At 44.1% G+C, this 63,453-nt stretch overlaps 1 protein-coding gene across 1 annotated transcript; it reads left to right on the forward strand.

Moving 5' to 3' along the window:
- Positions 1–12,561: 12,561 nt before the first annotated feature.
- On the forward strand, positions 12,562–47,673 carry LOC310696207 (transient receptor potential cation channel subfamily V member 6-like). The gene is made up of 15 exons (XM_083481428.1): positions 12,562–12,765; positions 26,740–26,837; positions 28,064–28,186; positions 28,849–28,989; positions 29,395–29,493; positions 30,430–30,605; positions 31,321–31,467; positions 36,161–36,373; positions 37,404–37,490; positions 38,304–38,380; positions 39,209–39,374; positions 40,145–40,211; positions 43,974–44,242; positions 45,929–46,035; positions 46,573–47,673. Exons 1-15 carry the CDS (start codon positions 12,617–12,619, stop codon positions 46,835–46,837), a joined length of 2,184 nt encoding a protein of 727 aa, XP_083337554.1. The 5' UTR covers positions 12,562–12,616; the 3' UTR covers positions 46,838–47,673.
- The last annotated feature ends 15,780 nt before the right edge of the window (positions 47,674–63,453 follow it).

Below are 63,453 nucleotides of genomic sequence, written 5' to 3' on the forward strand. Positions count from 1 at the left end.
TAATCTTATTTTTTTAATCATCTTATCAGAGAGAGAAAAATGTAATATTCATATGATCATCTAGCATACAAAATGCTTACTGGATCAATCAACTCCTTCCTGAGATCTTAATAAAAGTTACAAAATAATAAGATGCAGTTTGAGGCTTCCATTACCTGTAAATCACAGGACCTTCACCAACTAAAATAAGATATTTTCCTAAATCACCCATCCGAAAGAGCTGAAGGCATTGTCTTGAAACATACAACAGGGAATACTCCTCAAGATTGGGGGGGGGGGTCAGCCCCATCCCCACATACTTGGGGGGGGGGGGACTGAGCTGCCCAGCTCCATAGAGTTGGTATCTATGGACACTAGCATTTGTCCTTAAGAAACTTGATTCTGGCTGTGATTGTGACTGGGAAGGAAAGGAAGAACGGCACTCCCCTCTGTGTGTGTCTCATTCTGCGGTCCCCATGAAACCTGCTCCTCACTGCATCTTTAGCTTCCTACATAGTCTGGCCCTGTGGTCAGTCAGTCAAAGATTTATTGTTAAGCCAGTTAAATTACGTATTACCCAACGACATCATCATTACAAGTAAATAAAAAGGAAGATTAAGTGAAAAGTACACCTGCAGTCAAAATAAACATGGTTCATATGAACACTCGGCTGATGTTTTCAGTGAAGTGTCCCACTGCAAACCAGTTCAGACCTCATCACCACCTTTGTGAAGTTGAGGTTGTTCTTATTTGCTGTTTTCTCCCATTGCTTTACAATTACAGCAGACCTTATCTGCTGCTTTCTTGTCGCCTATTCAGCCACTTTACAGAGATCCTTTTGGAGCGCTTAAAACAGTCTGCTTAGCTTTCATTGTGATACATAATTTTGATGACCTCCACAATCTTGGCTACTTCACCCATTTGCCAATATTTAAGAAAAAGGTGGGCATTCTTACTAGAGAAGCTTGCCCCCAAGTTGCACCCCTGCCAGCAGGCCAAGATATACAGACTCACCAAGCTGAGTCAAGTTTTTCTCTGCATCAGAGAAGGGATTAGCAAATCTGTCAAATTTGGTTTCTCTCCATTTCCCACCTTTCCAATCTTGAGTTCAGTTCTCCACATTTCAGTCTGAGATTTTATTTGAAATCCTCTTTCCCTTTCAAAAAGTCCAACATATTAAAGTCTAATATAGTGGTTGTTTTGTGCCAAGACTCCATGACCTAGCTGCTCCCTTTGTAATAAAATAACTGGAACAGACAGCAGCATTTAGAGATTTTAGGTTCAAATAGGCCACAACTTTATTGGCTACAGATGTGAGGTTTTGGCATAGGCATTGGTTGAAGCCATTTATTTAATTCCAGCCTGTCTGCTGGGAGTATATCACACCATTGGGGGGGAAGAGGTCCTATGCTTTGCATCAAATAGGGGTGCCCTTCGAGGGGTCCTTGCTGGAGGAGTTCTATGGCCCTAGCCCCTGTCTGGGCAACTCCTCATGGATCACTTCAAAGGGATACCCTTAACCAAGGAAGGACAGGCAGAGGTTACAATCTCCCTTCCAGCTAAGACTAAGGCTTAAAGAGGTAAAGGGACCCCTGACCATTAGGTCCAGTCGTGGCCGACTCTGGGGTTGCGGCGCTCATCTCGCTTTATTGGCTGAGGGAGTACAGCTTCCGGGTCATGTGGCCAGCATGACTAAGCCGCTTCTGGCGAACCAGAGCAGCGCACGGAAACGCTGTACCTTCCTGCCAGAGTGGTACCTATTTATCTACTCGCACTTTGACGTGCTTTCAAACTCAATGCCTAATCCATGGGTAGACAAACTAAGGCCTGGGGGCTGGATCCAGCCCAATCGCCTTCTAAATCCAGCCCGTGGACGGTCCAGGAACAGCATGTTTTTACATGAGTAGAATGTGTCCTTTTATTTTAAATGCATCTCTTGGTTATTTGTGGGGCATAGGAATTCGTTCATTTCCCCCTCCAAAATATAGTCCACCCCCCCACAAGGTGTGATGGACAGTGGACTGGCCTCCTGCTGAAAAAGTTTGCTGAGCCCTGAACCTCACAAAGTTGTGATGATTACTATGAGATAGGCGAAAACCAAGTGGCCGGTGACAATTTGCCAAGTGGAAAAATTCCTGCCCAGCCCAAATATGGCAGCCGATAATGTCTACTGTCAGGTCTACCATGAAAGAAGGAGCAGTGCTGGGCTGGCCTCAGTTTATTCCCCCGGGGGCAGACCAAAGCAATGCTTATTGGCTGGTTGCTATCACCCCCTGGAGAACCCCTGTAGCTGCCATTGGCCTGACCAATTAAGGTAAGTGGACTTAATGTTTTGTACAATATGTACATCTATTAATTCTGCTTTAAGTTTGGTATTGGATGTTGCTATGGTCTCTGGTTCCATCATTACCTCCCTTGCATTTGCAGCTGCAGGCCTGGTGTGCTTGCTGATTCCGTATCACCTGTGCAGCTATTCTAAGGGAAGAGGTTCTCAAGCTGCCCCTTTGGGAGGTGGCTGAGTTTTGACTGCTGGTCAAATGACCCCTGTGCACTCACCTGGTGCTCCAGTTAGATCTCCCAAGGTAACAATTTCTGAAGAGAGGTCAGGTAGCACCACTTGTTGTTTGACATTCCTGGGATCTTGATGCTGTGTGTTTGCTTTGCGATCATCTCTCTTTCTAAAGGCAGTTTTTGCAGGAACTGTCTTGCTAGGTGGAATAGAACTTACACGGTGGGCAGCCGCCTCTGGATTTTGACAACAGCTAAAGTCACAGGTTTCAGGCAACTTGCTTTCGGAATAGTCTTGCCAAGTCTATAGGATTGTTGCGAATTAGGGATGCGGGAGATTTGTCTGGTTTGCATTTGTACTAGCAGCTGAATGCTATAGCCACTCAACCAGCAGACCTTCAGCAGAAGATAACACCCTATAGATCTATATATCTGCTGGGGACTGGCTGGCTGAAGAGGAGTGGTGGGAGGCACCAGCTTGCTCACAGGGCATCGCAAATCATGTAAGGGTATGCTTTTCCTTTTTAATTTTGGGGTTTCTTGTTTATGATGATCAGACCAGACCTTTGGGGGTCGGTTCTCCTTTTTGGATTTTTCCTGGTCCTCTTCTACCATTGGCTTATCACACAGCATCAAAGAGGGGGGGGTCAATGGTACCCTGTTTTCAAAGAATCTTAGTATTGAACCTAATACAGTGGTACCTCGGGTTACAAACACTTTGGTTACAGATTCCACTAACCCAGAAGTAGTACCTCGGGTTAAGAACTTTGCCCCAGGATGAGAACAGAAATCGTGCGGCGGTGGCAGCGGGAGGTCCCATTAGCTAAAGTGGTACCTCAGATTAAGAATGGTTTCAGATTAAGAACGGACCTCCTGAACGAATTAAGTTCTTAACCAGAGGTACCACTGTACTGCATGCAACACTGATGTCCTACAGCAAATGAAACTGATCTGTAGAAAACACAACTTGGAAAAAAGAGACAATGCAGGTATTTTTGTAAACTTAGAAATCTTTAATAAAAATTATTTTTTAAAAATAAAAATCAGCGAGGCTTAATTGTTTCACAACAAACTGTCCTGTTGATCCCAAAAGTATGTAAGTGCTGTTTTGTGCTGGGGCCTCTTTGGGAGAAGTTTAAAAACCGGAATTAAAGACACATTTCAAATTAGATGGTTGAATGCCAGTTACAAACATCTGTAAATACCTTTCTCCAATAGGTTAATCCTGTCACAGACGGTAACAGAAAAATGCTTAATCTCAGAGTTTCCTTCAGTGCATTCCTGGGTGGCGGATATTATTGCATATTAAATTATTTTGACCCTACAGGCTTGAGAACACTTGGTCCTGAACACCAACTGCTTGAAATTCTGGATAGTTAGCATTGCATGATGTGCAGTTACCATCTAAGAGTTTTCCTCCTGCCTCTTTTAATTGATAACTGCTTCCTGCTCCGAATCAAGGCAGCCTGGCATCTCTCTCTTTCACACGCTCCTGAATTCTCTGGTTGCTTCTGAGTAAGTCAAAGGAGATTACTATTTGATTATGACGGTGTCCTTTAATGCCAGGCAAGCACAGAGTGGTTATATCCTTCTACCCAGCAGCTCCCCCCTGCTCCTGGTTTCTGATTGCAGCACTATAAATTCAGGAAACAATACAAAGAGTGCGCTAGAGTCCGTCCCCCCCCCCCCGGATTTCCTGTTGGTTACAACTATGAACCAACAGGCATTCCTTTATGTCTGTGCCACTAGGGATGGCAAATGTGTCGCTTTCAGTTTCTCTCTGTTTCCCAATCTTAATTTATTATTCTTATTATTTATTGAAATTTATATACTGCCCTATACCTGGAGGTCTCAGGACGGTTCAGAGAAAAGATCACAGCATATATAATCAGAATAAAAACAACAACCCAATAGTCACATTTTAAAAGGGTTTGTTGTTGTTGTTTAGTTGTTTAGTCATGTCCAACTCTTCATGACCCCATGGACCAGAGCACGCCAGGCACTCCTGTCTTCCACTGCCTCCCGCAGTTTGGTCAAACTCATGCTGGTTGCTTCGAGAACACTGTCCCACCATCTCGTCCTCTGTCGTCCCCTTCTCCTTGTGCCCTCCATCTTTCCCAACATCAGGGTCTTTTCCAGGGAGTCCTCTCTTCTCATGAGGTGGCCAAAGTATTGGAGCCTCAGCTTCACGATCTGTCCTTCCAGTGAGCACTCAGGGCTGATTTCCTTCAGAATGGATTGGTTGGATCTTCTTGCAGTCCATGGGACTCTCAAGAGTCTCCTCCAGCACCATAATTCAAAAGCATCAATTCTCCGGCGATCAGCCTTCTTTATGGTCCAGCTCTCAGTTCCATACATCACTACTGGGAAAACCATAGCTTTTACTATACAGACCTTTGTTGGCAAGGTCAGCTAATATAGATGTGTGCAATTTTGCCTAGTATGAAAATCATTGCAAATCTATTTTGTCTAATGCAATGCATTACTACAATGCACTTACCGGTACATGCGCATCTTACTATGTGCACCTCTGTACGCTTTACTAGCCAAATTCAGAGAGGTGCAAATGTCAAAAGGATGACTGTGTTATGGTTCATCTCCTTTTCCATCTCCTGGTAGCTGCACTTGTCTACCAAGGTGAGTTTTCTCTACTTACAGATGAGGCCACTGGCAGAGGGGGAATTGTGCCCCAAGATGAGCATCCTATAAAACCCAACCCTACACAGGGCGTTCGAGGGTTTTAAATGGATTTCTCAAACGTGCTCAATTCATTTTTACATTTCAATCTTTATTTTCTTTTTAAATCTTTTCTATACATACCTGTCAGGCTTCAGGGAATCCGACCCCTCCCATGGTGGCAGCCAAGAAGTAGATAAACAAGAAGAATTCTTACCAGTCTTTTATTCAATATTCATAGAGACGTAGAAATGCCGTCCCTCTTAGATAATGGTGTTGCTCAGAGTAAATTCCCACCCCCTTTGTCTCTTCTACATCATCCCTGCATTGGCTGATCTGTGCTTCCTTTTTTTAAAAAAAAATTATTCAAAATTAAAACAAGACATATTATCCAAAAACATATCATCACCATCACTATGGTGACTCTCATTTTAAATGCCCCTACTATATGTAGGCTATAGAAGCTGTGATATATTGCTAGGAGCAATGTTCTTAACTTTCAACAACAACAAAATTAATAATAATAATAATAATAATAATAATAATAATACATATTGCTCCCTCACTTGCCACATAAAAGTATTTGGGCTCATGATCACATCTTTGTGAACATAAGTGTGCACAGAACAATTATTTAAACAATTTAACATGTACATATGGACTCTTCTTAAGGGCAGGTGGAAGTTAACTCCTTCTGCAAGAACTTGTAGCTGAGCCAGTGTCCTTTTAGTTCAGCCACAAGAAAAGAGATTTATACAGTATGTTTACTGTGTAATATTACTGTAATAAAACAAACAAAAATCCCTGGACATTTTGCCAATTTTTAAAAATCTGCCTGGACGGATATTTTAATTCTGAAAAAGAGGATGTGTCCAGGGAAAAGAGGACATATGGCAAGCCTAGCTGATTTATGTTTAAGGTGAGCAGCCTTATGCCCAGTCTCTACCACCCCCTCAAGTCTGAAGTGATGCAGTCCACCAGCCTACCATCTTATTCTGTGCAAGGTATAGCTCAGCTGTTACTCATGACACCGGGAGTTATATCCCACATCTGCCAGGAAGCAATTTCCAGTAACTTCTGTTGTGAAGGAACTTCCTGCTGTGATCACACCTCTTTATTATTTATGCTGCAAGTCTTCCTATATCTACCGCACTGAATCCTGTTCACCCAATTATTCCAGGTTGCTCAGTGAGTCAACATACATGCTGTAAACCCACAATGTCCCTGAAAATTTCTTGTGCCAGGCACCTCAGATTCAAAAGGTATCAGTAGAAGGTCTGAGGCACTGCAAAGCCACTGGGTGAGGTGAGTCATCAGTGAACATATGCAGTTTAAGACAGCTTTGCATGTTCAAGAGTCAATACTATCGCGTGAACATCATAGCTGAGCTAAACAGGAACTGAGTCTAAAAGGTAAAGGTAAAGGTACCCCTGACCATTAGGTCCAGTGGCGGACGACTCTGGGGTTGCGCGCTCATCTCGCTCTATAGGCCAAGGGAGCCGGTGTTTGTCCGCAGACAGCTTCCAGGTCATGTGGCCAGCATGACTAAGCCGCTTCTGGTGAACCAGAGCAGCGCACGGAAACGCTGTTTACCTTCCCGCTGGAGTGGTACCTATTTATCTACTTGCACTTTGACGTGCTTTCAAACTGCTAGGTGGGCAAGAGCTGCGACAGAACGGGAGCTCACCCCGTCGCGGGGATTTGAACCACCAACCTTCTGATTGGCAAGCCCTAGGCTCTGTGGTTTAGACCACAGCGCCACTCGCCTCCCTGAGACCAAGTCTGCCACCATCTAATTCTAACTCTCTCCACTACACCAGCAGATGCAAATGTGATGCCCTTGGGATGTTGCTGGGTTACAATTTCCATCAGTCCTAGCAAGCATGGCCAGTGGTCAGGAATGATGGGAGTTGTAGTTCAGCAACCTCTGAATGGTACGACACCGGCTACCTCTGTACTGCACTGTAGTGTATTCCTTTTCATTGCTCTAAATGAAAGGTTGTTTAGGGCTTGTTGTCATGATCTATTAGATTTGCAGGGTATGGTTGTGCTATTTCCTTAGTTGAATTTTCCTTTCTGCATGAACAAGAAGCGTCTTGCGCCACCCTAGATTTAGTATGCCCTAGGTTTGTGCCATAATACATTTAAGTTGCCACAAGACTCTTTTTTGTTTTGGCTGCCCTTCTGGGAACTGTTATTTTCTGTATTTGGACCACTTTCCCCCACACATCCCCTGACACCCAGGGGTGGTGGAGAGGCAAAAGGAGACAGAGGGGAGATATGTTTACTATCAGTTGTCTTAAAATCAACTAGCAGCCAATATACCTTTACTGTCTCATAGTTTCGCTGTTTAAACTACAGGTGTAGCATTTGCACACTAGATACCTTGTGATTGTTCAGGTAAGAGATGTGACAATGCTCCCAGAAGATACAGGGAGCAGCACCTTAATGCTCCTGGAGCCAGAGAGCCCAAGGGGGAGGGTGGGGACTGCGAGATTGCGACATAGGAACTTACCTGCCTTCCTATCTGGCCTTAGGTATTTATACGGCACCTATTACAATGGGTATCTCAAAACCTTATCTAGCTTTGAACCAGTGTTGTCCTCTGGCCCATCTGCAATCAGCTGGAATGAACAAGTGTTATCTCCGAAAAAATGGTGGCAACACCATCCTCTTTTGCCAGCACTTCTGCTTATCCCTGATACCTAGTGTCATACTTAAAGGCATAACCTGCGGAGAGAAAACAAAATCCAACGACAAACCTTCAACCTACAAGCGCTAATAGGAAGCAAAATGAAAAGGTCCAGAACTTAGTGTGTGCCTGTTTGATGTCAATATCTTTCTCCTACGATTCACAGCTCAGTCAACTTCAGTAGAGCATGAGACTTTTAATCTCAGGGCAATGGCTTCAAGCCCCACGTTGGGCAAAACATTTCTGCACTGCAGGGGGTTGGACTAGATGACCCTCGTGGTCCCTTCCAACTCTATGAGTCTATGATTTTACTCTACTGTAACTTGCAGCTATTAGATCTAGTCCTGCCTGTCAAGACAGCAGAGAATAAGATTGTGTCTGCACTAACCCTTTAAAGCACACTCAAAACACAATTCCCCCCTCAAAGAATTATGGACATTGTACAGTGGTACCTCGGGTTACATATGCTTCAGGTTACAGACTCCGCTAACCCAGAAATAGTGCTTCAGGTTAAGAACTTTACTTCAGGATGAGAACAGAAATCGTGCTCCGGCAGCGCAGCGGCAGCAGGAGGCCCCATTAGCTAAAGTGGTGCTTCAGGTTAAGAACAGTTTCAAGTTAAGTACAGACCTCCAGAACGAATTAAGTACTTAACCCAAGGTACCACTGTAGTTTGTTAAGGGTTGCTGGGAATTCTAACTCTGTGAGGGGCAGAGTGCCCAGAATTCTTTGAGGTGGGGGAAATGTACTTTAAAGGCATAGCGTGTATGCAGCTCTCTCTGTCTTTCCCTGCCTCTGTGTGGCAGCCCTTCACCTGTCACCTGCAGCAACCCTTCCGTCAGCTACCTCAGTGGGAGAGATGAGAAGCAAGGCTGCTTCAGTCAACTGAGCCCTAGCAAAAAAAAAAAAAAAAAAAAAAAGGACCTTGGCTACTTCCCTAGGGCTGTTAAGGCAGTCTCCAGCTTCATTAGCCCACTCTTGTCCAGCCCTATCTTACAACAATACAGTGGTACCTCTGGCTGCAAACGGGATCCATTCCGGAGGCCCGTTCGCAACATGAAAAGAGCGCAACCCGCAGCGGCGCACCTGCAGGTTGCGATTCGCCGCTTCTGCACATACGCGTGATGTCATTTTGCGCTTCTGCGCATGCTCGAGCAGCGAAACCTGGAAGTAACCCTTTCCGGTACTTCTGGGTCGCCGTGGGACGTAACCTGAAAGAACGTAACATGAACTAAACGTAACATAAGGTATGAACTCTCAGTAATGCATTACAGCAGAGGTTTTCAACCTTTTTGAGTCCATGGCTCCCTTGACCAATTACACTCTTTCTGCGGCACCCCTGTGGGGCTCAGGAGCCCAGTTATGTTACCCCTTGCTTACAGAGCCAGCAGCCGCTCAACACTTTTCAAACACCCTCCCTCAGCCTCCTATTTTCTCCCCTCTTCTTGTGAGTCCTCTGGGCAGCTGCTGCTGCTGCCCTTGGTCTCCAAGCTGCCCCCCCCCCCGCTGCACCAAAGATAGGTGCCTCCTCACATTGCCCAACAAGGGCCTCGGAAGCACCCCCTAGCCACCCCCAGAGGCACCCTTTGCCTGCGGAGCTTGTAGCCAGGGCTGCTGCAACCAACAGCTGTGCAAGTCTTTGGGAGGCAGAGACAAGAGAGGGCATCAGAGGGGAGGAAAGAGGGACAGAGGCCAGTGTTGCCACAGCACCCTTGACCATTATTCAAGGCACCCCAGGGTGCCACGGCACACTGGTTGAAAACCACTGCATTACGGGATACACAACAGCAAACAAGCAGCCAGTGAGCATCGCCATCTTGATGCAGGTCACAAACAAACAATTCCAGAAGTTGCTTGAAGTTTTGTGCTCTGTGATAGCTCAATCCCTTAGTCTGATGCTGTTTGAAGACAAAATATTCATATTTTAGTAGGGTGAATAGGCTTTGTACTTTTACAATATTGCAGGATGAACCCTTTTAGTCAATATTGTTGTTTTACCTTTTTAATAACTTTTTAAATTTTGTTTTTTAAATGTTATTACAATAGCGAACCTCCCTGGGGTAGGGCAGTATATAAATTCAATAAATAAATAATTTTGAGACATTTTATGTAGTAAGCAATGAATAATTAATAACCACAACAATAATTAATTGTTATTATTAACTCAACTATCAACATAGCTGAAAAGACTTCCAATTTTCCACCTGTTAATTACATAAAAGAAATTATTCTAAACATTCACTCTAGGATTACATACAACTGTTCTACTTTCTGTTAAGAAATACGTTCCCAATCTTCAGAGCCAAATGTCCGAATTACTTTTGATTTCTAGGCAACACTTTCATCCAGAAAACAAAAATAAAGAATATACATATTCTTAGCACACCTTAGAACTACCTTGCTCATTTAAACTTTCTTGCCTTAAACAATTGGAGCAGGCTTATTCCCTTATTCTTGAAGCCAGAAAGTAGCTCACACATCAAATGTAAATTTCTACCAGCAGACAGAGAAATCTCTGCCCGTTATAAATTATAACCATCTCAGAAATAATTAAGAAAAGAGGCTTTTGCAGATCCAATGCCGCTTGTGTGGCTTTGGGGTAAGATGTTGATTCCTCCACTCACAAGTCACTTAACCCTGTCAGGGTTCCCAGAAATTGACTGTTTCTTGGGCTCCCAGTGCAGAAAACAACCTTTTTAAGACCATCAAAGGTCAATCCCCTGTTCGCTCTTTTTTCCAGAGTGAATTTTATAGCCAAGATTTATGTCTGAGTATCATCAATTGCCACATAACTATCTTCATTAGTAGCCTGCTGACAAAATACTTGAATCCACCATGTTCCTCCCCGGAAGGACCTTGCATCAGGATATTTATAAGGTGAAGACACCTTCATTTCAATGGAGCTTATGCTAGTGAAAATCCAAGGGGATTGAGGCTCATGTTAATTAGCAAGGAAGTGGAAAAAGGAACTGTCTGGATTTTCCTTCTCATGGGCAAAAGGTCTTGGCCAGGCCATGTGTGTTAGGTTGTTCACATCACATCTTGAAAAGGCAACTGTCATTTTAAGAGGTGCTTGAATTTCACCAGACCTTCAGACGTGGCTTCCTGTGTCATTGCAAGTGTGCTGGGGAAACCAGCAATTTAACTTCATTTCTATGCAACTCTTGATATCTGTACATGGCAACTCTACTCAGCTACTCTACTCAGGGGCCCTTTATATGTCCAGCTGTCCTTTGACAACAACAAATTGTTGCTGTTTTTGTGTTGAATATATGCTATATGGTAATTTACGGACCTAATAGGTATCTAAAGCCATTTGCACATAACAAAATATGTATTTTATCCAAATAACTGTGGAACTAAAATACAGTTAAGAAGTACTGTATATTAATAGTGAAATAATATAAGGGATATTTTCGGGAGCAGGCTAGCAGGCGGGGCCCATTACTTACACCATAGGAGCCTACACAACACAAAACACTGTTGCTGTATGTAGGTTTAATTTTTTTTATCTTGTATTTTGGAAACGTACATCCAGTTGTTGTTTTTCCTTTTTCCCCTTTTTTATTTTTTCCAATTTTATAACAAACACACACAAAAAATCAAAAAAACAACCAAACAAACATTTATCCTAACTATAATACTTCCATTTTTTAAAACATTGTTAAATGACTTCCTCAAATCCCCCTAGCTGAGTTTCCATATAGTCCATTGCAGCAGTTTTCCAAAACTATTTTCACATAAAATTTACTTAATCAATTTACATCTTTCTTTCTTTTCATTTTAACTTTAACATAGTATTTCACAACATCACATATTTAAATCCTAGGCCTACTCGCAAGTAATTCTATTTATGTTATCTTAACATATTTGGCTATCTGAAGAAGTGTATCTGAAGAAGTGTGCATGCACACGAAAGCTCATACCAAGAACTAACTTAGTTGGTCTTTAAGGTGCTACTGGAAGGAATTTTTTATTTTGATATTTGGCTAAATAATCTTCAAATTTCTTCCAGTCCTCTTGGTGCTCCTCCTCTCTCTGGTCACGGACTCTTCCCGTCAGGTCGGCTAGGTCCCAAAAAACCATCATCTTCAGTTGTTGTTTTTCCTTTAAAATTTATACCTAAATCCAGCACTGGGTGCGTCCCCACCGCCTGCTATTCCAGAGGCATCATTCCTGATGGATGACGGCGCCCTCCACATCTGCCCGGGGGTGCTTGAGGCAGCCCCAAGCCCTTGCAACTGCCCTCAAGACTGGCCGGCCGGCCTTCAACTCCTCGGCCCAGTGCCCGCCCCTTCCCGGCTTCCTCCTCCTCCGCCTGCTATATCTTACCTCGGCCCTCAAGCGGGTTCCCGCCGCCCTTTTCCCGCCCCAAAAGCGCGCAGGTGCTGTCCGGAGCCTCGCCGGGAAACTTGACGCGCGCTGGCTAAAGCCGAGAGAGCGAGGCGAAGGAGAAGCCGGCTCCGGACGCTGCCTCCTCTTCGCCGGCTCGACGCCTCCGAGGTGCTCCCTGAGTGAGGGGAGGGAGTCCTTTCTGTGGAGGTCGAGGGCCTCCCCCAACCCCGCGCGCCCACGGCTCCTTTTTGCCTCAAGAGAGGCGCGCACCGTCGCGGCGCCCGAGGGCAAAGTGAGTGGGCAAAAGAAGGCAAGACTCCCCGGCGCCGGATTCCTCTGAGGCGGCAGCGGCTCGTGCGGCGGCTGCTTGTTTTTTTTATTATTATTTGTGGCGCTGCCAAAGGAGAAGGAAGGAAGGAAGGAGCCATGGGGGTTCCCGTGCCTGGAGAGAACGGCCTCTTGGGCGCTTTCTGGAAGAGGCTGCGGCGCACCTGCAGACCCGGCGGCGGCGGCGGCCCGGGAGGCAGCGGCGGGCGGCGGAGCGCCGACGAGATACACCTGCTGCAACAGAAGAAGTAAGTGAGCGCGGGCGGCGGGCGACCTGCAGTCGATACCCTCGCCTAGCAAGGGAGGGAAGGGGCGGCCAGGGCTGCTGCATCGCCTCGGAAGAAGCGCGAAGGTCGCGGGGAACCCCTTTCCCGGGCGCAGCTAAGTTGGCGCCCTGCAGCTAGAAAGCTAGCGCAGCAGGACATGGGGAGGGCTGCGACATGTTTAAGGCATTCGAGTGGTGTTTGTCAGCTGTACCTCCCTCGGGATTCTGCCGTCGCGTTTTGCTTCGTATATGGAAATAGACTGCACTCCTAAGGGGGCATGTGAATTGTAATCGCATGTTTCTCTTCCTCCCCAAATGCTTTCCTTCCCTTGGTACTTGGGGAGGCTGCATCCCTGGGAGCAAATGGGAGGTGTCTGTCTCCCCCAGTGCAAATCGGTGTGGGGTGTCTGGTCCAGATAGGAACGCAGCAGGTTTAAAACCCATTTCCCCCCATGACAGCGTCCCAGTCTGGATTGCACCTTGCATGTGAATGCCATTGAGACTAGGGTTTGTATCAGTCTGGTTTTGCTCTTTTCCCCTCTTCAGGAAAAAGTGTGTGTGTGTGTTGAAGGAATGTATTTCTAGATACGGATATCCCTCTTGGATAAAGAATTAATGATTAAATGGCAAAAACAAGAAAAGAAGAAAGAGACAATCCCGTTCATTTTAATACCATTTTAAAAAAATTATTTCATAAAATTTATACACCACTTAGAATCACGGAATTGTGGAGTTGGAATGCACCAGGTGGGTCATCTAGCCCAACCCCCTAAAATGCAGGAACCTTTTTGCCCAACGTGGGGTTTGAATTCATGATTAAGAGAGATTAAGATTCTCACGCTCTACTGGCCGAGCTGTTTTGCTAGCTTGGTGGTAAAAAACACACACATCAAAGTAGTTTACAAAAAGAATGAAGCAATAAAATTTGGTAAGACCAGTTAAGAACAACTACTTAAAACATTTTAAAATTAAAACTAAAAACAAAACACATCAACTTTCTAGATATCTGGGTAGGCTGGTCTAAACAGAACTGTTTTTAGCACCCAAAACATTGTGGATACATTCATACTTCATACTAACCATATTAATGTTATCAATTATCAGCACAAAATATAATGATAATGCACATTTCCCAAAGTCTGATAGACTCACAGAATTGTAGAGTTGGAAAGGAACCATGAGGGTCATCCAACAAACGCCTTGCAGTGCAGGAAACTTTTGCCCAACACAGGGCTCAAAACCATGACTCTGAGATTTAGTGTCTCATGTTGTACTGACTGAGCTATCCCATGGGGTAATAAATTGACCTAATTTTTGCCATGTACCATACGTAGTATTTGGATCCACTTAATAAACTTCATTTAATAGAACCTGTTGTATTGCATTGAATACATAGTGTATTGAGTTGGGCAGAGACACATTGTTGGGGGGGGGGATCTGAAGATCCCCGTCCCCTTACAGTCCTCCCTTGTCTGGCCTCAGGAGAAAAGCAGTGCTTCACAGATTATACTGCACAGCATTCCTTAGATGGAAGTCAGCTCACTCATGTACTTGTAACACAATCAGTTCTCACACCAAATATAACTGCCTGAGGGGTTTTGTTTTGTGTGTCTCCTGTGCATTGCCTGAGGTTCTTAATCTCCTGTGAATTGCATTCATTTGCTGGCTGGCACTGGCTTCTGGAAGAGGGTGCATTACTGCGCCGATCATAACAGTTTCTCTTTGAAAACAACAACTTAATGACCTAAGAAAGTTCGCTCTTACAAGAGATCTGGTTGTGCTTGTTACAGAAGAGCTGCCTCCAACTCAAAACACATTTTACTCTCTGGATAACAAGTTATGGGTTGGTGGAAAGGATGCAGCGCTTTCACGTTGCCTCTATGTATGTGTGGAAACTGCATTTTCATGTACTAGCATCAGTATGTGTTTGCGCCTACTTTGGAGGTTTAACTTCTAAAGAGCTGGCAGGAGAGGACAGAAGCATGGCAATTCTTTCAATATAGAGTGATAAAGTTTTGGAAATGCATTCCCTCAAACCACTCCAAAAGCCAAAATAGAGACCAACAATTTACTGGGAACAGCTATCAGTAAATCAGAGAATGTCCTAATCAATAGGGGCAACCAGAACATGTCTATTTTTTTTAAAGAGGGTGAGCGTTTAACAGAACCTGATTCTCTTTCATCTCCCTTCAAATTAGTTATGTCTCATTCATAATTTCTTTACCCAACCAAGGGTGACCCGAGACTGTGTTTGTAACTGAGACAGAATATCCAAATGCAAACCACCTCAATCCAGCAATAGGCACCTGGTCAAAACAGATGTGTGTTGTTCCGAGTAGGTATGCAGTTATTCAAGATGTTTCCTCTCAAGCATCTTCGTTGATCCGTTTGGTACTCATAAACCATTCTGTTTTATCAAAACAGGACCACACATCCTCAAGGTGTCTTGAAAACTTGTTTGTAAAGACGACTTGATTATTAATTCAATAGCTGACCGTCTCATGGTGCTGAAAATTGATTGCCTGAGGTTGCTTTTCGCACCTCCCTAAAAGGTTTTCATCGCCATGTTTCAATAGGCCAAAGAGACATCAGCTTAATAGGGAAGGGTGGGATGCAGATGTTGCTGGTTTTGTTCAGGGCTGTGCAAAAAATGAACTGATGCTTTGCAGTGATGCCAGAGATTTCCTGTAAGAAAATGGTGAACAGCCTTGGCCTTCCTGTGAAAGTGTTTTTGTTTCCAATGCTAAGAGTGCATTTCTTAAGGGCATTTTCAAAGTCAGCCTTGTCATGAGGCAAGCTGAGGTGGCTGTGTCAGGTTTTGAGTGTTATTAAGAGCAGTTGAGTTGGAGATAAATAGGTTTGGCTCATTACAATTATTCTCAGAGAGAATAATTGGGTGCACTCTTCCCACCTTAGATCAAATCTATGCTGCCAGGTGCCATGAGAAAGCGGCAGAGATAGCGCAGGATAGTACGCACCCCGGAAATGATCTCTTCCAGCTTCTGCCTTCTGGAAGAAGGTATAGGGTTATAAAGGCTAGGACTAGCCACCTGAGAAACAGTTTCTACGCAAATGCAATTCTGGTTCTAAACGCAGCATAAGGGGTCTCTATAGTATAGTGTATTTTAAAATGGAGTTTCAGAGTTTTTAGGATTTTTGAATGTTTTATGTAGTTTTGTAGTAATTTTATGTAGTTTTTATGTAGTTTTATGTAGTTTTTTCAATTTCATTGTTCTACATGGGACAATGACAATAAAGATATCTACCTACTTACCTACCTACCTACCTATCTACTAGGCCATTCTCTTGCACAGCCTGTGCTCATTTCCATGAGGCTTGTGCAAGAGAACTAACTGCCCACTGCATTGCACTCTCTTGAGTTACTGAGGGCTCGGAGTGCCATTTTGAGTAAACTCCTCTTTAGGGATAAAAATGGCTTGGTCTGGTCCTGTTCACAAGTGACACTAAAAACACCTTGACGACTTACTTTATGCCTTGATGAGCGAATGTTCTTAATACAAAGATTGCAGCTAAGTTATTTTAGAACCTGAACTTAATGCCCCCCCCCCCATGGCTGCCTATATTGCCTATATTGACTCAAAAGCCAAGAGTGGTATAGCAATGGAGATATTGCAAGAAAGAGAAATGTACTCCTTAGAAATATTACTTCATCTGAATCACTCTAGAGAGAAATCTGAAGACCATTCCCAATCAACATGAGTGCCAGGGGAGGAGAGATGGTTATCAGCATCTTGGGTATCTGTTTCCCCAGATGTGCCTGGAATTGTGTTCTGCCAGAGGCAGGATACAGGACTGAAGTAGTTTGAACCAGCAAGGAGGTTATTGTGTTCTCTGTCTTTCGCGCTTGAGCTGTAGTATTGAAACTTATGGTATAAGTACATACACACTGTCTTTATTTCGGTCCAAAGAACCACAAAAACATTTTCAAAAGCAAAATAAAACAGAAATACAGGGAAAGGATTCCAAGGCAGTCACTATGTTTTATCTAGAGCATGTAGGTTTCTATTTCTTACTACTTTTGAGAGGAACTTAGCCATGGCCAGGGTAGTATAATTTGACATATCTCCAAGGAGGTACTTAAGGTAGAAGGTTCAGATTTTCCAGTTACGTTTACCAATAGGGGTTTAATTAATTGATCCCTGGCTTGTTTGAACTGCTCACAGTGTAGTAGGATATGCTTCATAGAGTCAAGACTCTGAGAGCATAAGCAGAGCCTGTTCTGATAAGGGATACCAGACAGTCTGCTGTTTAGTATTTCTGATGGAAATACATTTAGTCTGGCTTTGGAGAACAATTGGCGGTAGTTAGGTACAGACAGATAAATGAAATACGATGGTAACTGAAAATCATGGCTTTACAGATTCCAGATGCAAATGGTCCACAGGTTACATAAGATCTAGAGTGAATATTGTTGTATGAAATATCCCATAACCTCTTCCTCAGGAATTTGAGGGAAATACTGTAGTCCAGATGATGTAAAAAGGATGGTGAAAGACCAACTGAGGAGGCTTTTTGGGCCATAGTTTTCGACCATGAGCTGATAGACTCCTCATTGGTTAGATGAAAAAGTGATCCCTTCCCCAGGCCAGATACTGAGATCTTTAGCCAGTGTTTCAAGGCAGCCCACCACGCTTTGGGCATTCACCTGTTTCCAACAATAGAATTGAATTAGGGACACAGTTTGGAACCTGAAGTAGGGACCGAAGGAACTTGGCCTGGAATTCATCTAACTTAGGAAACAGACCATTGTACCAGACGTCTGAAGCATAAAGGAGTTGGGAAACAGATTTCGCGTTAAAGACCCTTATGGCTGATGGAACTTAGTGACCACCTTTTGTGAAAAATAAATGGAGTATAGCAAGTTTGCTCATCTCCTTCTGACAGATAGTCTGCCAGTGGCAATTCCAGGACATTGTGTGGTGAAACAAGAGCCCTAGGTACTGGAAGCATTTAGTCAGCTCTAGATTGCGCCCATTTGCAAGGAGAATATCTTTTCTCAAAAATGAAATTTTTTGATTTCTCATAGTTGATGGATAACCCTTGTACGGAACAGTAATCTGAGAACTTCATTTGTTGGTATTTCAAATCAGGTCTGGAACGAGCGAATCCACATATAGCAAAAGAGGGGTCTTTCTGGTACCTCTTTTTGGGAGATGACCATCTGGGTTCATTAGACTTTCCTCTAAATCATTTAGGAAAAGGCTGTGGGTGCCAACATCCTCCCCATGCTATCTCAATACAACCCGAAAGTTGGCCCTTCAACCCACATCTAACCTGCAATTTGCTATCACTGTACAGACCTTTAATAAGGAAGAAGAGTCAACGATGCAACTTATTTTTGCTTACAGGGTGGTGATGCCTATAACATTCTGTACCTCTTCAGTTTTCAGCTTGATTCCAACCATGTCAACTGAGAAGTCTCACTCCATTCAAGGAGACTTATTCCTGATCATTATTTATGGCTGCTGTTTCTATGCACAACCACACTTGGAAGATTTTATGTGTGTTTAGAATCAGGATATACTTGTTTGTAATAGAAGTCTGTGGATGTTTAAAACAGTGTGACATAAGTCTAATACAGTGGTACCTCTGGTTGCGGATGAGATCTGTTCTGGAGCGCCGGTCGGATTCCAAGGTTTTCACAACCGGATGTGCCTGTTCTGCGCATACGTGTGGTGCAGTAGAGAGCTTCTGTGCATGCGCACGGTAAAACCGGGAAAAATACTTCCGGGTTTGCTGTGTGCGTATCCCAAAGGATCCGTAACCAGAGGTGCACGTAAGTAGAGGTAAAGGTAAAGGACCCCTGACAGTTAAGTCCAGTCGCGAACGACTCTGGGGTTGCTGCGCTCATCTCGCTTTACTGGCTGAGGGAGCCAACGTTTGTCCGCAGACAGTTTTCCCGGGTCATGTGGCCAGCATGACTAAGCCACTTCTGGCAAAACCAGAGCAGCGCCCACTGTATAATTAAATGTCAGGATGATAAGTTAGTAGAATGGTCTGTATCCATTATTATTGTATGTGGGGGATACCAATTTTGAATACACCCCTCCCCCCCAAAAAACCCACCTCCCTGCAAACAGCTGTCTAGCAGCAGAGTAAGAGTTTCTAGCCGATATCTTGCCTGTTTGTGCTGGTTTTTTATTTCCAGGAAATTTGAAAAACAGGGGAGGTTTAAAAAAATGTCATTCCTCCACTTGTAGGCTCTAGCGATAAGGTCCATCCTATCACCCCAGAATTCTTTCACCCCATTCTGCTGCATGTGTTGACCAGACTAAAGACATGAAACTCGTAAATTAAATTTATATAGTGTGTGCTGGAATGTGGGTTGCATGGCTAGGAGTTTGGAATAAGCTCCCCAACACAAAGCCAAGAGCAGTCAATTCCATACATGTGGCAATAAAAAAATCATTGCGCTCCTCAAAGTCTTATTCTCAGTTGCCTATCTTGGCAATGCCACGTATTTGCGTTAGTTTACAAGGATCTGGGGTGTGGCCGGTTCTCTTTAGTCTCACCCATATCTATTTTTTTTCCATTTGAAGAGTTTACAAAGCAATTAAAATAAAGATCCCTGTGATTTTTGTAAGCACAAAACCAACTGTTTTATGCTTTGGGGCAGGGTCATCCTGGTGATTTACAAAGGGATAGGGAGAACCTTTCATCTGTAAGCCGATGAATACAGTTTATCTCCCATTGTTAATTAGAAGTGGATAAAAACTGGTGACTGCTCTTGGTAATGCACAGTAGGTGTTTATTTTGTGGTAGCCTTTGTCTGTGAAAGCTGGGGAAGGTAAATTACATTGATCAGTGGACAAGAGCTATGGACTTGAAAATATTGCAATCATGAATTACCTGGTTCACACGTAACACTAGGCCAAACCCCTGCTTAGCATGCAAATGTGTGGGATACCCAGAGAGTAGACCATGGCTGCTTTGTTCCTCCCTGGCGGTCTTGTTGCTATGCTGTGCTAAGCTGTTGTTTGGCTTAGTTTGTCATCCAGACCTGAGCTCATGGCTTAACTCTCTCTTCTAACATAGCAAGCTGTAACCAAGGGTCTGTTCTGTGGTTTGCAACTGATGGCTTGCCTAGGTGAGTGAAACCGCAAGCCTGGGTTCCTGACTCCCATCAGCACCAACCAGTACAGCCAGTGGGAGCTTGGGAATCCCAACAAGTTCTGGAGAGCCACAGGTTCATCAGCTCCTGTTCTAAGTGATCTCCAGGGCCAAGACTGACCTCTTTCACCTTCAGTTTTCAAGATGTATTTATTGTTCCTCCCAGTTACTCCCGTGTGAAAGGCATGTGCCTGGTTCACATGACTTGCGCAAGAGTTCGGACACCACTTTGCAACCATTTTGCTCCGCTCCAAACATTTTCACTGCTATGCTGCTCCCACCTAAAACAAGGTTTGGCTTAATGTGTCCCGTAAACCAATCCACTGAGTCTGGAAGAACAATGCTGGCGAAAGGCAGTTAATTTTAGAATGAGGGAGAAATTAGTCGTATTCTGGCAACCACCATGCCTTTCTCTAGTACAGACTCACAAACAGGCCCAGCTCACCATGTCTGAGAAAATAAAAAGTCAAGCATATATCTGAACCCAGGCTTGTGGTTTATCCCACTCCAGGCAAATGACAAGCTTCAGCCAAGGTTTAATCTAGGCCAGGCATCCGCAACCTGTGGCCCTCCAGATGTTTTGGCCTACAACTCCCATGATCCCTAGCTAACAGGACCAGTGGTTAGGGATGGTGGGAATTGTAATCCAAAACATCTGGAAGGCCAAAGGTTGGGGATGCCTGATCTAGGCTTACCTCTCATGGTTTATCTGGGAGAGACAAACCCCAAGCCCACTGCTTGGATTCCATGGCAGAAGCCCATCTATGGAATGTCATCTTTTAAGGAAGACCCAACGATCGCAGAGTTTCAGCCCACAAATGAATCATCGCTAGTTCTGTGTGTCAAATTATCTTCGGCTCACAGGTTTCCTTATGGGAAAGCAGGCCTTACGGGAGATCTAAACAGCCCAAACTTGCAGTTTAGGGACAACCCTGGTTTCTCAAATGTCCCCAAAGACTGCTTATCCTGCAGGCATTTCAAAAGCACCGTGAAAGTGAATAAATAGGTCAATGATTATTAGCATTGCCATAAAACCTGAAATAAATAAATAAATGCCATTGTATTGATGAGTTACTAATTACAGAAACTGACAAGGGTTCCTGTTTGATGGCCAGCACCTTGCTGACTGGCAAAAATTCCTCTTCTCTTTCCCAGGGACACTCTCCAACCAGAATCACGTTGCTCCCAGTTAGGCTTTTCATTCCAGACTGAAGCAGAAGGTTCTGCTCTGAGGCTTGCCTACTGGTTTACTTGTCCAGAATAAATCTAAACCTGGAACTGTTTCATGTAGCATTTTGCAAATAGATCTAGGAGATAACCTGGTTTCGAACTAGGTGTTATTTGGACAACTACATATCGAGACACAGGGCTGCCGCTGAAGATGGCATCTCCGCCTTGAGTTACCTTCTGAAACGTGTAGTAGCAACACTGTTCTCCTGCTTCCCAACGTGAGCTGCCATTTATAGGGGCACAGAAACACACCGGATGATGTGGGAGGATGCAGATACCCTATTCCTGAACAGAAAGAGATGCTTGAAAACTCTCTTAAAGTAAATAAATGAACAAAGAAACCACAGAGCATCATCAGGCTCTGCCTTCCAAGCCTTGGGAACTTAGACGTTCCTTTTTCTGTACTGGCAAAGTGCAATTTATTTATTTATTTGCTTTCTTGGTGGAGGAAACTGGTGTGGGCTTCATGTTAACAACACATCTGCTACCCCACTGTCAGGTTGTAGGTGCGGCTTAGGGAGCCATAACTGCACTGCTTGCCTATGATGTCAAAAGTTTGTTTTTTGCTTTTCTGATTTGTTTCACTTGGCTTTTGGCATTTGCAGACAAGTGATTTTAATTACTCCAGGAAGAGTGCTACATTGTATAATAAAATCCTGGTTTACAGTTATTTATACGATGGTGCCAAAGAGTTTGTCTGGTCAGGTGCCAGGAAACTCAACAAGGAGCCAGCTGATGCTTTTGAATATGCAGAGCAAGTCTTCCCTCAGTATATGTGGAAACTTTAAGATGGGACATCCCAATAGTTACTGTGTTGGTTCTGTTATGAACTGCAGAGCTTCTAACTCCACTGTTGACTTGGGGTCCTAGTTATTTTAACTTAGACACAACTCCCTCACCGTACCCCCATCAAGTAGTTGCTTAAAAATAAAGTATGATGGCAAAGATATCGGTTATGAACTATGATCCTTCAGGGTTGTGTCTTGTCTACTTTCCACTAATCCAAGTAATCCCTGTGATTTCCCCAAGATTTAAAATAATAATAATGCTTATTATTAGTGATTTACCCCCAAAACAAGGTGTGGCATGACACAAGCTATGATACAAGCCCTGCCCAGTGGGCTATCAGTCTATTTATTCAACAAAGAATGAAATACCTAAATACACAATATTCGAGCTGCAATAGTAAATACTCCTGGAGGTTAGACCAATTATCTGTTTAAATGTTTATACCACCCTCCTAAATTAATAAACCATAAAGTCGGAACAGATTTGCATAGATTTAGAACCAGATCAGAGGTTTTGTTGGTGTGTGGACTTTTATTGCATTGATGGGTAGAAATAACGAACAATGAACAAATGCAGTCCTTTAGACAACGATGATGCAAATATTCTGGACAGATATTCACAGGATAAGGTTATTAACAAATATGAGCAAATTCTCTGTTCTGTGATATGCACACATCTGTTACATTGTCAAAGTGGGGGGCTTCTGGGGTAAAAAAAAAAGACCATTACTCTTGTTTATCTCCAAATGGGGGCAGTGTAGTTGATTCTATCTTTGTTTCATGTAACATAATTTACATGTAAAATATATTTTTGTTGTAAGTACTCTGAGGTATGTATTTTAATACATACTAGGAACATATATTTTCCCTCAAAATAATATTTAAATGCCCCTCCCCTGAATATTTTATTTAAATACATATTTTGCTAAGTTTGAATAACCGTGAATTGTATTGCAACATTCAGTATAACACGAAACTTGGAATTTACCTTTCCTAAAGCCATATAAGGCTGAAGCTGATAAGATTTTCCTAGATTTCTTTTTTACTGTGAATTTCCTGTATCCAAACCCAGTCACTGTCCTTTACAACGCTATTGCTGGAAAGCAAACACTAGTTATGTTGTTTTCTTGGCTTTATTATCTATACTGATGCAGAAACTGTTGTAGCAACGGTTGTAGCATTCTGTTGCAACAAACCCTTCAAAGACTTTTAGGGAAAGTGAAAACGAGGATCACTTACTACTTTCTTTTCTCTCGCTTTGTAAAAGAATTGTACTTTTGTGGCTTTCCTGGCCGCGATTGTTGACTGGAAGAAAAATAGATGGTCATAGAATTGTAGAGCTGGAAGGAACCCTGAGGCTCACCTAGTCTAACCCCTTGCAATGGAGGGATATGCAGGTGTCCCATAAGGGAATTGAACCTGTGACCTTGGCATTATCATCACTATGGTCTAAGCAAGTGAGCTATCCACAAGTACTCATGCATCACCTTCAACAGTCTTTCCCAAACAGTGGTCCACAGACCATCAGTGATCTGAGAGCTTCCGTCAGGTGGTCTTTGGCATGTCTGTAAAAACAAACAAACCCAACAACAATTAAAAATCATTCAGCATCTAGCACGGTACATTTCAATTATTACAACAGGCAGAAAAATCATTCAGTGGCCCACTAAGACCCTTAAGGGACGCGGGTGGCGCTGTGGGTTAAACCACAGAGCCTAGGACTTGCCAATCAGAAGGTCGGCGGTTTGAATCCCCGCAACAGGGTGAGCTCCCGTTGCTCGGTCCCTGCTCCTGCCAACCTAGCACTTCGAAAGCACCCCAAAAAGTGCAAGTAGATAAATAGGTACCGCTCCGGCGGGAAGGTAGATGGCGTTTCCGTGCACTGCTCTGGTTTGCCAGAAGCGGCTTAGTCATGCTGGCCACATGACCCGGAAGCTGTATGCCGGCTCCCTCGGCCAGTAAAGTGAGATGAGCGCCGCAACCCCAGAGTCGGTCACGACTGGACCTAATGGTCAGGGGTCCCTTTGCCTATACCTTTAAGACCCTCAGCAATTTTCTGTGGGGGAAATTTTAGGACTACTTCCTACAACACCAGCTATGTTTATAAGCATTTAGTTGGCTGTCATTTAAACTCACAGAAAGCACTTAATTAACGGTCAAGGCAAATCTAAGGAACAAGAGTTTATTGAAATGGTGTCCATGGCTCAGAATGGCGAGTTATGAAATTCCCGCTAAGTTACAAAAAAAATAGGCTTATTCCCAAGTTGTGTGCATAGGATTGCAAGCAATGACTTGCCCAGTGCTACAAAGGGGTTTCAGCTGCTCTAGTTGCTAAGAGACTGAGCTGAAGTTAGGGCGCTACATCCTCCCCTTGCCATCGTGAGATCATTAAATGGTCTTAGTCAAACCACTCATGTAATATGAGGGTGATAATAATACTGATAATGCCACAGGGTTGCCGTAAAGGTCACTGTGAGATAATGTATGCGAAACACTCCATCTGAAAGTGATGTTTAAGATGATAAATGTTATTACTTGAAAACGGCTTGCGTTTAAAGGGAAGTGCTTTGTTCATCACCATAATACATTTGGGGAAAGGTCTGAGGGAGACGAGACCAGCTCTGTCTAGTCATTAAAAGTAAAGGTAAAGGTAAAGGACCCTTGACAGTTAAGTCCAGTTGTGGATGACTCTGGGGTTGCGGCGCTCATCTCGCTTTACAGACCAAGGGAGCTGGTGTTTGTCCGCAGACAGTTTCAGACAGTTTATCCGGGTCATGTTGCCAGCATGACTAAGCTGCTTCTGGCGAACCAGAGCAGCGCACAAAAACGCTGTTTACCTTCCCGCTGGAGCGGTACCTATTTATCTACTTGCACTTTGACATGCTTTCGAACTGCAAGGTTGGCAGGAGCTGGGACCGAGCAATGGGAATTCACCCCGTCACAGGGATTTGAACCGCCGAATTTCTGATCAGCAAGCCCAAGAGGCTCAGTGGTTTAGACCACAGCGCCATAAGAGGCCATAACGCCCATGATTTTGGTATGTGTATACTTCATTTATTTCTTATCCAGAAAGCAGAATGGCTGTAAACTATTAACTCTCAGGGCTTCTGTAATACATTGGTTCTCAAACTTAATCCGTTCCAGAAGTCTGTTCCAAAACCAAAGCATTCCAAAACCAAGGTGTGCTTTCCCATAGAAAGTAAAGCAAAACGGATTAATCCATTCCAGGCTTTTAAAAACACCCCTAAAACAGCAATTTAACATGAATTTTACTATCTAATGAGACTATTGATCCATAAAATGAAAGCAATAATCAATGTACTGTACTATAAAATAAATAAAACAGCATTGTAGATGATAAAAATTAAAATTATTATTTTTTCTTACCTGCACCGATGATAGTCATTGTTGGGGGGGGGGCTTTTATCGATTTCCGCAGTCACACAATCAATCAGTCAGTAGCTGAACTGGGATCCACACAGTCACAAAACAAATTAACTGAAAAAGCCTCAAAACAAAAAATGCAAAATAAATAGCAAAAACAAAAGCACCAAATATAATCTCCAAATATCACCTTAGAATATTGCAATTGGAAACAGAAGGCTTGAATTACAATGGGGGGACGGACGCAAATTAGCAGTGCAACAGGAAACACAGGGGGGCTCAAAACGGAGCACGTTCGACTTCCGAAAAAAGTTCGAAAACCGGAACACCAACGTCCGGTTTTGCAGCATTCGGGTTCCAAGTTGTTCATGAACCAAGCTGTTCGAAAACCGAGGTACCACTGTATCCTCAGGGTGTTGGAACCCCTAGGAATGAACGCTGATTGTGTTTGCTCATTTCCCCCTGTTGTTTGTGTGTAAACCTTTAACACTGCATAAATAAAAGGTTTGTAGTTCTTGTTACAGGAAGGCGGATCCCTCTCTCTTGTAGTGGGGTAAAGCAGGGGTTTCTTTGGCCTTCCTCCAACTCCCTCCCTAGCCATTCCATGGGTTTAAAGGTCTTGATCTTGTTGACAGTCCTTGACCCTCTTCTGCTGAGATTTTAAAGCCAGTTAGAGCCAGTTGCCTGATATCTGTGCACTTGCTGCTTGTGGAACTGTATGGCATGAGGATGGCTGGCTGGTGGAATTCCTCCCAAGTTGCATAAACTCATGAAGACTTTTGTTCCTTGCATTTGGAATCAAAAAAAGAAAGCCTGGGGAAGCATGTTCAATAGCAGAGTAGTTATAATTCCATCAGGGTAAAGGTCACCCTATTGCTGCTTATATAAAACAGCTACTAAATTGTAATGCATATCACAATGACTGACCCCACAACTGCTGAAAAAAATGCCTCTTGGAGCATAACAACCCCGGTTAGGTGCATTTGAGGTTTTCCTTATTTTGACAAACTAGGCCAATGAAAGCCAACCCCATAATACTTTTACTAGTTTCTAGAGTGCTGAGTTTGTGGCAAAAGACTAATTGCAGCCATAAAACCCTGTTGAATCTGCGTCTTTCTTCTGCCTCTGTACTGCCCCTGTGTGGCCTCAGATAGTTACTGCAGAAGCTGATAAGACTCTTCATTCGCCATATGGATTGTTGTGTTTTCCTCTTCTCCTTTGTTAGATTCTGGATTTCTGCAAACACCACAGGATCATACCTATTATTATTATTATTCCTTCCCATTCACACCCTTTCCTTCCATCCTTGTGAAGAGAGCATATGCTGTCAGCCCCCATAAGGAGTCTTGAACTTCAAGAGCTAATTTCTCACTGGAGCAAAATGTGAACAGTTTTTTTCTTCTTCCTTTCTCTCTCATCTGCAGGATCTGGGAGACTCCACTCCTTCTTGCTGCCAAGGAGAACAATGTCCAGCTCATCAGGAAATTGATCTCGGAAGGTGCCTGTGATGTTTTGCAAAGAGGTACTTATCCTAGGACGCGGGTGGCACTGTGGTGTAAACCACAGAGCCTAGGACTTGCCAATCAGAAGGTTGGTGGTTCGAATCCCTGTGATGGGGTGAGCTCCCGTTGCTCAGTCCCTGCTCCTGCCAACCTAGCAGTTTGAAAGCACGTCAAAGTGCAAGTAGATAAATAGGTACCACTCTGGCGGGAAGGTAAACGGCGTTTCTGTGTGCTGCTCTGGTTCGCCAGAAGTGGCTTAGTCATGCTGGCCACATGACCCAGAAGCTGTACGCCAGCTCCCTTGGCCAATAAAGCGAGATGAGCGCCGCAACCCCAGAGTCGTCCGCGACTGGGCCTAATGGCCAGGGGTCCCTTTACTTATACTTATCCTAGACCCCTACCAATGAGAGGGTCCACTGAAGAGCCACATTAAAATAAATTGCCTTGACCTATCATAAAATCAAATAATTTTAGAGTTGGAAGGGACCATGAGGGTCATCTAGTCCAAGCAGCTGCAATGTTTTAGCTTTGGTTCTGTCCAATTGCATTGGCACTACAGCCTAGTTTGTACTATCTAGGCTGGTGCCCTAAGGTGAAACACTTCTCAAATACCCCGTATCACTTGGGTACATTCTTTAGCTTTAGTTGTAATTACAAGCCAAACTAGAGGGATAGGGGAAACAGCCCCCCCCCTTTTTGGGTCACATGGCCACCATGTTCACAAAGGGGGGAGGGTCAGAGAGTCTAATTTTCACAGCAAAAGGGGGCATATGTGCGGGGGGAACTAAACCATCCCTTGTCCCCTCCCTGTCACAAACGAGACGTAGCCAATGTGGTGCCCTCCAGATGATACTGGATTACAGCTCCAGAAAGCATGGCCAAAGGTCATGGATGATGGAAGTTGTAGTCCAAAAGGGCAAGGATGATGGAAGTTGTAGTCCAACAACATCTTGATGAACACCATATTGACTATCCCTGACTTACAGACACTCTTCTTTCTGCCCACCTCTACCAGAGTTTGAGTTGGGAGAAAAGTGTCTGAAACAATGGAATTTGAGGAGGGGAGCATGTAACTTTGCTCACTCACTCACTCAACATGTCTCCTTTTCACTATAAAAATAGAACTTTTCATCCACCCACGGGCTTAAATGTGAACAAGTCAGGCACCTGGATGCATAGATGTCTAGCTCGGCCCCAAGTGCAGTTCAGTCTTAGGTGACCTTTGTGTTTCTCTCGTCCTGCGCAGGAGCGGTGGGGGAGACAGCCCTGCACATAGCTGCTCTCTACGATAACACGGAAGCTGCAGAGGTGCTCCTGGAGCTGGCTCCAGAACTCATTAATGAAAAGATGACGTCAGAACTCTATGAAGGTAATTGCTGTCAAAATGCAGATTACAATTCGCATAGAAAAAGATGAGCAGTTGTAATATTTGCAAACTCGTATCATAATGCGAAACGGATAACAACAGATAAAATGCATGTATGACAATGAGTGGAAGTTTGTCCTTTTGCTTTTGCAATAGCTGATAAAGGGTAGTGCAGAAGAAGTTCAGCCAGCGGAAATGGTTTTAGAGAGAGATGGAAATCCCAAATACAGGATTCAAAAGATGTGGGTCATTATTTTTCTCATTAAATAAATCCTCTGAAGCATGGGGTGGAATTCAGTGTTGTGCACTTCCAATTGTTCTGTTTGTGAAAGCATTTCAGCTTGCCAGATGGAAGGATCTCCCTCTCTGCTCCACCCCATGTGTTGATCCAAGGGGTTCTCTTAACTCCTCAAGCAAATTTGGGGGATGCAGGAGGAGGAAAGGGGGGAATTGCACAAATGCAATTCCTTTAGTAGCCATCTGTTGATAGGGCTGGTTAGGTGAAACTTACCCATGTTGTTTTTTAATGGCTCCGAAAAACAAAATGTTGCTATCAAGTCTGCTAGCAATTGACAGAGTAACACTCCCACAGGATCGGTGCAGAGAATGTCCTGGTGCGAGTGTTTAACGGAAGGTTTGCTTTGTTTGTTTAATGTGAATTGCAGGACAAACACCTCTCCACATTGCAGCGATCAATCAGAATATAAACCTCGTGAAATGTCTGGTCAAGAAAGGGGCTCACATCTCCACTCCTCGAGCCACGGGACTCTTCTTCAGGCGCAACCCCAAAAGCCTCTTCTACTTTGGTATGATTTGCATAGGCCTCTCCAGAGAACGGGATTGCTTCTGGTAGCTGGTAGAAATGTTGTGCCCCACAAGGTTTAGCAGAGCTTTCCAAATTCCGTGTCTTGACACATTCATGTGTTGCGCGGACACTCCCCACGCTCCTCCCAGGGCCGGAAACCTCTGGTTTGCTAGTAAAACAAGGATGGCCACTGAATCTCTCCTGGAAGAGTGTTCCTGGAAGAGTGTTCCACATTCAGACCACCAGGTTGTCAAACGGAGGCCACCAGGTTGTCAAACGCTGGTTCAACCAATGAGCCAGCCAAATGTTGTAGCCTTAATTACTAAAATTCAGAGAAATATCCCCTCCCCCTCCAAAGGCTTGGGTCTTGTTTTAATCCTGTTTTGTCCCTTGTATTCCTCTTCAGGGGAGCATATTTTATCCTTTGCCGCCTGCACAGGAAATGAGGAAATTGTGAGCCTCTTGGTGGAAAATGGAGCCGATATAAGGGCACAAGATTCTCTAGGTAAGAGACCTGCAGTCAGAAGGAGAATTAATTTCTTCTTTTTAGTAAAATGGGGCAAATATTTTTTTTGGGGGGGGTTGATCATGGTAGAAGCCAATGAGTTAAAATTTGAGGTGGAAGACATCTGCAAACGCACCCGTAAGCCGGACAAATCACACCTGCACCATTCCTTGTCTAAGAAAGAGGGTTGTTATTAGATTAAGACATGCATTGCTATAATGATTGCATGCTTTTAACCAATTCATGGATCAGGCAATTTATATTTACATACCAGCCCCTCAATACTAATTAGCCTTAAGCTGATTAAACAATCTATGACCTTTTAAACTGGGGTGGTATTGTTTTCATTTGTTACTATGTTCTGTATTTTTGTGTTTTAATATTGTAAACCGCCCTGTGAGCTTTGGATGAAGGGCAGAATAGAAATGTAATTAAATAAATAAAATAAAGCAGCATATCACAAAAGTGTTCATATACTGAGGAGGTGGCAATTTTATATGTGTATATTTGCCCGATCAATGAACCAGTTACAAGTGTGCGACAAATGACCAATAGCCCATTATTAGACAAAGGATGATACAGGTGAAATTTATCTTGTTTATGAAGTGGGTTTTTCTTTACAATTTTAATTCTAGTTTCTATTCTTTCTTAAAAAGGACATTTTTAGTGCATTATTTTTCATTGCCTGTGACATACCACAGCTGAAATAGCCTCAAAAAAATGCCAGGCGGTGCTCAGCCACAATCTTTAAAATTGGCCCCATCAGTTTAACATTGATTTAATCAAATACTTCCATTGGTTTAAATCTACTGATCACATCTGAGCAGAGCTTTACCAAATAATCTGATATTCGCACAGTAAGCATTGTCACTCAACTGCTGTGTTTCATAACTTCAGTTCCCTGAAGATGGTTCTCTTATGCTGTTTCCATTTCAGGTAACACTGTTCTTCATGTCCTGGTACTTCAACCCAACAGGACCTTTGCCTGCCAGATGTACAGTCTGCTGCTTGCCTACGACAAACGAGAGGCTGGCGTGGGACCTTTCGACTTGATCCAAAACCACGAAGGCCTCACTCCATTCAAACTGGCTGGAGTCGAGGGCAACACTGTGGTGAGCACACAGTCCACCTAATCAATGTGGGAGACACCTTGAAGGGGGGGAAAAAAAGTTATTTTAAAGCAAATGGAATTTCAAATTTGTGGGCACATGTAGAAAAATTATTTGCACAACCAATAAATTTTAGTGATTTGTGGATCCCCTTTCCTACCTCACTCCAGTTTGCAAAACTTGATTGGTAAACAAGATCATTGCAAAACAACTACAGTGGTACCTCGGGTTAAGTACTTAATTCGTTCCGGAGGTCTGTTCTTAACCTGAAACTGTTCTTAACCTGAAGCACCACTTTAGCTAATGGGGCCTCCCGCTGCTGCCGTGCTGCCGAAGCATGATTTCTGTACTCAACCTGAAACAATGTTCTTAACCTGAAGCACTATTTCTGGGTTAGCGGAGTCTGTAGCCTGAAGTGTATGTAACCTGAAGCGTATGTAACCCGAGGTACCACTGTATTCTGAAATGTGTACAGTAGATTAATTATGCACCGGGTTTGGCTTCCAGGTTTGCTCGTGCCCAGTTAGGTGAACAAGTACAAAAATTTCAAAGGTAGCTCTGTTTCATCAGTTCAAATATTGTTTCAGGAAGTGCAAATTAAGTAGGTTTGGGGGTCTATGAATTTTCACCCAAATGACAACAATAAGCTCTGTCCTCCAACCCAAGCAGTCCAGCACCACGTCTTGGATTTTCTGTAACCCTTGCTGTCTTTCTTCAGATGTTCCAGCACCTTATGCAGAAGCGAAAGCATGTGATGTGGTCCTTTGGGCCCATTAACAACATTTTCTACGACCTCACGGAAATTGACTCCTGGAACGAAGACCAGCCTTTTCTAGAGCTTATTGTCTCAACCAAGAGAAGAGAGGTACTGTGGAGCTCAGATACTTTCTTTTATTCTTTGTGGAAAAGAGGACTTGCGCTGGTATTATGGAAGGAGCAATCTGAGTGGTCCTTATCCCAGCTGTTCGTACAATCCACAGTGTTTAGGACTTCCTTGGCCAGCTGATGAAAGGAAGAAGGAGGAAAAGTGGTGGGATTCCAGAACAGGATTTGCATCACGGACTTCAACTTTGTGGGACAGAGTGAAAGAATGCAGCCTTGCACTGCAAATACACAAACTGTCCGTTGGAACATTGCTGAAGCTGCAGGTGACAGTGTAGCTTTCCAGGTTAAATGGGCTGTGCGCTTTTCTGTTTTCTCCGTGAAATTAATTAGGCTGTAATACGCACAATATTGGCTACCAAAGCATTACAAGGTTTGAGCAGTTTGTATTGATGGAGATGTTCTTTTAACGTCCAGAAATACCAACTTGGGAAAGGACAGAATTATGCGTTACCGGCATGCAGAGCTCTTTAATATATATATATTTCTGAATTTCAAAAGTTTACAAATTAATACATACAGTGGTACCTTGGTTCTTGAACTTAATCTGTTCTGGGAGTCCGTTTGACTCCCGAAACTGTTTGAAAACCAAGGCACAGCTACCGATTGGTTGCAGGAGCTTCCTGCACTCAACTGGAAGCCGCATTGGACATTCGTCTTCCAAAAAACATTTGCGAACAGGAACACTTCTGGGTTTGAAGCGTTCAGGAGCCAAGCTGTTCAGGAACCAAGGTACCACTGTACTTTCCAGATACACGTTCGTTTCACATTCGACTTCCCCTCTACCCCCTCCATGGTTTCCCCCGTAATTTCTAAAATTGCTGCATATTATTAATATTCTGTACCTTATCTTTTCCACACCATTCTCCAACAAGTATTCAATTGCTGTTCTTCATTCAAATTCTACCTGCGTTTTTACATGTTTACAACAATTCTTTAAATATTCCTCAAAAGGTTTCCACTCCTCCTTAAAGTCTGCCTCTTCTTGATCTCTTAATTTCCATCGTTAAATTTGCCAATTCGGCACGGCATGCAGAGTTCTTTTTCAAACACATAGGCATGCTTCCTTGCTTTACGTTGCTTTTCCTCTCGGAACAGAATTCTAGAGATATCGTAGCAAAGTTCAGTGCTTTCTTCAAGTCAAAAGAAAAAAAGTCTGTTTTGAAATGTCTCAAGTACCTCTAAGAGTTACAGGAGTAGCCCCTGCACAGTAGCCTTCAGCCTGTAGCAAGCTGGCCCTGTGTCCCCTATTGTCTTCCAGCCTTCATTAGGAAGGGAAGGGAATGGCAGTTGTGTATTCTGGGGCTTTGCATTGTGTAAGTTGCATTGTGAAATATTCTTAAAGATCCAAGAAGCTGCCTGAAATGCTCGCATTACTAATTGCAGTGGATTCGGTGGGATAATGAAGCCTTAATGCACACACATCTAGCCTCATGACACTTGGCCAAGTTAGCGTCATTGGTCCTTTATTTTCCTGTTTGTTTTCCTCCTCCCACTGCAAACTGCTTCTACCCCTCTGGCCTCCTAAGAACCCCACTACATACTGCAACCTTTCTTTTTCCCCAGGATGCCCATCATTCAGTATAGGCTGTTGGGAAGCTGCAACAGGGCTAGGGTGGCTGCTAGGGCTAGACTGTCACTTTTCATATGATCCAGAATCTTCCCGTGAGTAAAATTCAGAAGCGGAAACGCAGGTTTGGTCAGAGGCAGCGCCTTGGATTTGGCCTCTGAGCCTGAAAATACAGTAATAACAAGGGCTCCTAAGCTGCAAAGCTATTGAGAATAGCCAATTATTCTGAAGCCTTGGCCATTGATTTACTGAAAACCCCATTTGAAAAAAGTTGTGTGTGTGTGTGTGTGTGTGTGTGTGTGTGTGTGTATAATTGTTGCAAACTGCAACTGCTTAAGACTACAGCTCAATGATACAGTACATGCTTTGTAGTCCTAATTTTCCAGGTTTGAACTCTGGCAACGCAGCTCTGTTGCCCCTGAAAAACAAATGGTTTGCCTGTTAAGACTTTGCAAACCCTGCTGTGAAAGTTCCATATGCTGCTTGGCCGTCTTCCCATTAAATTCTATGGCTTGTTTATTACATGGGAAATACTCCTCGCACAATAGGCCTGTTAAATGGCTTTGTGGCAGCAACTGTTATCAACCAGCTCGCCTGTATGATTTGGGACATTTGACATCACCGTACCTTAGTTTCTTTTTTTGACCTCTTTGCACTGTCATAAACATGAAATGGCACTATGGAACGTGGCTGGAAGCACATTCACATATGCAGCCTTGGTCTTTGACCACACCCAACACTGCAGCACGCCGCTCTGGCTTGCACAATGTCGTCCTTCTTTCCCTTTCTTTTTCATTATCGGTTTGTTTCAGATCTCCTATGCATTTAGAGCTATAACTAGCCCTAGAGAGTACCGTATTTTTTGCTCTATAAGACTCACTTTTTCCCTCCTAAAAAGTAAGGGGAAATGTGTGTGCATCTTATGGAGCGAATGCAGGCTGCGCAGCTATCCCAGAAGCCAGAACAGCAAGAGGGATCGCTGCTTTTGCTGCGCAGGAATCTCTCTTGTTGTTCTGGCTTCTGAGATTCAGAATATATTTTTTTCTTCTTTTCCTCCTCCAAAAACTAGGTGCGTCTTATGGTCTGGTGCGTCTTAAAGAGCAAAAAATACAGTAATTAACGCCCCCATGCACCCTCTGCTGCTTCATACTTCATTTATAGGATTTGCCTCTGAGCATAAATTACAAATCCTAGATACCACCCATGGGTAAGCGTTGGCCTGTACTGTATACACATCAGCACAATTTCATGTTTTAACAGTAACCTGGAGTCCCTGCCACATGTTTCCCTGTTTAATCCCTGGAAACGGTATAAATCCAGATTAAATGGTGGAAATGATATGGCATGACATTTTGATAAAGATGATGTCCTGTGGAAGCTGCACAAAACATGTACGGTATCCACCAACAAAGGGATACTGATCTTGTGCATAGGATATGGCCAATTGGACTGATGGTTTTGCACAAAACTGCCATGTGGAAGTTCCTGCTTCCACCATCCCTCTCTCCCATCTGCCTGCCCCTGTCCGAGGTTGCCTCTCTTTTATTAAATTAATTTCTCATGGCAAGGTAGCAGATCTCTTGCAAGCACCAGCACATAACGAGGTATTATCTGGCATCCCCATTGAAGTATGTGTCGTACAGCTCTTTGAGCCTATCTATTAATGACATCAGTTGCTAGCAGAAGTCACGAGAAGCTATAATCCCATTTTCCGCATTGTTCTGTAAACATTTTCCACTTTCCCTCCCCTGTTCTACCTTTTTGGCACCTATATTATTGTAAATCTTGGGTGGCGGTTTCAGATAAGCAAAGTTGCATTTATGCTGGCTGTTAAAACTCCAATAAAAAAAGATTGCCTTCGCAGCCTGGTGAGCAAACTTCCCCACCTCTGTGTTCCATCCTCCCTTTTATTGCTAACTTTATGCGCCTTCTGTTCACAGCAACATGTTTGCCATTGAAGGCCTCTTTCCCCTGGATGAGGAATCTGTGGCCTTCCAGATGTTGTTGCGGTCCAGCTCCCTTCAACCCCAGCCAGCAATTCTAATGCTTAGGGGTGGTGGGATTTGGAGGCTAGCAACATCCAGAGGACCACAGGCTCCCTATGGGCCTATGACCCTTTAACTCTCCCCCACCTTTTTAAAAATCCCTTGCCACTCTTGTTCACTTTCTTGGCCCACCAGGAAATGTCGTAATATGTCTACTTAGGGTTCCTTTCAGCAGGGAATGGTGACTTAAGATATAAAGTTGAATCCTTCAAAGAAGAGGCAGAATTTGAGTGTTGCGAAGGGCAAAGAATAACGCAGTCTAGGTGTTGTGGCAGAGAGCTTCCCCTTTAAGCAGAAAAAGGCAGAGCTCTTCATATCTGCGCCCCCCACCTCTACCTACAGCCATCTAATCTGCTCTCTGTTGCACCAGGACATATACACACAGCCACTCAAGACTAGGGATGGAATGAACTGTCCATTTAAATTTTCCTAGTTTCTCATTTGCCCAAGCTAAAATTCAGTTTTCTTATGTTTTGCAGCAGTTTGAAAATCATCAGAGTTTTAGGGTGAATTTCTCCTAATAAACGCATTTCTATATGCAGTTTTGACTTGTGTACACCTTTTTGCAAGCTATTTCCCCTGAGTGAATGCATTTTTTGTATGTTAACTTCCACTAGCGTCTTAATTTTTTTAATGTCCCCCTGATGCATGCATTTTTGTAAACAACTGTCGCTTGGAGAACTCCATCACAAAATTCAGATCAGTGTGGAATTTCAAAGACTGTTTGTATGTTGTTTCAGAAAGTATAGATCTGAGAGATTCAGCTTTAAATGTGAACTGAATCATATTTCTCCTCCATCCCTGTTCACGACAGATAAGCAGTCTAACCCTTTTGTTCATGCTTTGGAAAGCAGCCCTGCCAAATGTTTGCAGAGATCTGCACTCATTCTCCTCTAAGAATTCGCCCTCACTTGGGATGGAAAGGAGAGAGAGAGAAGGAGAGAGAGAGCTTTGTGGAGATACATTTTTTGTAGAAATGTGTTTTTTCCATCCTCCCTTCAAACTGTCCCAGTAAGAAATGTCTTTTGGAGCTAAACTCAATCTCTGCTTCTTCCCAACAGGCTCGTCGCATCCTAGACATCACTCCAGTTAAGGAGCTTGTGAGTCTGAAGTGGAACACTTACGGTCGCCCGTACTTCTGCTTCCTGGCATTATTTTATGTCCTGTACATTATCTGCTTCACCCTGTCCTGCATTTACAGACCTCTGAAATCACGGTCAGAAAATCAAACAGATGAGCGGGACATGACCATTGCCGTGCAGAAAACGCTGCAGGTGTGTATGTATGTGGTTCCCCCTGTTAAAATTCAATTATTTTTGTTAATAGCCTCTTATATAAATAAACAGGCCTGTTCTATTGGTCCACGTTTCTCAGTGAATCCATGCATGCTGCAAAACGAGGCAGGAACAAATAGTAAAACCCTAAAAGAATTAAAAGGGCTTTATACCATTTAAGACTGCAGGTGAGGAAAGCCATATCTCACTTTTGAAAACATCCATACTTAAAATAAAGGGACACGGGTGGCGCTGTGGTCTAAACCACTGAGCCTAGGACTCCTGCCAAGCTAGCAGTTCGAAAGCACGTCAAGGTGCAAGTAGATAAATAGGTACCACTCCAGCAGGAAGGTAAATGGCATTTCCATGTGCTGCTCTGGTTTCACCAGAAGTGGCTTAGTCATGCTGGCCACATAACCCGGAAAAACTGTCTGCAGACAAACGTCAAGCACCGCAACCCCAGAGACATTCGCAAGTGGACTTAACTGTCAGGGGTCCTTTACCTTTTAATACTTAAAATAACTACCATAGCAGAGACACAGCTAGGCTGGAACCTTTCTCCCTGAAGTTCCACATTTTGAAAAATTGCATCTCCCCACCTGGAGCCTGAAATGGCAGCAATCCACTCTTCCATCTCAGGAAGTTTATTGCCTTGTCTTGCATCTATCACCATAGGAAGAATTTGGAGATGGCAAAGAGATAATCCAGGAAACCCGGGTGCATTCCAACTATGTATTTATCCATGTAAAAGTTTATTGGCTGTGGTCTTTTTAAAGTTATTAATTGTGCCTGCAAAGTGCAAAGTAAACAACGTTTATGAACTTTCAAAGCTGAAACAAGAACAGAAAGAAAACAGAAGAATATGAATACAAAGCAATGTAAAAAACAAAACCTTTTTTTTTAAGATTCCTAGAAGCAATGGGGAGAAATCAAGGGTTGAGCCTTTCCAAGTTCAATGTGTCGCTTTTTCAGGGGTTTCTCGTCTCCTTATTCGTTCACTAACCAGTCGTCCTTTCTTCTCTGTTTTTAGGAGTCCTATCAGACATATGAAGATCATCTCAGGCTGGTGGGGGAGCTGATCACTGTGATAGGAGCCATGGCAATTTTGCTCCTCGAGGTGAGGAAAACCAGCAACAGCTATTGTTAAAACGAAACCAAAACCAGTCCAGGAGCTCCCTCTTCCATTTGGGTCGGCACTGAACTGTTGTGCTTCAGTAGAGCATATCTAGATTACAAAATTTTGAAACCAGTTCAGTTGTCAACACTTCCTCCAGAAAACCATGGACCCTGTAGTTTGGCCCAAGCACTTCCAACTGCTAGCAAACAACAGTGCAAACTATACATGACTTGATTACTATAATCAGCAGCTACCTATCTTGCAGACTGAAAGAAGGCAATCCAACTTGTTGTTGATTTTATGCACTGAGTCAAATATAGTTTGTGGTATTTATGCTGCCTGTTTGGAAGTGTTTGGCCAATACACCCCAAATTTCTAGAGTAGATTCTACCTTGCCACTACTATCCATGTGATCTATGCTTGACTTTATTCAATAGACTCGGGGAAGCTTATATTTTAAAATTACTTATTTTGGGGACCATATCACTTCCACAACAGATCTTAATCTCCTCCCTAACACACTTTGACCCTTAAACTGGTACCTAGGATATGGAAAAGCCCAAGGTGTTGTTGTTTGTTGTTATATACCACCATTTACCAAAAGATCCCAGGACGTTGTACAACATTAAGAACACATTTTATGGAGCATAATAATAATTACATAATATAAAGCACAATAATAGGCAGCATAATAAAAAAGTAATCATAATGAGGGTAGGCTGCTGGGCTGGACCAAATGGCTATGAGGGCACAAGTAGCTCCAGCTCTGGGTGAAAAACAGCTGTTCCTTTCTAACTGGTGCAACTGTTTCAGATTCCAGATATTCTAAGAGTTGGAGCCACTAAGTATTTTGGACGAACCATCCTGGGAGGACCTTTCCACATCATCATGTGAGTCTCTACATCTCCAAAACTCATTAAAAACCCTCCTTTACTAACCTGCTCTCTGTCTCTTATTCCCCATCATCCCACCCCTTTTATGGGCTTCTTCTATCCCAGATCTCTTTCTTTGGAAATCTCTCTGAGAGTCGCAACCAATATTTTCTGCTTGAAGTCAAAATGTGAGTGAATTAGTCAGTTTTATTCCTCAGCTGGTAGTTCTGAGGAATTTTGAGAGAATCTAGTGAGAAGCTAGTCTCTGAAGAGGATGCAGCGATAGCCTCTAGGTTGTTCCCTGGGTTTTTCCTAGAGTAAAATCTACCTCCATTCTTTCCCCTCTATCTTTTCACGCTAGATCCCTCCCAAGCAGACGAAGGCTGTGTCAAGGGGGCAAACTCCTCCTCTGGGCCTCTCTGGCCCATTGCTCAGCCATGTGCAGCATTCTTCTTGATCAAGATGTCAGAGGGGGAGACTACCCCGCAGGACTGGGAGTGTCCTGCCACTGTGTAGCAGGGCCAACCCCTGATTTCTCTCTGTCTTGAGTCTGCGCTCACATTGTGACTCTCAGCTTCTAAGCCTTTCCTGGAAGGCTCTCCTTCTCCTGCCCCCTCTTGATTGCTCAATCCCCTGCTTCTAGCACCTCCCAGCTTGTCCCTTCTACAGACTGCTCTTCAGTGTTCCACCACCAGGATCTGGGATCTAAGTTGCCTTCTTCTGTGCCCTCCTTGGGGGGCTCTTGGGTGGGCGGCTCCCACCACTCTTCCTCATCCAGCCAGTCCCTGACAGCGGGATAACCACCTGTAGGTGTCCACATTCCTGATCGTACCATTTCCTTTGCAGCATCGTGTATGCATGTTTGATCCTGGTGACCATGGTAATGCGACTCACAAGCACCGATGGAGAGGTGGTACCCATGTCTTGCGCCTTAGTTCTGGGCTGGTGCAACATCATGTATTTCGCTCGAGGGTTTCAGATGCTTGGCCCCTTCACAATTATGATACAGAAGGTGAGGAATGCCACCGACCTTGTTGCAAATTCAGATACATCAATTCAAGATTCTGTCTCCCATTTGCCTCCTATCTAAACTTCCTTCCAGAAGAATCTGTTGCGTAGAAAGGGCTAAAATGGCTGGCCATGGCAGGAATAGACTCCAAAACCAGGAGAAAAATGCCTTAAATGCCAACAGTAGTTTCCCCAAAGCCTCCTAAGAGTTGCCATGCTGAATCAGACTAATGGCCTATCTGTTCCAGCAATTTGGAGCTGGCAATTTGAGGATAGCTACAGCCTGCGAAGGGACGCGGGTGGCGCTGTGGGTTAAACCACTGAGCCTAGGGCTTGCCGATCAGAAGGTCGGCGGTTCGAATCCCCGTGACGGGGTGAACTCCCGTTGCTCGGTCCCTGCTCCTGCCAACCTAGCAGTTCAAAAGCATGTCAAAGTGCAAGTAGATAAATATGTACCACTCTGGCGGGAAGGTAAACAGCGTTTCCGTGCGCTGCTCTAGTTCGCCAGAAGCGGCTTAGTCATGCTGGCCACATGACCCGGAAGCTGTACACCGGCTCCCTCTGCCAATAAAGCGAGATGAGTGCCGCACCCCCAGAGTCGGTCACGACTGGACCTAATGGTCAGGGTTCCCTTTACCTTTACCTTTACCTTTACAGTCTGCGAACCTACCTAGTCTACCTTTAATTGTCCAAACTAGATATTTATTGGGTGGGAAATAACTGTGCTGTGGACAGCTTGGATTTCACAACATCTCATTTCTCTCCTTCCTTTAGATGATCTTTGGAGATCTTATACGCTTCTGTGGCCTAATGGCGGTTGTGATACTTGGCTTTGCATCAGGTAAGACAGAAACGGATGGGTGCATTGAGTGGCCGTGGGGATTCATATCAGTTTTTACTAGGCAAGAATGGAGCTCAGAGGAACTGAGCTTCCAAAGATAGAGTCCCTGAAGGAAGAGGGACAGAGTGCTAGATTAAGAAGAAGAGATCTGCAGGAAGGATGTAGTGGTGGATGCAGAGAACTGAGTGGAAGGAGTATGGAACTGAGCAAAGACCAAAGGAGGGGGGAAAAGCTGGAGTGGAACCTCACCCTGAGAGAGCAGGGAACTGTATACTATTGGCATGGAGTCAACAGGCAAGGAAGCTAGGAAAGAGAAGCAAAAGACATGGTGTTAATGTGCCTTCAATAGTGTAGGTTCAGTGACAGTAGATGCAGCCCGTAAACTGGAAAGTAGACAATTTTGGAAAGTGCTGGTTTTGACCCATAAAGCCTTAAACGGCTCAGAAGCACAATACATCAAGGACCACCTCTCTCCGTATGGACCTACCCAGACCCTGAAATCATCCTCTGGGGCCCTTATTCGTGTGCCTCCTCCATGAGAAGCCAGGAGGGTGGTAACACAAGAAAGGGCCTTTTCTGCAGTGGCTCCCCGTTTGTCGAACGCTCTCCCCAGAGAGGTTCACCTGGCACCAGGCCAAAAAAAATTCCTCTTTAACCAGGCCTTTGGCTGGTGTACATCCGATGCCCTTTTAAAGCGTGTTGTGGAAGGGGGGATTACTGGGTTGTCTTTGTTTTTATTATGTATTTTCTATTTTTTGTATTGTGATTTTATGCTGTGAACTGCTCTGAGATCTATGGGTATAGGGCAGTTATTATTATTATTATTATTATTATTATTATTATTATTATTATTGCTGCTGCTGCTGCTATTGTTACTAATACAGTGGTGCCTCGCAAGATGAAAAGAATCCATTCTGTGATTCTCTTCGTCTAGCGGTTTTTTTGTCTTGCGAAGCAAGCCCATTGAAGGATTAGCGGATTAGTGGCTTTTAACGGCTTATCTGCTGATCAGATCAGCTGATAAGCGGCTTAGCGGCTTAGAAAAAGGGCGGGAACCAGCAGGAACTCACAAGACATTGTCTTTTTTTTTTTTTTTTAGAAGATTTTTATTGGTTTTACAACGTTTTAAAAAGACAAACAAACAATGAAAATGACAAACAAACACGCATATTTTCATACATATTTTCTTATAAACCTCTTTTCTTGGACTTCCCCATACCCCCCCTCTCTGCATCCCAATGTCCATACTTCAACTAGCAACTCCCAATTATTGCTTTCAAATCTCTGTCAACTTAGTCCTTTTCTATCTTCTAACCATATATCCCTGTACCCCCTTGTTTCTGAAAACCACGACATTTTTAACATTCATTAAGTTTATAATAGTCCTTCAGATAACTTTTAAATTTTCTCCAGTCTTCTTCCACCGTCTCTTTTCGTTGGTCACGGATTCTGCCTGTCATCTCGGCCAATGTCATATAGTCCATCACTTTCATCTGCCATTCTTCCAGAGTGGGTAAATCTTGTGTCTTCCAATACTTTGCGATAAGTATTCTTGCCGCTGTTGTAGCATACATAAAAAAAGTTCTATCCTTCTTTGTCACCAATTGGCCGACAATGCCCAGAAGAAAGGCCTCTGGCTTTTTGGGAAAGGTACATTTAAGTACCTTTTTCATTTCATTATAGATCATTTCCCAGAAGGCCTTAATCTTCGGGCAAGTCCACCAAAGGTGATAAAAGGTACCTTCAGTCTCTTTACACTTCCAACATTTATTATCAGGCAAATGATAGATTTTTGCCAGCTTGACTGGGGTCATGTACCACCTGTATACCATTTTCATAATGTTTTCCTTTAAGGCATTACATGCCGTAAATTTAATACCGGTGTTCCATAACCATTCCCAGTCAGCTGACATGATGTTATGTCCAACATCCTGAGCCCACTTAATCATAGCAGATTTTACTGTTTCATCCTGTGTGTTCCATTTCAACAGCAAGTTATACATTCTAGATAAAATCTTAGTATTGGGTTCTAACAGTTCAGTTTCTAATTTTGATTTTTCCACCTGGAAACCAATTTTCCTGTCCTGTTTAAAAAATTCCATTATTTGACGATATTGAAACCAGTTTCCAACTTTATGCTTCAATTTCTCCTGACTTTGTAGTCTGAACTTGTCTCCATCCTGTTCTAAGATTTCCCAATACTTCGGCCATCCGGCCTCCGTATTGAGTCTCTTCACTGCTTTGGCCTCCACTGGTGACACCCATCTAGGGGTTTTATTTTCCAATAGATCTTTGTATCTTATCCAAACATTAATCAATGCTTTCCTAACAATGTGATTTTTAAAAGCGCTGTTTACTTTATCATACCAAAGATATGCATGCCAACCAAAAGCATTGTTAAAACCTTCCAGATCCAAGATATCAGTGTTCTCGAGGAGCATCCATTCTTTCAGCCAGCAGAAAGCTGCTGCCTCGTAGTACAATTTTAAGTCCGGCAGGGCAAAACCCCCTCTTTCTTTGGCATCTGTTAATATTTTGAATTTAATTCTGGGCTTTTTGCCCTGCCAGACAAATTTCGAAATATCTTTCTGCCACCTCTTGAAACATTCCATCTTGTCGAGAATCTGCAAGGTCTGAAACAGAAAAAGCATTCTAGGCAATACATTCATTTTAATCACAGCGATTCGGCCTAGCATTGACAGTTTCAAATTTGACCATATTTCTAGATCTTTTTTAATTTCTGACCAACATTTTTCATAATTGTCCTTGTACAAATTCAGATTTTTAGATGTTAAATAAACCCCTAGGTATTTCACCTTCTTTACCACAGTCAAACCTGTTTCCTCTTGAAATTTCTCCTTTTCCATATCTGTTAAGTTTTTCCCTAAAACTTTAGTTTTTTGCTTGTTCAACTTAAATCCAGCTACCTGGCCAAACTGTTGTATTATTTCTAAAACCTTTTTTGTACTAGTGTTTGGCTCTTGCAAAGTCAATACCAGGTCATCTGCGAACGCTCTTAACTTGTAATGTTTAGCTCCGACCTGCACACCTTTAACCTGCTGGTCATTTCTTATCATGTTCAGCAACACCTCCAGAACTGAAATAAAAAGTAATGGGGAAATCGGGCACCCCTGTCGTGTTCCTTTTTCTATCTTAAGTTCCTCCGTCATAACATTATTTACAATCAGTTTAGCTTTTTGTTCAGAATATATTGCAGCCATACCATTCTCAAAACCCTGGCCTACCCCCATCCCATGAAGATTCTTTCTCATAAAACTCCAAGAAATGTTGTCAAAGGCCTTCTCCGCGTCCACAAAAATCAGTACTGCTTTAGTGTTTATATTCACCTCTAGCTTTTCCAGAATGTCTATTACATTCCTTACATTGTCTGCCAGGTGTCTTTTGGGGAGAAAACCTGCTTGGTCCTTATGAATCTTCTCCATCAATACTCTTTTAAATCTTTTTGCCAAAATGTCTGCAAAAATTTTGTAATCCACATTGAGGAGTGATATTGGGCGGTAGTTCTTACAAGACATTGTCGTCTTGCGAAGCAAGCCCATAGGAAATTCGTTTTGCAAAGCACCTCCAAAACGGAAAACTCTTTCGTCTAGCGAGTTTTCCGTCTTGCGAGGCATTCGTCTTGCAGGGCACCACTGTATTGTTATTATTAATAGAATGCACCCTGTGCCCTTTCCCTTGACATCTTCTGTAGTTGACCAGTCCTCTTTGTGTCCTTCCTTCCTTTCTTCCTTCCGCCACCAGCCTTTTACATCATCTTCCAGACAGAGGACCCTAATGGCGTGGGACATTTCTACAACTACCCCATGTCTCTCTTCAGCACCTTCGAACTCTTCCTGACCATCATTGACGGACCTGCCAACTACGAAGTGGACTTGCCTTTCATGTTCAGCGTGGTGTACTTTGCTTTTGCGATCATTGCCACTCTGCTCATGCTGAACCTGCTTATTGCCATGATGGGCGACACCCACTGGCGGGTGGCCAGCGAACGGGATGAGCTTTGGAGAGCACAGGTGAGAACATAATGTGAGCATGGCAGAGATTCGAGTGGCACGAGAATGAGAAGTGCTACAAAGGCCACCTCTGCTTGCTTAGCACATGTCCAAATTTACACTGGTTTCAGTCTGGTTTGAGTTCCATGGCTCCCAGGCAAGGAATCCTGGGAATTCTGGTCCTGTAGACAGCCTGGGGATTTCTGAACAAGAATTCTCAGCACTTCAGTCTGCACTTGGTCAAGTTATTTGAGGAAGGCCACAATCAGGGAGCCAACGTGCCCTGCTATTGAAGGGGGCCGACATCTGATGCCATGCACCACATCCTGTGATGCGCTGACATGGCACACCATGCCACCACTCAACATTGAGGGGGCCCAGCCCCCTCCTTAAGAATTTCAGGGGGGAGGCAAAGTGCCTCACAACCCCTCGGCTGGCACGCCTGCCTGGAGTCATGAAATAATAATAATAATAATAATAATAATTTATTATTTGTACCCCGCCCATCTGGCTGGGTTTCCCCAGCCACTCTGGGCGGCTTCCACAGAAACCAAAAAACACTAAAATATCATACATTAAAAGCTTCCCTGAATAGGGCCGCCTTAAGATGTTTTCTGAATGTCAGGTAGTTGTCCATCACCTTGACATCCGATGGGAGGGCATTCCACAGGGCGGGCGCCACCACCGAAAAGGCCCTCTGCCTGGTTCCCTGTAACTTCGCTTCTCGCAATGAGGGAACCGCCAGAAGGCCCTCGGCGCTGGACCTCAGTGTCCGGGCAGAACGATGGGGGTGGAGACGCTCCTTCAGGTATACTGGGCCGAAGCCGTTTAGGGCTTTAAAGGTCAACACCAACACTTTGAATTGTGCTCGGAAACGTACTGGGAGCCAATGTAGGTCTTTCAAGACCGGTGTTATGTGGTCTCGGCGGCCGCCCCCAGTCACCAGTCTAGCTGCCGCATTCTGGATTAGCTGTAGTTTCCGAGTCACCTTCAAAGGTAGCCCCACGTAGAGCGCATTGCAGTAGTCCAAGCGGGAGATAACTAGAGCATGCACCACTCTGGCCAGACAGTCAGCGGGCAGGTAGGGTCTCAGCCTGCGTACCAGGTGGAGTTGGTAGACAGCTGCCCTGGATACAGAATTGACCTGTGCCTCCATGGACAGCTGTGAGTCCAAAATGACTCCCAGGCTACGCACCTGGTCCTTCAGGGGCACAGTTACCCCATTCAGGACCAGGGAGTCCTCCACACCAGCCCGCCCCCTGTCCCCCAAAAACAGTACTTCTGTCTTGTCAGGATTCAACTTCAATCCATTAGCCGCCATCCATCCTCCAACCGCCTCCAGGCACTCACACAGGACCTTCACCGCCTTCACTGGTTCTGATTTGAAAGAAAGGTAGAGCTGGGTATCATCTGCATATTGATGGACACCCAGAAACTGGCTTCCTGTAGATTGAGTGTGTAAAAATGGTAGCTATTGATAGTGTCTGCTGCTGCTTCTCTAGCTATGATCTAGATGTTACCTTATAGCCTTATATTACCTCAAATATCACTTCATTATAATATTTTTTTAAAAAATAGTTGTTCTCCATTATTAATCTGAATTGCATCCAGTAAAGTTTAAAATTCAGATAATCTGAAACAGATTGGTTTCTGAATACAAGCCTGTCAAGTCGAAGGATTGCCCCTTGACCTTCTGTTCTTCTTCAGGTTGTTGCCACTACAGTCATGCTTGAGCGGAAACTCCCACGATGCCTCTGGCCTCGCTCTGGCATCTGTGGGCGAGAGTACGGACTAGGGGACAGGTGGTTTCTCAGGTGAGTCCCTTTTGTCTAGTGCTGTATTTGCATGCAGGAATGAATGAGTTTGATGGCACAACAATTGCAGCTATGTCTGTCTGTCTTTCTGTCTGTCTGTCATCTGTCTATCTATCTTATCATCTATATATCTGTCTGTTTGTCTATCACAGGCTTCCTCAACCTCGGCCCTCCAGATATTTTTGGCCTACAACTCCCATGATCCCTAGCTAGCAGGACCAGTGGTCAGAGATGATGGGAATTGTAGTCTCAAAACATCTGGAGGGCCGAGGTTGAGGAAGCCTGATCTATCATCTATCTATCTATCATCTATCTATCTATCTATCTATCTATCTATCTATCTATCTATGTATGTATCATCTATCTATCTATCTATCTATCTATCTATCTATCTATCTATCATCTGTCTTCTATCTAATGGCAACATAGGAAGCAGCTAAGTCAGACCATTAAGTGACTTGCAGCTCTGTTGGTTAGAGCTTCCTGCTGATAACACCAAGCTCGAGTCCTTCACCTCATTGTTTCTAATCCGCGCAGGGTGGAAGAGCGTTTGGATGCCAGCAAGCAGAAGATGCTCCGCTATGCAGAGGCCTTTAAGGGCCAAGACAAAGAGGATCTGGACAAGTTATCCGGGAAGCTAGAGCTGGACGATCCTTTCCGGAAGGAACCGTCTCCAACCGTCTCGCGGAGCACAACCCAGAGTAGTTTCCACCGCGGTTGGCAAATCCTGCGGAACAACACCTTCAGCCACCTACGCGGGGAAGCGAACCACGCCTTGGAAGAAGAGGTCTACCATGTCTGAGATGGTGCTTCGCTGACTCTGCACGCTACTGGTGCTTTGCAATGCATCGTTAATTTCTCAAGGTGCTGGAGGGAGCTTTATCAGCTGGCGTTTGTAGGAACATAAGAAGAGTTCTGCTGGTTCAGGCCAAAGGCCCATCTTGTCCAGCATTCTGTTCTCACAGTGGGAAAACAGATCTGTTCTCACAGATTCCCACTGGAAGTCTGCATGCAGGAGCTGAGCGCAACGGCACCCAGTTCTTGCGATCTTGTGGCAGTGTCCCAGGAGTTCATCGCATCTCTCTCAAGTGCGCTGCCTCTGCACTTCAGTGCAACAGACCCGAGGCACCCTTGGGATGTGTATCTCCTCCCTGCAGAAATTATTCTAAGGACAGCACCAGAGTTTTACCTGCATCAAAGGGGTTTTCATTGGGAGTTCAGTTACGACCCGATCAATAGTTCCTATCTCTCAGCATGTTCCCGGGCAACATTCCACAAAAGCTTCCCTATTCTCTGAAGAGCCAGCACTATGGAAATTTTAAATCTAATATGAAGGGGGGCGACGGACATTATTTAAACTCAGGGAGCTAGCTAAATCTGACACCGCAACTAAGCAGACTGTCAACAGATAGCTAGCCAGCATTCCAGGGACCCTTAAAGAGTACGGACATCATCTCAACTAAGTACATTTCCACACTGCTACAGAGTGGGTTCTGCTTTTTGAGTATGGGAAGTTAGCGCACTTTAAGCCAAATGTGTGACGCTGGATTTTATCCCAGGTCGAACTTTTCTAGGGCCATGTCATTGGACTCATCTGTTCTTGAAAAAGCAGGATTAAGGCCATTTTTCTTGGCTGAATTGACCTCTGCTATAATATTGGGTGGGATGAGGATCAGGGGAAGAGGTTTATGAACTCATTTGTGTTCGTGTACAGCTGCCACTACTTCTCCTTGCGCAAGGAGACTGAGGCCTGCCGTGTCCATCTTACCAGCTGTTGCAAGTTCCTGTGCGCATAGTTTGTGGGGAAGTGCCGCCTTGCTGCTCACCCGCCGTAGTATTTTACGGTGCCTGATTATGCGGGGAGAGCAAATGTGAGGCAGGATACGGGTGTACGGATTGCAATCCAGATGGCATAGCAGATGCTGGTGAATATAGGTGCATAAAGCTCTTGGACCATTCTGAGAACTGTTACCCCCAAATTCTGCTTAAAGTAGATCTGGAGTTCAAATAAAATAGCCAAGCTAGCTCAATTTTTTACTATGAGTTTTGCACAGCCATCAGTGGCTCCTTGCCTTTGCTTTACAGTCAGGTGAACTTGAGAAGTTCCTGCTCAGGAAGAAGAAGGGAAAAAACACACCTGCAGAGTCAAACTTAGTGAAACGTTTCAGGGGGGCTTTCATGCTTCCGGGACTTTGAACTTGAGATGGCCTTTCATGAAGGATACAACTCAGAAGGGAGACCAGTCTTTCCACAAGAACGACGAGAGTGAGGCTGGTGCTTCTACAGTCTCCCTCCAACTTTATCATCACTTTGAATTTCATTACAGAAGGAAAGCAAGAACCGGTCATTACTTAAAGCGAAGGAGTGACTTAAGATTGCTGCCTCTGCAACTGCAGAACTCAGTGGAAAGTTACCCACATTCCTCTGTAGCAAGAACAGTGAGGAGAGGTCTCAGCTAGCCAAAGGAAATGTACTTGCACAGAATATTTTTGAGGCACCTTGACTGCTGAAAACGCTTTGTACTGTGACAGTTCCTCTCATGGAATTAGTTTGGGCTGTGGCTTCAATCAGGGTTTCTGAGGGTTTGGGTGTCGTCGTCCCCATTTTCATTCCTAACTTGAATTCCATTTTCTATCCATACAGTGGTGCCTCGCAAGACGAAAAGAATCCGTTCTGTGATTCTCTTCGCGTAGCGGTTTTTTCGTCTTGCGAAGCAAGCCCATTGAAGGATTAGCGGATTAGCGCTATTAGCGCTATTAGCGGCTTTTAGCGGCTTATCTGCTGATCGGATCAGCTGATAAGCGGCTTAGCGGCTTAGAAAAAGGGGGGGGAACCAGCAGGAACTCGCAAGACATTGTCATCTTGCAAAGCAAGCCCATAGGAAATTCGTTTTGCGAAGCACCTCCAAAACGGAAAACTCTTTCGTCTAGCGAGTTTTCCGTCTTGCGAGGCATTCGGCTTGCGGGGCACCACTGTATTTTCCCTCAACTGGGCAGATTCCAAACTGTGTTCCAGGATTATTTTTATTTTTCTTCACTGAGAAGCTCAGTAATGGTGTAGAAGCATCCCTGAAAAACGCCTTGTCCATCACTACCAGTCTTCTCCAGCTTTGTCCAGTTCAGTGGGGGCTGATTCTACAGTTTATGCAGGGCCTAATAGGCTTGGCCGTTTCTCACCTTGAATGGAGTGCACATCTTGAAGATGCCACGCAAGCCTTAAGTTATGCCACTGACATTTGGGAGGAAGGCAGGATTGAGGAAGGGCCATAGCACACACATTGCATGCCAAAGGGTCCAGGTTCAATCCCTGACACCTCCAGGTATGTCTGGGAACATCCCCTGCCTAAAACCTTGAAGAGTCGCTGCCAGTTAGTGCATGCACTATTGTGCTAGATGGGCCAATGTCCCGATTCTCTGTAGGGTAAGGTGAGCAAGCGTTCATTCATTTGCTATCAATAAGCAAATTAGCTTTGGGTGGTCTTGCTCACATTTCCATTTTCAGAAGTTGCTCCTTAACATTTTGGGAGTTTGCACTATGCGAAAATGAGAAGTGTGATTTGCACATAGGTAAAAGCATTTCCGTGCACTGCTCTGGCTTTGCCAGAAGCGTATTAGTCATGCTGGCCACATGACCCGGAAGACCCGGAAAAACTGTCTGCGGACAAACGCCGGCTCCCTTGGCCAGTAAAGCGAGATGAGCGCCGCAACCCCAGAGTCGTTCACGACTAGACTTAATTGTTAGGGCTCCCTTTACCTTTATCTTAAAAGCTGCAGAACTTATGGTGGTAATGAGTTGTGAATTGTTGACGGTAACTTATGTTTTAATACTTGGGAAGGTGAGACTGCGTGTGTTAACCACCTTTCCAGTCTTTCCCAAAGAAGCTTTCTCTTTAGCTCTGAAATGCCACTGAGGCTAGTTGAATGCTGTGATTGGCTCATCTCTGCTTAGAGTTCCCCAAAATGTACACACACACACACACACACACACCCTTCCTCCACCCAGCACTATAAACTTAGTTTTAGTTTTAGTTTTTCCTTAATAAACACTGAATTTGCATTCATACTTATCCAAATACATCAGATGCTGTTGGTCTGAAAACAGGAAAATTGGAGTGGGAAAAGACTTGGTGCAGGGGCAAGCAGACGAAAAACTGCATTCCCATGCATACATATTTGGGAATGATTACAATTGGACAGGGGATTTACTTCTGAGTAAATATGCCTAAGACTGTGCTGAAAATGCATAAGATATGATAGGTTACCAGGATGACCGCACTGGATTCTGTGTGCAATTAAGTACAAAGTTTCACATCTCAGACACAAGCTGAAACTATAGGGCCAAGTTCATCAAAAGAATCATGGGGGTATAGTTGTTACTTCCTGGAACTTGCCACTTCAGGATCTGAATACCAGTGGCCATAGAAAGCTAGCAGTTCAAGCTTTCCTTGGGCATGCTAACTTTCTGTGTGCGTGGTTTTGGAAGTGGGGCTTTTTCATAGGGAAGCATTCTGATCGATGTGATCTTTGGCTTGCAGTTTTAAGTGGCACAGTCCAGGTAAAGTGTTACCATACGATTCTGCTGCTGATGTAAACTGGCACAGGGATCCTAAGCCCATGAAACATTTTGGTTTTGGAAGCTTTGATCTAAAATGCATATTGCACTTTTTTAAAAGCTAGGGAAAAGTGATTAACAAATGCAGAAATGTAAGGTTATATATCTGCGTTACAAACTGCATCTGTCTTATACCAGTTTATTGTGCTTTCTCCCAGAAATTTTGGGAACTGTAGTTTGCAGAGGAGCAGAGGATTCTGAAAGCAAACAATAGCCTCACTTAAAATGTACTAGAATTCCCAGGGATCCCTGGCAAAAGGGAATATATATATATTTTTTTAAAAAAAAACCACTTCTAAGTAGACATGTATAGGACTGCACTCTTAAGGTCTATATGCAGCAACACTTGAAATCAGTTCACATAACTTGATGTACTGTGCCCACAGTTTCTCAAGCATACATACAGACTCTAGAAGGAACCGAGCCAAAGCGAGTTGAGATTGGTTGTTTTAATTTACAGATTTGATTATTATTGTTTGCATTGCACTTTCTAATTCTCTTGAACTGTGGTACCTCGGGTTACAGACTCTGCTAACCCAGAAATAGTACCTTGGGTTAAGAACTTTGCTTCAGGATGAGAAAAGAAATCGCTAGCAGCGGTGGCAGCAGTGGGAGGCCCCATTAGCTAAAGTGGTACCTCAGGTTAAGAACAGTTTCAGGTTAAGAACGGACCTCCAGAACGAATTAAGTTCTTAACCCGAGGTACCACTGTATCATATTAATGTAATTGGATTCTACCCCCCCACCCCCATTTTGATAATAATAAAATAAACTTGGAGATTAAAGTAAAATCAAATTCCAGTTTTGTAACATGAAAATATTTTCCTGTCTGAATTAGCAAGCTGGGAATTAAAGCAATCCTTTTGATATATCTAAGAAAATGTAAGATTCCTATCACCACCTAGATATATTTAGAATGTGACTCAAAATGTATTAGCAATTTTTCAAACTCTTTGCTCCGTTGCCAAAAACCCCCACAGTGAACTGTTTAAGAACCTTCAATTAATTGTGCCCTGCAATTAAGTCAGGGCATGCTCTGAATACCACTATTAAGAGATGGAAAATCCCCAGTGGTTTTGAGCTCTCAAGAAACAAGCTTGTAGCATTCATCTGTACGAGTGTTATGCCACCTTTTTGAGCCAATATCGGTCGTAAGCAGAGTTATATATTAATTGCACATTTATAAACCTGTTCTCCCTTCAAGGTTTTGTTTATGATGCAATTGCTTTTATAGTGACTATGCAAATGTTTGTGTTGTAACTTGTAGAACAAGCTCGTTCTAATCCACTTTTGTGGAATCGGAAAACTCGGCTTTGTTCCTCTTTAATAAACATTCTGCAAGCAGGACTGCCATGCCTTTGTAGATAAGATGGTCAGATGTGAAACAGAGAACAGGGCTTCTGCGCCTTTTGATAGTTGTGAAAAAGAGGGGATTCAGCAGAGGTAAGTTGCATTACAAGGCGCATCAGCTGAAATTCTGTCTTCTGCACAACTATTGAAGCAGCAGAAGCCCTGACTACTTTTGCAACTGCCCACCTTATTTGCTGGTGACTAGAGAGTGACTGCTTTTACCCCTCATTTTATACTTAAGAGATAAAAGAACTTGCTTTGCTCAGGGAAGTCAGCAGCTGTGGCATAACAAACGTGGAAGGGTGATCCTCTGTGAGGGGAAAGTTATCTCTGGGATAACACTTCTGTTTCTATTTCGCAACGCTCAAAAGAGTCTTGTGAAACCATTCCAATAAAATTATCCATGTCAGACAGAAAGTGGTGGTGTACATCTGTCAGAAATAATCTTGACTTGGATCAAAAAGCCATTCTTTTCTGCACTCATCTGTATTTTGTATGTATCAAAAATTGCCTTACCAACTAGTGACCTCAAATCGTGCTGGAAGCACCTTCATAGTTTCGTTTTCTGTTTGGAAAACTTGCACGAATGTTGTTTTATGTTGCACAAAACAAAATCCGATTTTTGTATTGAAAATAAATCCTTTATTCCTACTTGGATATTAACAGGGACTTCTTGTTGTTTTACTTTCAAATGTTCACTTGATTGACTCCAACTCATTTATCAGTTATCAACAGGATACCACTTTAAATGTATAATGCAGATGGAGCCTAAATCTTTCCCCAGCAACAAACCCTAAACAATACCCCACCCTCATGGTCTTTAGATATTCCGAGCAGCAAAAGCAGACTTTGTAGCTGGAGTCAGTCCCTGTCCTCTGAGGCCAGGTGGAAATGAGCTACACAAACCAGGAGCACATATTGCAGGACTCATGGCTAGCAAACTAGAAAGCTGCACCACCAGGCCCATTGGGGAGCCCCCTGATGTAAAGGTAGATCCACTACTGTGGTATCTCCAGTGATGTTTGATCATTACAGACCATGAACTTGCCAAGAGACAAGGTTTTCTGCTGCAAATTTGCCGAGGGACCCTGAGATGATGAAAATGACTTCATCAGTCTGGTCCTGATACTCTGAGCTGGCTGAAGAATCTTTCTTAAGAACCTGAGAAGTAACCCCTAGTGGATCTGGCCAAAGGTCCATCATAATGCAACATCTGGTTCTCATAGTGGCCAACCTGCAAGTAGTACCTCAATGGAACAGTGCTCTCCCCACCTGCGATTCTCAGCATGGTATTCAGCATGGATTGCCTCTGATGCTGGAGGTTATACGTAGCTATTGTGGCTTCTAGCCATTTTTTGGGCATAGGTAGGCTAAGTTAGTGGAATGTGGTTGGCGCTGTGAGCCTAGAACTTGCCAATCAGAAGGTCGGCGGTTCGAATCCCTGCGACGGGGTGAGCTCCTGTTGCTCGGTCCCAGCTCCTGCCAACCTAGCAGTTCGAAAGCACATTAAAGTGCAAGTAGATAAATAGGTACTGCTCCGGTGGGAAGGTAAACGGCGTTTCCATGCGCTGTTCTGGTTCGCCAGAAGCGGCTTAGTCCTGCTGGCCACATGACCCGGAAGCTGTACGCCAGCTCCCTCAGCCAATAAAGCGAGATGAGCGCTGCAACCCCAGAGTCGGTCACGACTGGACATAATGGTCAGGGGTCCCTTTACCTTTACCTTAGGCTAAGTTAAAGGTGATCCTGGTGTTTAAACTGGGAGTTCCATACTGGATCCCATAAAGGCTTTCTGCCCACTCGCCCTGCTACTGCTGCCCTGCAGAAAAGTCAAAGAATGCCTATTCAGCCTCACCAGTTCTTCTGACTTGATTTGCTTTTGCTCAGGAGGAAGGAGATGTGAGACTGAGGAGGTGGTAGGCATGCCACCAGGAATACTTTGCGCTCACCTGCCCAAAGTACATTTAACCACACCTAATTGATGCAGCAGCACCTAAGCCTCCTGTGACCCAGATTTCTTTTATCCTCAATCTACCTTGTTAGAAATGGCTCAGTTGTTTATAGCTCACGTTTATAGTGCACGTTAACATCTGGTGAATGATGGCAATTGTGGATTTAGAAGGTCTGAGTGAGTAATCTGGAGCAATTTACTCTGTGGAGAACTTGCTTCCACCAAGGTCACCCACCATCTTGCTCTTGAGGCTGCCACTGAGATGCCACCATCTGAATTATGTGGGCTGATTCTACACTACCACCATGATTTGATGTCCTTTTGGGTCGCTTTTCAGAATCATGTTTGCAACTTGATTTTGCCTCACTTGATCATGTAGTTGCAGCCTCCTGCTTGCTCCAGGGTCGTCCCCCTGGAATTTAAAATCCAGAGGAACAACCTTCATCCCCTTAGGGACATCTGGAATGAGAACTTATTTTCTGATCAGATGGGTGCCTAGGAGCAGTGCAATAATTCTCTTGCAATCAGCTGCCCCTCTGCAAACAACCACACTGTTGGGAAGTAGTAGTTCAGCCCAGCTGCTGACAATGTTGTTAATTTCTAAAGCACCTGAAACTTCCTTAATGCCACAGACAGATTAAAAACAAGACCGTCTCTGCCTGCAGGCTTACAACCTAAAAGACACATCAAAGAAGGGGAAAGGGGAGGGAAGAAGAAAACAAATTTAGGTAACCATTTCTTAAAATCACACAAGTAATGGCCAATCTGAATGGGAACTGGGTCTACAGTTGGCAGTGGCCCTCTGCAAGTGACATAGGCCTCTGCTTTTATAGCTCTGCAGCCAGGGAAAGAAAATGGTTGTAGATTCAGATATGTCAAGGGCTTCTGCTTTCAGCTGTTGGGCTGGCTTGCCTGATGGTGAGAGACAATAGCGTGCGAAGGTCCCGTGACCTGCAGTTCCCTAGTGATTAATAAACACACAGACACAAGTATTTAGGTTTATGGGATCAAATAGGCCACAACCTCATTGGTTACAGATGTGAGCAGTTTGGCTTAAGTTCCACTGATGGCCAAACCTGGCCCTCCAGTTGTTTTTGGACTACAACTCCCATCATCTCCCATAGCTAACAGGACCAGTGGCCCAGGGATGGTGGGAACTGTAGTCCCAAAACAGCTGGAGGGCCATGTTTGGCCATCAGTGGCTTAGGCATTGGGTGAAGCCAGGCTATATCTCAACTCCTGCCCATCTGCAGGGAGTCCATCTAAGGGTAAACCACCATAGGGGGAGCCCTATGACTTACATGAAATAGGAGCGCCCCGAGGGGTCCCCTTTGGGGTCGTGGCATGACCCTCTCCCATGTCTGGGCATTGGGCAGGTTCCACACCCCCGGATCCCTTCAACAGGATATCCTTAATGAGGAGGGGCAGACAGAGGCTACAACCTCCCCTCCATCCAAACAAAGTGTTATGTACTGAGTTGAATAGGATCCAAAATGCAGCAGTCTGATTGGTCCTAGAACAATAGGATTCAGAATGCAGCAGTCTGATTGGTCCTAGAACAATGCAGCAGTATGATTGGTCCACCCAATCCAGCTCCAGGTGGAAGTGAATCCACAACCTGATTGGCCTACAGGAGAATCCTGGAATTAGCCAATCACATGCAGCCCATTGTGTAAATAATGTTTATAAAGCAGATATTGTGGGGGAACTTCCATTCCTCCTCACCACTATGAGCTGAATGAAGAGCATGAAATCCACTTTCGACTCCGAGTATATTTCACGAAGGCTTACCCAATGCCTAACCTCACAAAGTTGTGACAATTGCTACAAGGTAGGTGAAAACCAAATTCCTACCCAGCCCCAACAATATGGCGGCCATAGCAAGGTCGTGTCATAGCAAAGCATAAAAAGAGGGTGGGTGGGTTGGGAGATCTGGTGAAAGGGTGAGAGAGGAGAGCCCCCTGCCCGCAACACAGTTAAATTTCCCGTGGCCACGCCCCCTGCCAGCACTAATCGGCCAGTGGGGCCGCACTGGGTGCTGGACCCACCCAGCTCCAGTGACATGACCCGGATTGGCATGAGGGGGCCGTCAACTCCCTGCCCCAACGCCAGATCACCGCAGGGACCCAGATGCCCGACTGCAACACTGCCCACCAAGAAAACTTAGCGGACCACAAAGCAGATTTAGGGCTAACAGGAGAGGGGGAAGAGGCAGATGTTTAGGGGTGCTGAAGCCTCTCTCCCTACTCCCTCCTATTCATTCTCTGCCACAAGCAGTAGTATCTTGGCTCCTGGATCCAAACCCAGAGTTTCCACCTTCCACATTAATTATCCCATTTATGGTTTTAACTTTTCAATATGGTTTTTATTGCATGGTTTTTATGCTCTTATGTTGCGAGCTGTTTTGATATTTTCATTTTAATAATTAGCGGGATATAAATACATTTATAAATAAATAAATGTCAAATATTTAGTCTGCAAAGGATAGAAATTCTACCTTGCGTCATCTAGATCGACGCCCAAATTCCACCCCACTCCCGTCCCCATGGATCACTTGAAAATTGCTGAGGGTCCTGGCAGACGGTGTTTGCCTGTTGCAACCATTGTAAAGCATTGCCCTAGCTGCTGCACGGTTTCAAATTTTCATTGCTTCATTTCTTATTATATATTGCATTCTATTGTACTATTATCTGAATTCCATAAAATTCAAATTGTGATACAATAAAATGCAATGTGAGAAGTAAAAGAAGCAATGAAAATGCAATTCAAAACCACGCAGCAGTTAGCTCAGCGTGTTACGCATTGTTATGCATGAGTTACCCAAGTTAGATAAAGGCTGGCGTCAGCGGACAGGATGGAATACTAACATCACATGGGATCCAAGTTGCCAGAGCAGTTCAGGATGGGCCTTATTGTAGACATACAAACTGATTTGGGTCTTCCTCCCCTCCTGCCCTGAACTAGATGGCCTCATTCTTTACAAGATACTAAATAAACATGGTAAATGCAGAAAATTAACAAAAACCTACTCTAGCCAGTTTAGCCTGCCATGAAAGATTCCCCTCCCTCCGGGGTCAGGGAGTGCACACCCCACCTCCCTGGGCACCCAGCACCTAAAGGGCATCGGGTATAACTGGCTTGCCCTTGCCCTTTCCCCTACTGCAGGGGGTGCAACCACCAATAAACCCTGGAAACTTGCCATCATATTCTCGGCAACCATTTCTTCTTGGGCCTTCATGCAACTCTGTGCTCCAGCATCTGTGATACCAGGCGGTCCAAAGACACTCCTGTTTTTAAGATATCCTGGTTGCATGCCTCAACTGAAAACTGAACTGGGGGGGGGGGTAATTTTATTTGGAAAGGACTGTATGTAGCTCACTGGTAGAGCACATAATTCACAAGTGAGAGGTCCCAGGTTCAAGCCCAGATGTCCCCAGGTAAGCCTGAGAATAACTTTCCTGTGTTCTTATTTGGTTTTCTCCAACAAGAAAGCTGCAAAGAGTCATTGTCCAGGCTTTCTGACTGCCAGCCAGCCAAGACTGTACTGCTCTGACTGGTGTTATCTGGCAACCAGTACCGGTTCTAAGAAAACAGCAAATTCCAAGTCATGCCAGGTGTTTCCCAAACTTACCAGTCTCCGCCTGGGCTCTGCTCCTTGGCTTGCACCCAGAGGGCCAACATTTCTGAAACGTAAAGGTTGGCAACTCTAGCTGGGTAGGAGCTGTTGCAACATCCAGCTCAGAGTACAGTGTGTGTTAATTCCATTGCTTAAACCGATGCCACAGATGGGGAAGATGTTATGTGTTATACCAGCAGAACATGGATCTTTTTTAGCTCCTGTGATTACTCTTTTAAAGATGAATGATCAGAGCTTGTTGAAATAGAATTTTTTTTTAATAAAAATCATGCTGGACAACTCCCCCAAACCATATCAAATGACGAACCGAAATCATAACCTTGTTCATTGGAGACTCCCAATCAATAACTCCTGTCATTTCTAAATGATTTGGCCGCCACACTGGACCATAAAGAAGGCTGATCGCTGAAGAATTGATGCTTTTGAATTATGCTGCTGGAAGAGACTCCTGAGAGTCCCATGGACTGCAAGAAGATCAAACTTCTCCATTCTTAGGGAAATCAGCCCTGAGTGCTCACTGGAAGGACAGATCCTGAAGCTGAGACTCCAATACTTTGGCCAGCTCATAAGAAGATAAGACTCCCTGGAAAAGACCCTGATGTTGGGAAAGATGGAGGGCACAAGGAGAAGGGGACGACAGAGGACGAGATGGTTGGACAGTGTTCTCGAAGCTACCAGCATGAGCTTGACCAAACTGCAGGAGGCAGTGGAAGACAGGAGTGCCTGGCATGCTCTGGTCCATGGTGTCACAAAGAGTTGGACACGACTAAACGACTAAACAACAACAACCTGAAAATGCATGTCTCTATTGTGGAGAAGGCTGTGACCTTATCAGTCAGCTAGTGAGTGTCTTCAAAACCTGCTCCTTCTTAGGGTTTTGACTGGACTTGGACCAGACTGTTCTTTGAATGCAGTGCAGTCCTCTGACCGACCTTCAGTTGGAGGACTGGTCTCTATAAAGGAGGGCACATGACTACCCTTTAATTATCTCAGCCTGAGCTCTTGGACTGTATGTACTACAGATGGGGTCAAATGCTCACCGAAATCCTAGCAACATGCAGCACGGGGGACCAAACTGAAGCAAGGCATTAAGAAAGAAAATGATATTAAGAACCATAATTACAATTTCAGGTCTTTCACCGGCCCAACCAGTCAAACTACATTCATCCAAGCATTAGTGTGTTAGGTACTCTAAGTCCTGAAAAACTGGAATCTTAAAGCTTGAGGTTAGGACGTAGCTTCATGTGGAACTGCTCAAGATGGCATGTGCAATATCAGCCACTGTAATTTGTTGGCAGTTTGAGGCCTTTGGATTGGCCAGGCCTGGTGTAAATACTAGGAGTTTCTGCTTTTGTCTGGTCAACAGAATGGCACTTTCCTCTGCACCCTCTCCCAGCAACTGAGCCGGTGAGGTGCAGCATTTACATTCCTAGTCCAGTTTTGGGTATGGCCACCTAAGACACCAGCCTGGTACCAGCATGGTATTGGGGTTCCAAGAGCCCCCAACTAGAACAAACTTGATAGAGAGTTTTGTTGTTGTCCCCACTCCTGAACCAAGCTCCTGACACAAGACACCCACAATCTCTCACAGGATTTACCCACATTCTACCAGATTCAGGCCTAGATCATGATTCTATCCATGCCCTGACAGATTCTACAAGATCCAGCCATTACCTCCCCTGGACTTCACTTCCAACCCTGTCTGGTCCCCACCCAGGAAAACAAGTAGCAGTCATTTTTATTTTTCTTTAAGCAAATGTTGCTGATGTTCTAGTGCAAAGACAGCATTATATTCCTGATTCTGAAACCAGAAAGAGCTAGAGAACGCCCCGGCCTCCATTTTTAAAAGTGATACTTTTTATATAGGTCTACACTTGTTCATGTTGACAATAAAACATATTACTTTGCGTCAATCACTGGACTCTATATGGAAACAATACGTCAAACATATAACAGGGCGGTTAACCTTACAGCTTGATTCCGCGATCCTTAAAGAGTAAACAGAAGATTCACATCTTCAGAAGTGTTCCATTGCGCGTTAGGGTTGGACTAAATATTTTCTTTTGATAGTATGTCTAAAGTAAGGTAAAGGAGAAACCCTGATGAAAAATGTTAATAACAATCCTGTGCAAAAAAGAATGTAAGCATTAAGGTGCATCAATTTGCAATTGTGGAAAAAATATGCAATCAACTGTGGTGATATGTTTATTACTGTGACTGCAAGGAGATGCCTGAGCTTCACAAAATAATTTAAAACAATTTTTTTTTTCAAAAACCAGGAGTCAGTTATTTCCATGATCAAATAAAGCCTTTTCCAACCTGATGCCTCCATGAATAAAATTCAGTGTAAGAAGGTGTTGTCCTGGTGCACTAATTTTATGTGTGTAGTGAGCATTCAAAACATGCGATCACACTTGCTACATGAAGAGGTACTGTTTGTTCCAATTTGTTTTTGCCGGCGGATATATTTGTTACAAAGTTTGAAGTAGTTTGAAGTAGTTTATTAATGATATATAGGATTAGGCGTACATTTGTTTGATACATGTCTAGATTATCAATGCAATGATTTTCCTATAGCCATATATCACCTAGCCTCTTCTGTGATATGACATAGTCCAATTCAATAGGTCAATTTATTATCTGATATTTATTGAGTGCGATGCTGATGCTCATTTTGCACCACAGCCTTCCTGAAAGCTAACTACACATCTTATATGAATATATCTTCAATGTCAAAAAAGTCTCACTCATCTTTCTTATTCCATGTTACTGCAGAGGAGGAAACGAACTGAAAGCTCTACAGCGGTGCTACAGGAAGGAAGTTTGACTGCTGCAGGAGGTTTATTAATTCATCCTGCATTGTATTTTGGTTCCTTAATATTTCTATAACTAGGTTCATCTGAGGGCAGATAGGGGGCTTGGCAATCTGGAAAGTAGCCCATTCAGAAGAAGGAAGACTCTGATCCTAAACCTCTGCTGCCTTGTAGGATATCTTCAAGAAAATAAAAGGCTAAAGAGTAACTCCTACACAAATCCAGAGTGGAGTCCCTAAGACGGTTGGGTGGCGCCTTGTACACCTCCTTCCAGCAACTCCAGCAGCCAGGTAAAGGTAAAGGGACCCCGGCCATTAAGTCCAGTCGTGACCAACTCTGGGGTTGCAGCGCTCATCTCGCTTTATTGGCCGAGGGAGCCAGCGTACAGCTTCCGGGTCATGTGGCCAGCAATGACTAAGCCACTTCTGGCGAACCAGAGCAGCGCACGGAAACACCATTTACCTTCCCGCCGGAGCGGTACCTATTTATCTACTTGCACTTTGATGTGCTTTCGAACTGGCAGGAGCAGGGACCAAGCAACGGGAGCTCACCCCATCACGGGGATTCGAACTGCCGACCTTCTGATCGGCAAGTCCTAGGCTCTGAGGTTTAACCCACAGCGCCACCCGCGCACAGGTGCCAAACGTATTTTTTCTGTTTTTCTTTGGACCACATCAGCGAGGCCGAGAAGGGGAGGGGTCTTGTTGTCTGGGCAGCCCAGGGCCTCTATGCATACACGACCTGCTCCTCCCTGGCATGCTATGTTTACTGTGTAGGTTCAGGGTGCTATTTTTGTGGGAGTAGCGTTCCCTCATGTGAACTGAGAAAGTCTGAATTAACCCTCAGTGAAGTCAAATGAAGCACTTCAGTGAGGTGAGAAAACCTTGTGTCACCAGCAGGGGGAGGTTGAGCAAAAACATTTAAGACCTCTGCAGCTGCTTTTGACGACCAGTTCTTATGGCTGGGGCTGATGGGAGTCATAGTGTAAAATAACTGGAGAACACCTTATTGGTGAAGACTGTGGCCCTATCTGCACAGTACAGTGGTACCTCAGGTTACAGACTCTGCTAACCCAGGAATAGTACCTCTGGTTAAGAACTTTACTTCAGGATGAGAACAGAAATCGCGCTGCTGCGGCACAACGGCAGCGGGAGGCCCCATTAGCTAAAGTGGTGCTTCAGGTTAAGAACAGTTTCAGGTTAAGAACGGACCTCCAGAACGAATTAAGTTATTAACCTGAGGTACCATGGTACATGTAAAGCTTCTTCCAAAGAATCCTGGGAATTGTAGTTTATTAAGTGCGCTGAGTGTTGCTAGGTTAGGAGATCCCCTATTCCCCTCACAGAGTTACAATTCCCAGAGTTCCCTGGGAAGAGGGACTGATTGTTTAACTACTCTGCAAAATTGTAGATCTGTGATGGGAAATAGGATTCTTTAAAGATGGTATATTAGGATTTTGCTTACTTGCCTTGTTTGAGGCGGCATCATCATCATCATCATCATCATTATATAACACGGGTGCCAAACACAAGGCCCGCGGGCCGAATCTGGCCCGCCAGACCTCGTCATGTGGCCCATGTAGCCGCCGGCCGCCAGCCTTCACCTTTTACTCTCGCTTTTTTTTTTTTTTTTGACACAAGAAAGCCGCCTCTTCAGCGCATGCGCGGCAGCCTACAAGCCAGAGAACGTCTGCCCTCTAGCGGCGCCGGCCATTCTACACAGGAAACCTCCACTTTACATGCATTCTACTTGCCATTATTCTGACTATGTTTCTGCTTTCAGAGCTAGTTATTACTTACATTATTACAAAAAACAGTAATAATTGAATGCAGTGACAATAATTTATGATAATAAAGAGTGGACACATAGGCCTACAGATACAACTGGCCCTTTGAGGGTGACCAAACTGCTGATGCGGCCCCCGATGAATTTGAGTTTGACACCCCTGTTATAGAACATTAAAATTTCCTCCCCTTCCCCTCCAAAAAAATTCGTATAAACATGGCCAGAATTTTAAATTTTCCCTGTTCAGGGAAGTTTTTAATATTTAACACTGTACTGTTTTTAACACTTGATTGGGAGCCGCCCAGAGTGGCTGGAGAAACTCAGCCAGATGGGCGGGGTATAAATAATAAATTATTATTATAAATGATAGCTTTATTTCACGTGGGATTATTCTGCTGCAGATTTTGTTGTTGTCGAACTGGAATGAGAGAGTGAGAAAATGCTGAGCTCTTCTCGCAATACTTATTATTCTAGGGATAGTGATCATGCAAATGTGAACCAAGGAAGATTGCGTGTTTTCATTTCCTGGAACTCGTGGAACGATGTGGGAATTTCTCAGCAGGTGGAGATTTCATTCATACCTGGAATGATGAGCATGCAAATATGCAAAGGTGGGAGCTTCCTTTTGTTCCTTGGGCAAATGGATTGCTGGAGGAATTCCAAGGCTGGGAGATAAGAATCAAAACGTGTACCAGAGATTTACAGTGTGGGATGTTACACATAATTCCACCTTTCCTAAAGAGATACTGTATGACAGCCTGGGAATTCCGGGAAGCATTCTTAGCATACCACAATGTCTTACTGACTATGCAAATAACGCTAGCTAAATTAGTCTTCCGATCAGATGCATTTCCTCCTGCGGGGGGCGGGAGGGCTGGGAGGATAGAGGAATGAAGATAGGGCAATGGATGATTTTTAGCTATCCATTGCCCTTCAGTGTAAAAAGCAAAACAAAAAACAAGGCAGATTACAGCTATAAAATCAAAGCAAAAAGCAATTAAGCAATGGTAATAAAAGAAGAGCTGCAAATAAATCAAACAGTAGCATTTAAAAAACAACAAGTCACAGACACACACACACACACACACACACACACACACACACTATGTATATATAAACGGCCCACTCATATATCAAGGCAGTGATCAACAGGCAGAATAAAATACAAGTATAAAACACCATAAAAACAAAATAATCATTAAAAAGGGCTGGCTCATCTTTTGAGTTAAAACAAATGAATAGGCCTGTTGCTCTTCAAGAGATGCCTGAATATC

This window comes from Podarcis liolepis (genome assembly GCF_965112155.1).
Source record: "Podarcis liolepis genome assembly, chromosome: 17".
In the NCBI taxonomy this organism is placed as follows: Eukaryota; Metazoa; Chordata; class Lepidosauria; order Squamata; family Lacertidae; genus Podarcis; species Podarcis liolepis.

Bases quoted from the DNA above. Each gene is read 5' to 3' on its own strand.
- LOC310696207 (XM_083481428.1), top strand. From the start codon at position 12,617: ATGGGGGTTCCCGTGCCTGGAGAGAACGGCCTCTTGGGCGCTTTCTGG. The intron at 31,468-36,160 runs GTACTGTGGAGC...TCTTCCCAACAG, and splicing joins TCTCAACCAAGAGAAGAGAG to GCTCGTCGCATCCTAGACAT. The intron at 44,243-45,928 runs GTGAGAACATAA...GTTCTTCTTCAG, and splicing joins ATGAGCTTTGGAGAGCACAG to GTTGTTGCCACTACAGTCAT.